This window comes from Myotis nattereri (genome assembly GCF_964212035.1).
Source record: "Myotis nattereri genome assembly, chromosome: 19".
NCBI lineage: Eukaryota > Metazoa > Chordata > Mammalia > Chiroptera > Vespertilionidae > Myotis > Myotis nattereri.
This window is the reverse complement of record NC_138095.1, coordinates 23,867,540-23,937,647: the sequence shown is the minus strand read 5'-3', so window position 1 is coordinate 23,937,647 and position 70,108 is coordinate 23,867,540. Positions and strand designations below refer to the sequence as shown.

Sequence of the window (70,108 nt, the reverse complement as noted above, 5' to 3'; positions counted from 1 at the left end):
GAGAGAGAAACATCAATGATGAAAGAGAATCATTGATTGGCTGCCTCCTGCACGCCCCTACCTACTGGGGAATTGAGCTTGCGACCCGGGCATGTGCCCTGACTGGGGATCAAACCATGACCTACTGGTTCCTAGGTTGATGCTCAACCACGGAGCTTCACTGACCGGATGCTGTTTCTCTATTTAAAAAAACAAAACAAGGCACCTAGCTACCTTCTGTATGTTCGCCCAGTTTTCGTCCAAGTCTTTGGTTGTAGGCTCTTGCTGTCTTCTTCCCCCTTCCGAGGGGTCCTGATCTCTCTGTAATCCTATGCTGTTCCTATAACTGTTGCATGAATACGCATCTCCCTCTGGTGCCCTGCAGGCTGGGACCACATCTGTTTTAATCCATCAAATGCCTCGTGCCCAGCACATAGTAAGTACTCAATTAAAGTCTGTTGAAGTCAACTGTCTTTTACAGAAGTCCTAACCCATCTCCTTCCTGCTCTCAGCCTCAGTTTCCCCAACGGCGTGGGCTCACTCGAACCCGGTTTGCATGGTGCCAGGGAAGTCACTGGATGTCTGGTTCGGCGGGGGGTGGGGGAGGGCGGTCTCGATGTGTCGTTAGGGCTGTGACTGGCCCTCTCACGGGGAGGAAGTCATGGGCATGGAAAGACGTTCTCTTTAGTTCAGACAGTGGGTCTCTTGAATGCTGATGCCGGGGTGTCTGGGACCGGGCGGGGCTTGCACCTTCCTGCCCCTCTTCCCCCAATACCCTCCCTCCTCTTCCTGCCTCCGTGCCAGCCAGTGCACCCGGGACACATACATGACCTTCCTTTATGCCAACGAGAGTGACAGCCAGCCTTCCCCTCCAAATAGGAAACCGGGGGTCCGTCTGGGGCCCCTGCCTACCTGGCGCCCACTCCTGGGCAAGGTGGGCAGAGATTCATGAAAGGATCCCACAAGATAATGCCCAGGCCTCAGGCCAGGAAGGCCTCCCAGGCGGTGGTGAGCCATTTCATCTTTATTCCAAACCATGAGCTCCACTGACCTCCTTTAAGGATGGGGGTGGGGTGGGTGGGCGGGAGGAGGGACACGTGCGACTTGATTTGATCAGATGTAGATCCTGGCAGCTGTCCAGGTGGGGAGGGTGGTGACCAGAAGCAGGGAAGGGATGGAGCTGGGAGAGGTTTCAACAGAACCTGGGGATGGACAGGATTAGCGTGTGCATGCGCGTGCATGTGAGCGAGTACACACGGGTGTGCGAGCGCATGCATGCACCCCGCCGAGTGTCCAAGCCGGACAGGCACCTCCATCTCTCTCTCCTCCGGCCTGAGGCTTTCCCCAAAGAAGGGAAGCCATGGCACGCATGGCAGGGGGAGGTCCTGTGCCCGGGGGTGGTCCCCCCCTTAGGGCCCTGCCTTTGAAGCGTCACCAGGCCCCTGCACCTCCTGCCCCGGCTCTCTCCCGGCTCCCCGTGATTTAAGAGGCATTTTCCTTTGGGGTGATATAGATTCCAAAACGCCACATCCATCTCCCAGGCCGGTGAAGCCAGCCTGTCTGAGTTATAGCAGATTGCTTTCTGCATGCGCGAGGGGGGCGCGGAGGGCACCCGCTTGCTCTCTCTGCTCCCTGCGCCTGGAACATTTGAGCAAACATTCCTGGCTGCTTTGGAAGTTACCAAACCCAGATGAGCTCATCCGAGCCAGAGGTGGGGGGCAGCTGGCGCCTGGAGCCGGCCCGGAGCTCACCAGGTGGCCCAGTGGCAAAAGTCAGAGGCGGCTGGGCCTCAGCTGGGGAGGGTGGGCCCTGCACAGCTGGCCCGGCCCAGAGAACCTGGGTGGGGCCCGTCTGCGCGCCTCAGACCTGGCAGCGTGTTGGTGTTGCAAGGTCTCTGGATGGAAGCTGGGAGCCCGGGACCGCACAGCCAGGGTCTGAGAGGGAGCAAACGTGTGATGCAGGCACCTCATCAATTCTCAGGGCTGCCCTGTGGGCGCCTGGCCCGCCCTGCAGGGGCCTCTCTCCATGTAGTAGCACTGCCATTTATTGAGTGTTAACTATGTGCTAAGTGCTCCGTGCCCGGCTCACCCGCCTGACAACCTTAGGCACTGTTATTCTCCCCATTCGGCAGATGGGGAAACTGAGGCTGGGAAAGATGGAGCGCCGACCCGGAGTGGCCGAGTTGAGGCCGACCCTCGTCGCCGCTCGTCGGTCCTCGTCTTCCTGTTACACGGAAGGCAGCGTTCGGAGGAAGAGCTGCCGGTACTTTTGTCTCGGGCCAAACGGCGATCGTTCGTGAGCTGTTCCCAGGAGCTGACTCCAGTGAGCACAGAGCTTCCTCCCTCCGGGCTCTGTGCCCTCCTCGGGGTGGGCAGGGCCCTCACAGCCCACCAGTCCCTTGTCCACTTCACAGCCTGAGTGGCAGGGAGTCGGGTGGGGATCCCACTGACTCTTCCCTGGGGAGTTCAGTGTATTTCCTGCCTTTGTCCTTTGGGTGACCAGGTGCAGGCTCTTATTTTGAAGGCGCTCTCCTCACGTTCCTTCCCAAAGCAGTGTTCCTGCCTCTGAGTTCCCTTCTGTGAAATGGGCGCATGCGGAACCCCGCAGTAGGGTTGGTGTGAGGATGACACACACTCCCTGGAGAGGACTCGGCATCGAGGGTGGCACATGGGGAGGCTCAACACTGGAGACCACTTCCCTCCTGTTGTGAGCTGCCAGAGCATCCCTCTCCCACCCCCATTGCCCACAGGGCCCCCACACCCAGGCAGCCTATAGAGGAAGCATAGCCCCTCCAATGGCCCTCCGAGGGAAGGTGCCAGACTGCGACATGGGATGAGCATTCCTTCCTCACAAATGCCCTTCTACAGACGGGGAAACTGAGGCACAGATAGGGGAATGGCCTGTTCAGGGAGCTTAGATCTGGGTGATGCTTCGAGCTACTTGAGCCTGAACCTCTGCGATGCACAGAGAAGGGGAACAGGAGAGTTCTGAGCAAACGGGGATGAACCCGGCAACCCCTGGCAACCAGGGCGTACCCGGCCACCCCTGTAGCTGCCGCTGCTTCTTAGACACAGAGCGTGGCTTCAGATTCCAGCCGCACTTGGGGTTCCTTTCCGGGAGACAGGTCCTCGGCTCTGGGCATTGAGGGGCCAAGTCTGGGTGACCTTCCCCTTGCTTTGGGGGGTGATTCTCCCAGTCCCTCCCACCCCCAACCTACCACAGCCTTTCCTAGCAGGGGATGGGTGGGGATGGGGGAACAACGGAGGATGGATTTGAAAGGCTTTGGCTAGGGACAGGCCGGGCCCGAGTTTTCCCATCATAGATGCTTGTTTAGTTCTGTTTACGAGGCTGGCTTTCCAGCCAGATTCTTGATGGTAATGAGCCCGCGTGGCTGGTTGCTGCAGGGAGAGAAAAGGAAGGGGTGGGGGTGGGATCGTGCTAAATAGGTTTGTTGAATAATTATGAACTTGCGCGTTTTCTGACTCATTGTGGGGCGCGGGGCGCCTTATGTGTGATGCCTGGTGTTTGTTGCCGATTGGGAACTTTTTCAAAGTGGAGGCTGGACGGGGCCGTGGAGTCGCAGAGGCCTCGGTTCCAGCCGTGGAGCTGGTTTGAGTTATTTTGGGACCGGGGCCTGGGTTCGGCGCACTCCACTTAGAAAATGGAAAATAGAAGCTCATAGCTGGATGCCGTCTGGGGAAGAGGAAGCCTGGTGGATGTGGGGGTTGGCTGAGCACCTTCAGGGTCCCACGGACCCCAGTTTGAGACGGGCCCTGCCAGGTATGCGCTGTGTGGATCGCCAGCAAGTTCCTAGGGAGAGAGGAGGCCGGCCTCCAGGGATGGCTTCCAAGATCAAACGAGGTGTAAGGGTGTTTCTGTGCTCAGCGAAGGGCCCGTTCACACCAGTGTTGCTATTCACACTCTCCAGCCATGGTCCAGTTTCTCGTCCCCCAGGTCACAGCAAAGCGTCTCGGTGCTGGCTCTGGGCTAGACTCTAGCCCAGGGGTGGGCAAACTTTTTGACTCGAGGGCCACAATGGGTTCTTAAACTGGACCGGAGGGCCGGAACAAAAGCATGGATGGAGTGTTTGTGTGAACTAATACATGTTAACACTGCTGCTGGTGAAGGAGCGGAGGGGAGAGCAAGAGAACCCTCCGCTCTTTCGACTCCGCGGGCCGGATAGAACAGCCGAACGGGCCGGATCCGGCCCGCGGGCCGTAGTTTGCCCACGGCTGCTCTAGCCCGAGAAAGGAGCATGCCCCAGGAGAGCTTGTTGCTGGAGGCAGGTTTTGGAGCCCTGGCCCCTGTGTGTCTGGGCCCCTGGGAAGCTGAAATGCCTTATGGTGGCCGTGCAGGCAGCCTGGCCTGGCCAGGTAAGCTGAGAAACAGCCACTTCCTGGTCCAGGTATCATTCAAGGGGCATTCAGGGGCTCCCTCATTTTGAAGCCCTGTGGTCAGGCCCCGGAGGCCTCTGGGAAGTGGGTAGGAAGGTGTGCAGAAAGGGGCAGAGAAAGAGAGGATCTCTCCCCAGAGTGGGAGTCTTCAGGGGCTGGAGGGAGGGGGTGCCCACGCCCCTCCCCCAAGCCCCAATCTGGGGCTCAGACCCAGGCAAAAGCTGCACAGATTGTGGGCTGGTCTGTGGGCAGATGGTGGGGCTAAGCCAGGCCTGATGTGAGTCCGGTCCTGCCTCTCACTTGCTGGGTGACCTGGGGCGAATCCCTCACCTCTCTGGGCTTAAGTTTTTCTCCTTTATAAAATGGGAGAAAAAAGCCCTAACCGGTTTGGCTCAGTGGATAGAGTGTCGGCCTGCAGACTGAAGGGTCCCAGGTTCGATTCCGGTCAAGGGCATGTACCCTGGTTGCGGGCACAACCCCAGTAGGGGGTGTGCAGGAGGCAGCTGATGGATGTCTCTCTCTCATCGATGTTTCTAACTCTCTATTCCTCTCACTTCCTCTCTGTAAAAAAATCAATAAAATATATTTAAAAAAAAATAAAATAAAATGGGAGAAAAAGAGAACAGCAGCTACCTCACAGGGCGGTAATGTAATGTAACATAATATATACGATATGTTACATCTATTAGGTGCTGTGGGCTGTATGCTTCCCCACACTTGCAGCCTCCCTGACACCATTGGAGACAGGTGTTCCTCTAGGGCAGTGGTTCTCAACCTCCCCAATGCCGCGACCCTTTCATACAGTTCCTCCTGTTGTGGTGACCCCCAACCATAACATTATTTTCTTTGCTACTTCATCACTGTCATGTTGCTACTGTGATGAACCGTCATGTACATATCTGATATGCAGGATGTATTTTCATTGTTACAAATTGAACATCATGAAAGCATAGTGATGAATCACAAAAACAATATGTAATTATCTGTGTGTTTCCCGATGGTCTTAGGCGACCCCTGTGAAAGGGTCGTCCGATCCCCAAAGGGGTCACGACCCACAGGTTGAGAACCGCTGCTGTAGATCCAGGGACTGAAGCTCTAGTCCAGGTCTTGCTCACGGTGTGTGGTCCGGGGAGGAAGGAACGGGCTCGGAACCGAAGACATCTAGCTCTCCCATCAATGCCCCTCGGCCTCCCTCACCCAGCTGAGGGACAGGGGAGAAGTCCTGCCCAAAGGGAGTAGCATCTGTGTTCACTGAGGCAGGAGGGGCCTTTTTGTGCTAACAGCCCTGAGTGGGAGAGCCAGTGCGTCCTGCCTTGCTCTGCGCTGGCTGCTTGGGGACAAACTCAGGACTCTGTTTCCAGGGAAAAAAACACAGTAAAGATGGCTTCTGGGGCCACCTTGGAAGACAAAGAAAAGGGGGACCCTCCGGTCTCCAAAGAACTCTTTAAACTCACCTCTGACTATGTTCCTTGGCTTTGCTTGAAACCCTTTCATGACCCCCCGGAAAAATGTCCAAGCGTTCCCACCTGCCCTTGTGGTCCTCTTGAGTTGGGTCCTGCTGACCTCTTGAGCTTCAGACCCTGCCCCTCCCGTGTCTTCCTCTAAAAAAAAAACCACAAACGGCTGCTAGAACCTTCCCATATCTCATTCAACCTGATTCCTCTGCCTGGAAGTCCTTTGACCCTGTTCTGGTTATTAAACTCCTATTCCACCTACAAAACCCACCTCTGAAAACCCCTATGATTCCCCCGTCTCAGCACAGTTATTTTATCCCTATAGTACATACTGTAGTCCTGTTAGAATCCAATACTAGGTTTTCCAGACTGAGGGCTGGGATCAATCTTCCACTTTTTTCCCCCTGACTTCCCAGCCTGAGCCCTGGCCCACAGTAGGCACTCAATGTGTATGTATTCAATGGACAGATGGAAAGAGACCCCAAAAGATAATCAGGCATCATACATAGAGGGAGGGGATGCTGTTGCTTAGCAACTGGCAGCTACGAGGGTCTCATCCTTTCCAACCCTCAAGGGGGTTACTATCCTTCATCCCAGCAGTAGCTGGGCCTTCCCCGGAGGCGTCAGCCCTGGGTGCCCCCTGGACAGATGCCAACTGCACTCCTTGACACCACCAGCACAGTGTGGGGTGGGAGAGGTGGAGGGGACCGCCTGAGAGAGCCATCCTTTCTCTCATAGGGCGGCTGGGGAGGCCAGGCTGATCTGCCACGTAAACCTGATTTCTCTGGGGTCATTCATTGTTCCTCTCTCCACGTTCCCTGAGTCCAAACACAGAAGAAATAATAATAATGATAATGATAATAAGAGAGGCTACCATTTAACGAATGCCTGCCATCTGCCACGCTCTGGGCCACCTTTACATGTCCAATCCTCATGGTCCGTAGGAACTGGCTGTGACGCTCCTTTCTAACAGGGGAAACTGGGGCTCAGAGGAAGAAAGGATTTCGTCCGAGGTCACGCCAGATCGAAAGTGGTGAAGACAAGATTTGCATCTGGGTGCGCGATGCAGGAGTTTATATCCTTCCCACCACTCGTTCGAGAGAGGGAGTCTTTCTGAGCCCCTCTACCCCAGGCCTCAGGGGAAGTAGGTTCCCCTCCAGGCCTCCTAGGGGACTCTGCCTGCTGCGATTCTTCACGTGTCCAGGCTCTACAGGGCATAGGTGTTAGCTGTGTGTGTGTGTGTGTGTGTGTGTGTGCGCGTGTATGCTGGTGTTGGGGGCCTGGTGGGCCAGCATGAAGGCTGTGCGTCTGGTGGGTAAACGATGTGAATGCCGGTTACTGTGTTTCTGTTGAGTGGGGGCTCAGTAGTGGGGGTCCCCTTTTGGACGGGAGCTCCTGGGCTGGTTCGGTGTGCAGGATCTCAGCCCCTGGGAGCATCCTTCTTCAGCTCTGGGTCCCCAGCCCAGCTGTGTCTCCTTCCCCCGCCGGCCAGGAGCGCCCCTGGGACTGGAGGGGAGGCTGAAGGAAGGGGAAGGGAGGGGAGAAAGGCCCCAGGCTCCTGCTGCTCTGGGCTCTGGGCCGGCAGCGGGAACGTGAATGCGTCTGAGCGCTAGGGGGCAATGTGTCTGTTCCAAAGAAACCGCAGGCCCTTGCAGGCGGCGCGCACACACAGGCACACGCAGGGGCGCCCACATCAAGGAGGCGCACACACCGGTGTGTCCATGGGCACAGATGGGCACAGGCAGTGGCACTGGCTCTCACCCTCGCGGAGAAAACAGACGCGTGAGCAGAGATGCAGGCACACGAGGAATGAGGCAGCGGCACACACAGGGACGAACACACAGGCACACACACACAGAAGCTCGGGATTGGGGACACTCACAGAGACCCAGGAATGCACGCGCACACAGGCACGCACACAAACACATGCAGAGGTCCTGCCTCCCTCCCCCCACACACAGACGAAGACACAAACGCGGGCACATGCTACACGCTCGCACGACGACGTTTGTAGCGTGGAGAGGTGACCCAGGCACAGGGCCTGCACCAAAACACAGCCGAGCCCAACCGCAGGCACGCACCCCACTTTCAGACATCCGCACGCCTTGCAGACTGAGCTCTTGGAAACAGCCCCAGAGAAAAACTCCCACACACCCCTCTCGGGAGCGCACGGAATTATTCCACAGGAAACCTGCGCAGGTGTTCGGGGGACCCCCACCCAGAGCCCTGTGAAGTCATGCCTCAGCCTAGAGCACATCCCAACAGGGGGTCTCCCCAGACTGCTGGTCTGTGGGCCATTCTTCCCGCCGCTGCCCGGGCCCACCCAGGACTCCAGACACCCCCACGTACCCTGTTCCTTCTGGACACATACAGCGACACACTCACAACCCAGAACCAATCACTCTGGACCAGGTGTGTGACCAGCTGTCATGGGGGCTTTGCCCACACAGGGGTCCTCCTCCTGGCAGCCAGTCCCCCTACTGGTCCCCCTTCCAGCCCAAGAGGCTTAGGGTCCCCCGAGGTTCTGGCCTGGGGGCCCTGTGGGTGGGGAGGTGCCACCAGAGGCCTACCCAGGCCCTTTAGTTCTTTGTGCCTAAACCAGCCAAGCCTCACTCTCTTCTCCGCCTCTCACTTCCCTGTCACTTTGCTAAGTAATAATTTCCATGTCCAATTCCATTTCTTTTCTAGTTCTGAAACCTCTAAGCTATCAGCAAGAGGATAGTTCACATGAAAACTAATTACACAAAATCAATATTTAATCACAGACCAACAACCTGATCCTGCAGAAAAATCCTTTTAAAACTCCACCGCCCTGTACAAATACTTCTTCTCCATGCTTATTTATGGACCGCGTGTTCGGTGGGGGTAATTTTCATTTTTAATTTCAAAAAGGAAAAAAAAAATATATATGTATATATATCTGTCGGACGTTCACAGCCGGGAGGTCCCACGAAGGACCTGGGATCCGAGCCGGCTTCAGCTCTCTGAGTTTTAAAGTTGCAGGTCTGTATTGTTTGTCTTTTATTTTTATTCTTCTTGGAGGGCGGCGGGGAGGTGTCATTTTCCTCCCGGAGTTCCTTGAGATTCCCGTCTCCTCTCACCCTAAGTTGAGCTCTTTCCCCAGCATTTCTGAAAACCCAGCATCTGTCTTCCCAGCAGCAACTCCGGGGAGCTATGAATTCGCTTGCGCGGAGTGGTAACTTTTTAACTCCCTCCCGCGTTGGTGGAGTGCTTAATCTGAGGTTTTTAAATAAAAAGGGCTCAGGGGTTGGTTTTATTATAACGTTTATTTCATTTCAGATTTCATGCGTAATTTAGCAAGCGCTAGACAGACTTAGGCGATAAACACTTTCCTTTGTGGGGGGAAAAGGCATTTTTATACACCATGCTTAATTTTATTTAGATTTAATAGCGATATCAGGGCACTTCAAAGAAAGTTCTTCCCCCCCCCCCCTTCCTCCCCTTCTCCTAAGAATGCTGGTCGTCTCACAAAATTGCCTCGTGCTATTTTATAGCCAGGAGCGTTCAAGGCCTTCTCCCCTTCCTTCCCGCACACACTTCAGGGAGGAAAATACTCACACAGGCAGGCACATAGAATAAACACCTTCTCTGCCCCCCATCACCTCTAACTTCCAACCTCCAACTGCAAGATAGATTTCAGCCTCAGTGGGGATCAGGAAGATCTAAACATTTTAACTAAGATTATTGGGATAAATATTTCATAAAGAGCAGGGCAGATATTAAATTACTCCTATTGATTTTAGTATCACAACCCAATTCCTTGGCCTCTAGAGTTTAATTGATCTCTTAAGGAGGCCAACCTCGCGCCCCCTGGGCCTCGGTCCGGGTGCCAGTAGCGGGGTCCTCCCGCCCGCCCGTGGGTCCTCGGCGCGCTGATCTTCCTCGCGGCTCTGCGCTGGACTTAGCCGAAGTGCCCCCCCCAATAAAGTGACCGAGTGGTCACGGCTCCTCCCGGTGGAAGCCAGCGACTGAGGACTGGGAACCTCAGGCAGTGGGGTTAAGGGAACAATTGTGCATGCCCTGGCGAGGGAGGGGCGAGCAGGAGCGCGGGTGTCTGGAGGAGAACCCTAACTTCAGGGGTTCCCGGTCTGCTTTCAGCTCCAGGAAAATCCGGGGACCGGTTAAGTTGGGCGCCACTGCTGAGCCGACTGCGGTGGAGAGCCGAGGGTTCGCCTCGGGTTGAAGCACAGGCGATACTTAGCGACTTTCCCGGCGAGTCCAGGCGCTGTGCCTGGAGACCCCATTGTCTGAGCGCCCCGCACCGCTTACCACCCACCTCCCCGCCCCCTGCCCACCCCGCAGGTCTCGCTTCAGTTGGGGGTGGGGAGTTGGTAACTGTGTGAGTAGGAAGGGGGTGAACAAAGCCAAGCTCCCGCCATTCTAAGCCTGGGCCCTCTCCACCCCGATGCGCTGGGAGGCCAGGGCGCGCGCCCCGAGCGCACTGGCGCCGGACCCCCGGGCGAGACCCGAGCGGGGGACCCGGGAGTTGGCGAAGTGCGGGTTCGTAGGGGGGCCTCGGCAGCCAGTACCCAGGACCACCTTAACAGCGAGCCCCGCCCCGGACCCAGCTCGGGCTGTGCTGATTGGTGCAGAGGTAATGGCTGAAATTGATTGCTGAAATGCAAAACTTGTTGCTGCTTCTCTCAGCGCTGGGCGAGAGGCAGACACAGAGAGGGGAGCTGAGACCCTCGGAACGCCCCACGCAGCCCCCCCCGCCCGCGTTAGCCAGGAGAGGGGTGCGCGGACCCCCCAGAGCTGCCCCCGCCCCCGCATTCTGGGCTCCGAGAGCTCCGCGGGAACGCCTGAGCCGGCTCGCCCAGTGTGGTCCTCCAACCCGCGCCCGCCCCCCTCCCCAGGTCCGAGGGGGGACTCGCGAAGCACCTCGGCGCGGAGGCAGGGAACCCGAGCCTTGGAGAGACCCAACCCCTCGTTTCGCTGCCTGTCCGCGCCTGGAACCGGGCGCGGGGACCCCGGCGAACTCAGAGACCGAACAGCGGGAGGACTCAAGCTGCAGTCGGCGGACCTGGCAGCGAAGCGGCGCGCGGGGGTGCGGCGCGCCGGGGTGCAGCGCACCGGCCGCGGAGCGGGGGAACCGTGTCTTCCCCGATCTCTCGGGGTCCAGCCCCGGGGGCCCGCTGCCTTCCTAGCCCCGCTGCGCCCTAGGCTCGGGGCCCGGCACGGGTGATGTCGAGCGGGGCCTCCAGCCCTCCGACCAGCTGAAGAAACAGTAGCCGCTTGCTCGGGGCCGACGGGGACTGTGCGAGTGGATCGTGCTTGGCGGAGGCTCGAGCTACCGCGCGCGGGGACTCCGGGGGAGGGGGGAGGGACCGCTCTGTCCGTGCCCGGGCGCCAGCCACGGCTTTAAAGGGTCTCCCTGCCCGGCCCCTGAGCAGCTCCGCTTCGGACTCACTCGGAGAGGCTTCGGGCAGCTTCCTGGGGCTCCCCACCCGACCCGTTCGGACTTAAGAAGGTGATCGCTCCGCTTTCCCTGCCTCCTTCCCGCCTCCTTCCCCCCACTTAACTTTTTGTCTCCACTCGCCCGCAGCTCTGTTCCCTCCCCGCAAACCCACCCGCGGCTGTGCCAACCGCCTGGGGCATGGGCCCTCCGACACGGCTCCTGGAGGCCCTGCGGCGCCGCAAGATGTGAGAGACCCGCGTGGGGCAGAGCCAGAGCTTCGGGAGAGGAGCGGAGAAGCCCCAGCCGCCACAGGCCAGGAGCGGTGGCGGTGCGCACTGCGTCCCCGCGGTGCCCGTGCCGAGCGAGCGTCCCAGCCCAGGGCCGGACCGAGTAGCTGGCCGGAGGCGCGCCGCGGCGGAGAGCAGGCTGTCATGCCCTATTGATTTCCCCCCCCCCCCCCCCCGCCAAGTATGTTTGGGCTGGACCAATTCGAGCCCCAGATCAACAGCAGGAACGCTGGCCAGGGCGAGAGGAACTTTAACGAGGCCGGACTGAGCATGAACACCCACTTTAAGGCTCCGGCTTTCCACGCGGGAGGACCTCCTGGCCCCGTGGACCCTGCCATGAGCGCGCTGGGCGAGCCCCCGATCCTGGGCATGAACATGGAGCCGTACGGCTACCACGCGCGCGGCCACTCGGAGTTGCACGCGGGGGGGCTGCAGGCGCAGCCGGTGCACGGATTCTTTGGAGGCCAGCAGCCGCACCACGGCCACCCGGGCGGCCACCACCCCCACCAACATCACCCTCACTTCGGGGGCAACTTTGGTGGCCCGGACCCAGGGGCCTCATGCCTGCACGGGGGTCGCCTGCTCGGCTACGGCGGCGCGGGCGCTGGCCTGGGCAGCCAGCCGCCCTTCGCCGAGGGTTATGATCATCTGGCGGAGAGCCAGGGGCCTGAGAGCTTCGGCCCCCAGCGACCCGGCAACCTCCCGGACTTTCACAGTTCGGGCGCCTCGGGCCACGCCGTGCCGGCCCCGTGCTTGCCGCTGGACCAGAGCCCTAACCGAGCCGCCTCCTTCCACGGCCTCCCCGCCTCCAGCGGCTCTGATTCCCACAGTCTGGAGAACCGGAGGGTGGCGAACCAAGGAGCCGTCGACTCGCTGGAATACAATTACCCGGGCGAGGCGCCCTCGGGACACTTCGACATGTTTTCGCCCTCCGATTCCGAGGGGCAGTTGCCTCATTACGCGGCGGGTCGCCAGGTTCCCGGGGGCTCTTTCCCGGGTGCCTCGGCTCTGCCCAGAGCTGCAGGCATGGTGGGCTTGTCCAAAATGCACGCCCAGCAGCAGCAGCAGCAGCAGCAGCACGGCGTGTTCTTCGAGAGGTTCGGCGGGGCCCGCAAGATGCCGGTGGGCTTGGAGCCGGGAGTAGGCTCCAGGCACCCCTTAATGCAGCCTCCCCAGCAGGCCCCGCCACCCCCGCAGCAGCAGCCCCCGCAGCCGACTCAGCAGCCGCCGCCGCCGCCGCCGCCGCAGCCACAGCAGCAGCCGCAGCAGCCTCCGCCGCCCGGGCTTCTGGTCCGACAAAATTCGTGCCCGCCCGCGCTCCCGCGGCCCCAGCAGGGCGAGGCGGGCACACCCAGCGGCAGCCTGCAGGACGGGGGCCCCATGCTGCCCAGCCAGCACGCGCAGTTCGAGTACCCCATCCACAGGCTGGAGAACCGGAGCATGCACCCTTATTCGGAGCCCGTGTTCAACATGCAGCATCCTCCCGCCCAGCAGGCGCCCAACCAGCGGCTGCAGCATTTCGACGCGCCCCCCTACATGAACGTGGCCAAGAGGCCGCGCTTTGACTTCCCGGGCGGCGCGGGAGTGGACCGCTGCGCTTCGTGGAACGGCAGCATGCACAACGGCGCGCTGGACAACCACCTCTCGCCCTCGGCCTATTCGGGCCTCCCCGGCGAGTTCACACCGCCGGCCCCTGACAGCTTCCCCTCGGGGCCGCCCCTGCAGCACCCGGCCCCGGAGCACCAGTCCTTGCAGCAGCAGCAGCAGCAGCAGCAGCGCCAAAACGCGGCTCTCATGATTAAGCAGATGGCGTCGCGCAATCAGCAGCAGCGGCTGCGCCAACCCAACCTGGCCCAGCTAGGCCACCCCGGGGACGTGGGCCAGGGTGGCCTGGTGCACGGCGGCCCGGTGGGCGGCTTGGCCCAGCCGAACTTTGAACGCGAAAGCGGCGGCGCGGGCGCGGGGCGCCTGGGCACCTTCGAGCCGCAGGCGCCCCACTTGGCGCAGGAGAGCGCGTGGTTCCCAGGTCCTCACCCGCCGCCCGGCGACCTGCTGCCCCGCAGGATGGGCGGCTCGGGCCTGCCCGCGGACTGCGGCCCGCACGACCCTGGGCTGGCGCCGCCCCCTCCGCCCGGCGGCTCGGGGGTGCTGTTCCGGGGCCCCCTTCAGGAGCCGCTGAGGATGCCCGGAGAGGGCCACGTGCCCGCGCTGCCCTCCCCTGGCCTGCAGTTTGGGGGCAGCCTGGCCGGCCTGGGCCCACTGCAGTCACCGGGGGCTGGAGTGGGGCTGCCTAGCGCTCCCTCTGAGCGCCGGCCCCCTCCGCCGGATTTCACCGCGTCTGCGCTCGGGGGCCAGCCTGGCTTCCCGTTCGGCGCCGCGAACCGGCAGGCCACCCCGCACAGCGGCCCAGGCGTGAACTCGCCCCCGAGTGCGGGCGGGGGCGGCGGCGGCCCCGGAGGCGGCGGCGGCGGCGGCGGCGGCGGAGGGGGCGCGTACCCGCCGCAGCCGGATTTCCAGTCCAGCCAGCGCCCCTCGGCCAGTAAGCTGGGCGCGCTCTCGCTGGGCTCCTTCAACAAGCCCAGCTCCAAGGACAACCTGTTCGGCCAGAGCTGCCTGGCTGCGCTCTCCACCGCCTGCCAGAACATGATCGCCAGCCTCGGGGCCCCCAACCTCAACGTGACCTTTAATAAGAAGAACCCGCCCGAGGGGAAGAGGAAATTGAGCCAGAACGAGACCGACAGCGGCGCGGCCGTGGCCGGCAACCCGGGCTCGGATTACTACCCCGGAGGGACTGCCCCGGGGGCCCCAGGGCCCGGAGGCCCCGCGGGGACCGGTAGCAGTGGCAACAAAACCTCGGGGCCGCCCAACCCTCCCTCCCAGGGGGACAGCACCAGCCTCTCCCCAAACTACAACCTGGAATCCACGTCGGGGAACGATGGCAAGCCGGTCCCCGGGGGCGGTGGCCGGGGCCGGGGCCGCAGAAAAAGGGACAGTGGTCACGTGAGCCCGGGGACCTTTTTCGACAAGTACTCCGCAGCCCCGGACAGCGGGGGCGCGCCCGGGGTCAGCCCAGGGCAGCCGCAGCCAGGCGCGGCCCTGGGGGGAAGCTCGACGGGCGAGGCACGCGGGGCGCCCACGCCCCATGAGAAAGCGCTCACCTCGCCCTCTTGGGGGAAAGGGGCCGAATTGCTCCTGGGGGACCAGCCGGACCTCATGGCGTCCCTGGATGGCGGAGCCAAGTCAGACGGGAGCTCCCCGCACGTGGGCGAGTTCGCCTCCGACGAGGTGAGCACCAGCTATGCCAACGAGGACGAAGTGTCATCCAGCTCTGACAACCCCCAGGCCCTGGCCAAAGCCAGTAGGAGCCCCCTGGTGACAGGTTCGCCCAAACTCCCTCACCGGGGGGTGGGCGCAGGGGAGCACGGACCCAAGGCGCCCCCGCCCCAGCTCGGCCTAGGCATCATGTCTACCTCTACCTCGACCCCTGACAGCTATGGCAGCGGTGGGGGCGCTGGCCACCCAGGCACGCCTGGCCTGGAGCAGGTCCGGACCCCAACGAGCAGCACCGGGGCACCGCCGCCAGACGAGATCCACCCCCTGGAGATCCTCCAGGCACAGATCCAGCTGCAGAGGCAGCAGTTCAGCATCTCCGAGGACCAGCCCCTGGGGCTCAAGGGGGGCAAGAAGGGCGAGTGTGCTGTGGGGGCGTCGGGCGCCCAGAACGGAGACAGCGAGCTGGGCAGCTGCTGCTCGGAGGCTGTCAAGAGCGCCATGAGCACCATCGACCTGGACTCCCTGATGGCAGAGCACAGCGCCACCTGGTACATGCCCGCAGACAAGACCCTGGTGGACGGTGCCGAGGACGACAAAACGCTGGCGCCCTGGGAGAAGGCCAAACCCCAGAACCCCAGCAGCAAAGAAGGTATATGCCCTACCCCCCACCTTTCTGGTCCCCTTCTTACCTCCCAGAGACCCGTCCCGCTCCCCTTGCAGGCCTTAGCCTCTGCAGCCTGGCAGGCCCCATGGAAGGAGGGAGTCCTTTGGAATTAGGAGACCACAGGGCCTTCTTGCAGTGCCCAGCTCAGAGCTGGATACCCTTCCTCTGACTCACACCAAGGGCTCTATGAGTCTGTCCCTCCCTCCCCAGCTCCCCTTAGGTGCTGCCAGGTAGATTCTGGTGCCACTGGGTGCGAGGAACTTAGGGGGCAGCGCTTTGAGGATTATGGCAGAGCCCCCACCCCCCTCCGGCTGGTTGCTCAGAGGTCTCAGCCTCAACCTCCAGGCCTGTTCCGGTTTTTAGGGGTTGCGTGCCTGGCTCCTGGTAGGCAGGACACGTGGGAAGTTATGTTTATGCCTCCCCACCTTTTCTAGGCAGCCAGCCTCTAGCTCCAGCTCCTCCCCTGTGTGCCAGCATCTTTAGAAAAAAAAAAAGTTCCCAGCTCTGGTGGTGGCAGCATCACTATCACTCAGAGGCAACGCCTAATTTGACATTTGTTCCTGATGAGTAGCTGTTTTGTCTCTTGTTAACTGTTGGAGTTTCATTGAAAAGCTGGGTACCTGTAGGGGTTGTGCGAGGCAGGCCGTCTTTCCCAGGGGCACAGCCCCTGGACCTTTGGTGGGGCTGGGGTGGGGGTCTGCTTGGCAGAGGCCAGGCCACTCCACCAGGGCATCGTTTGCGTACGGGGGGGGGGGGGTGGGGGGAGGATGTGGATATATATTCTTAAGACACAAAGGACCCGCATCTGTCAATATCTCCCTGGCTTTGGTGACAGATGTCCGGTCCCAGCTCTCCTTTGCATTCTAAGCACTCCCCTCCGTCCGTCCCCCCAATCAGGCCTGGGGGCTTTGAAGGTGGGTGGGGTGGGGGCTAGTCAATGAACCGCCATTGCACTTAAGTAATAACAGTTTTTTAACCTGACGAAGATGAGGCTGCTGTAGATATCCATTTCATTTTAATGGGGCCTTCCTCTCCTTCCTGATCCCCCTACTCACAAATAATGCCTTCTTAAAGTTAGGTAACATCATTTCTTTCTTTCTTCCCGTCCCCCCCCCCCATTTCTACCTTTTTTCCTTTTAAACCCTACTTGAATCCCCTTGGTGTCAACAGGCTGAATTGTATCATGAAACCAGTGGCTGGCGACGCGAACCCCGTCTTTAAAAACCACATCCCGTGATTTTTGCTCTCTTTTAGAGTTCTCTTCCTCTGCCTTCATTTCCCTAGTCCTCCCCGCAGCCTGCCATCTCTTGGCCCTGGGTTCAAGGGCTGGGTAGGTTTTGGGAGAGTGGCAGGGGCAGGAGGGGGAGGGGACGTACGGCAGGAGTTGGGTGGCTCAGACTCAGGGTTCCCAGGGCCGGCGCCTGTCCCGGGTGGGTAGCTTTCCCGCTTAGGGTTTCTAATTCATGAATGCGGCCGGCCTCGCTGCTTGCTGCTTTTCTCTTTGTTCGCCTACTGCCCAGCCCGGGACGCCGCTCTCTCATTTGAAGCCGGGTGTTTAGCATGCACAGCAGACGCTAGAGCCGGCATCAGCATTCTCCAGGCTTCTCCCAGGCGAGGCCATAAATTGGTTAGTTTGGGACCCTCCGCGTCTTCTCCCCTTTTCTCCCCCCCGCCGCCTCCTTTTAAAAATGGAGTTGGACACAGCATCCTGCTTGCTCGGGGCCCCCCCTTCTCTTTTATTTTCTTGTACACAACCTCTCGATCGATAGCTGGTTAGCACAAATCCCAGCCCCTGTCACTTCTACCTGGCTTGGCCTGGCTGTCCCTCCCCCCCCCCCACCCCAGTAATTAAGAACATATTGGCCCAAATGAGGTGAGAAAAGTTAAGAAAAGAAAAACCCGATTTAGTGAATTCATAAAGAAAAACCAGTAGCACTTTGCCTTTGAGTCTTTTGAAAGATCTTAGGTGGAGAAGGATTGAGTGGCTTTAATGAGTTGTTTCTTGTGTTTTTTAAAGGTGTCCCACCACTCCCTTCCCAGTCTACCCCAGGAATCTTCCTTGACAGGAAAAAAAAATAAATAAATAAAAATGAAAAGATGCAGGCTGTGAATGGAGAAATGTCATGAAAGAAATGTTCTATTTTGCTTGTTTCATGATCACAGACAGACGAGGGAAAATTTTTTTTTTTTGGAAACAGATGCTAGTCACTTTAGGGTTGATTTGCCCAAGATGCCCGCCCGACGCAGCCCTCCCCTGCACCCAGGAGGACAGGGAGTTCCATCCACCCACTTGACCGCCTTTGTTTCCCACTCGGTGATGTGGGAAGGACAGGTTCCTAGATAAAGCCCTAAATCGAGGTCCCTTGCAGCTTCTGCAGCCTTGGGGCTTCTGGTTACGGCTTTCTAAGGCATTTGCCTCCGATCGCTGCTCCCTTACTGGTAGTAAATAAGGATGATTAAACTTTTCATTATGATAACACCCCACAGTTCCATCTGCACATGTTGTATAAATAGGTACACAGAGCCTTCAACAGGCCCCCGAGTCCCCCGGCTGAAAATCACAGTGAAGTGTGCCACTTTGAAATAGAGTAAAAAAACCCCCAAAAAACCAGAAAACAAAAAAGAAACACAACACCATTAAAATGTAAAATGTCCCGCTTTTCCTTGAACACGTGCCTATGTGTTCCCATCAGCTGGGAAGCAGTGGTGTCCGGTGGCTTTGAATAATACCTTCCCTGGGGCCCAGCCCCAGCAAGCACTTTCGTCCACCCACCCCCACCACCCCCCTTTCAGGCAAAGCCCACTTTTGTAATGATATTTTATTTTGTCACGCCGTAAAACACGCCAGTACTAATGTGATTAAATATTAACACCGTTTCTGAAATTCTTCGCTCCGATGACAAAATACTAGTCGGTATTTAACAAAATGGCCCGTGCTCAGATCGGAGAGAAGGAATACGTCTTCAGAGCTGCACAAGCCGGACGTGCCCAGCTTGTCTTATGGGGTTCAGATGCCCTTCAGAGGGGAGGAAACTCCACTGGCAAGTTGCAGTTCTGGGAAAGTCTAGGCCAGCTTGACCTGTGATTACGATTTTTTTTTTTTTTTTTAACCAGGAAAGCGAGTCTCTCCAAATCACGCTTCCCCTGACTTCTTAATCAACCCACCGAACAACTTTTATATAATGAAACTCTACATCTCATCATGAGGCCCCGTTTGCACAAAGTTGGAGTTGGGGGAAACGGTGAGGTTGTGCAAAGGGGGAAACACACACACACACACACACACACACACACACACACACACACAAAACCCCCAGCCTGCATTTGGGCCTATTCAGGCATCCATGACATCAGTGAGGTTGCCATGCATTTGAAATGAGTTTGCAGAATTGTCCACCTAGCTCTGTAATAGATGTGTGGCCATGGAGGAATTTCAAAACTGATAAAGAACTCGAAATAATGCTAGATTGTCGATGAAGGAGAGATTGTAGGAAACGGTATGCTTCTCTCCCTCCTCCTGCCTCTTTCCCCAGAATTTTCAAAACTGGAATTCACCATATTCTGTCATAAGTCGATCCTGGCCAAACTTCCATTCCGTAGGATGCTCTCTCTCTCTCTCTCTCAAAATCGGGAGCAGTCTAGAAACGCTCTTTCCCATACATTGAAGGGGGAGAGGTCTCAGTCTTTGCCCTGCACACAATCCTGCCCCTTTGGGAAGGGGGACATGTCTACAGTGATGCGGGAGAAATTTTTGGAATTTCACGCTCCCCTCAGCGTTCCAGTCGGAACACAGTAGAACGGTGCTGAGAAATCCGAGGCGGGCGGGATTTGAACACCGAATTTCCTTTAGACATGGGACGGGCTGGGGGACGGAGGGGGGCTCTGAGTGCTGTTTTTCTGAACCCTTTCCCCCACTCCCCCACACCCCCACACCTTTGGAGAGCTTTTTCAGGCTCATGCCAACTTGTTTGGGGGCAAGGCAAAGGAGCCTTGCATTCCCGTCTCCCTGTGAAAGCATCCAGCCAGGGTCGCCTGCCTCCGTGTGACTTCTTGCAGCCTCCGGAAGATGTAACCCAAAACTTCGCAGGTGTTAATCGGGGGGGGGGGGGTAATGTAAACAGGAGCCCCCTTTGTGCAGCTGACGTGGGGGCCTGCCTGCTCCCTGGCTAGTCCGGGACATACTACTACTGTGCTTGGTGCTTGTTTAATATTTCATGGCTGTAATAAACCTGTCTTCTTTGCCCGCCTCCCGACATAAAACCCCAACCCCGCACACATCTGCAATTATACATTTCCACTAAATATTAATAAAGGACAAGGATGTTTTCAGGGGCTGAAAGCTTCTTAGTGTGGAACTTGCTATGGTTGCTGCCCTGGATTTTTTTTTTTTTCTGGCTGTTTTGCTTTTAAATAGCCACCGCCTTCTAATATGTAACATATACTTATGTATTCTCCTCTGTGTAAATAGATACGTTTTTTTTTTTTTGCAGATGGAAGGGTTTTCCTCAAGGATAGCTTTCTTTAATATAAATTCATTTAGATGTCTTGGGAGGCCCCCAAGACATCTTCAGTCCCGGAAGTAAGAGACTGTTGAAATGGACTTCTTATTTTATTGAGGTTTCTAGGAAAGGAGTGAGGCTTGGTTAATCTAATTTCTCTTTCTAGCAATGAAAGTCTATGGTTCCTGATACGATTTCATTTGCCTGACAGAGGTATTTAAATTTCCGCAAAGAATCTTAATGGGTCCCGAAAATCGGGCTGCCCTCGCCAAGAAGTTACTCGATACTCTGGGCTGATATGAAATCTACATCTTTCATAAATATTTGGGCGAGGACCCGGTGAAATTAGAGGGAGGAAAATTCCTCCCACCGTGGAAGTCTATATCCTTGGAACGTCACAGGGATCTCCTGAGCCCATCGCATGCTGGAAGGTTTAGCAGAATCACCGTTCTCTCCACTAGAGTGACAGTAACTTTGGGTCGTGTTCTGTGCTCTGCGAGTGATCTTTGCCCACAGCACTCAGCAGATAAATGCTCCTAGGAAGGAAGACATTAAGCTCTGTTGAGTTCATTGTAGAGATTAAAAGGCTATGGCATCATGTCATAGGATCAAATGTTTTGGGAGGTCGCCCAAGCCCACTTCGACATAAAAACACCGGAATCCTCTCATGCGGGGTGGGGGGGGGGGTGGGTTTATGGGTGGCCCCTGTAACCAGTGGGTGCACCTTCTAGCCTTTCCTCGCTGCTCCCCCACCTGCTCATCCCCCCTGGCTTCATCGCTCTGCCTCCAGTCGGGATTTTGACTCGCCCAGCGATGTGTTTGTTTTAGGACAGTGTCTATTTTTAGGCGTTTCTCAGGCGGACAGATTTGAGTGCGTGTTTTTGATCGCTGGCGGCGGAGATGTTGATACGTCCATGAATGCGTGATCGAGAAGAGAGACATTTGTGGGAGGGACATTGTCAAGTTTCCTTGTCTTCTCGCACACGCTGGAGCCAGACGAAGGGGTGTGGGGGCCCAGCGTGAAAGAGTCCGGCTGCGGCGGGTGTGGGCTCTGGGCCTGTCCGTCATCCGCAGAGCAAAGCAGGGCCCCGTGCAATTGCTTGTGGGAAGAGCACCCCTCGCCCCACCCCGGCGTACACACGTATGCATATGCACGGCCTCGCGTATTTCCATCACATCCCCCTGCGACTCCTGCACTTGCCCCCTTAATCTACTTTCTGAGGGCGAGTGGGGAAGAAAGCTGAACCTCCTCTCCATGGCCTTCCCTGGCAAGTTCTGACTCAGTGAAGGACTGAGTGAGTGCAAGGCCTGTGAATAGAGGGAGGCATTGGAAGGTCCTAATGATGAAACCTGGGCCTCCGGGCCCTCCTGGGCGACGGGTGACTGTTTCCTGGAGCATTTCGGTAGCAGACACACGTGTTTTGTGCGTGAGCGTGCAAGGAGGTCTCATGCGAGACTCTTAGTTAGGCCGGGAGAGGAATCTTTGAATCAGCACCCTCCCTCCCAATCTCCCCCCCACCCCACTCCGCTTCTCACTCGGGGAAATTCCCCTCCTTTATGGTCATCTTCTGGTACCAGCGACGGATGTGCCACCTTTTGCTCAGTGGGCCGCCCGGCGCAGAGGTGGGCCTGGGAGTTCACTGCTGTCGTCCCAGGATGGGACAGCAGGCATCCGGCACGCAGCCTTACCCCTGGCGACCGGTGGCCTTCGGGCGTGAGTGAGGGGACACCAGTGGGCGCGTGTGCACCGCAGGGGGCTCAGACAGGCACACGTATTTTGCGATCTTGAGCAAGGAGAGGGACGTCGGAGAGCCGTGGTTCTCACGGGGTGGAACCGGCACAGGCTCGCTTTGTTTGCTGGCCTGCATTTTAATCAGCCGCCTCTGAGGTTTGGGAAGCGAGTGGAGGGCCTGCTCCCCACACGGTGGGTGTTGGCCCAGAAAGAACACGAGGTGGGGGTGGGGGGTGGTGGGGGGGTGGGGGGTGGGGGGCGGTAGAGAAAGCGCCACAGGTTTCTTCACAGTTTGGAATCCCATGGGGCTGTCTCTAACCTGTGCCCGATCGCTGCAGGTGTTGGCCGTGCAAGTCCCCATGGAATTGGCTCCCCGGGAACCCACGGAGTCGGGGTCCCTCGCAGCCACGGTGCCCCAAGTCCTCGTTCTCCGTCTGGGCTGAGAGAGCCGGTCCGTTTTCGTAATGGCTGCTTCCTTGCGCAGCTGGCTCTGAGAGAGACGTTGATAGCGATCGTGTGCGTTTCCTTTCGTGATTTTATACATCAGCGTACGGACCCAAATGCCCTTTAAACGTAAAGGCAATTGGTTTGAACGGTTTGGAGGACTGGGTAGCATTCACAGTAACAAATTGGCTCTTTCTGAATGTCCCAGAAGGAACATCAGACATGGAATAGACTGGCCCGAAAGAGGGAGAAAAGTCCCAACGAACATCCCAGCGCAAACTCACCTTGTTGGGGGCCGGCCGGGGGGGTAGGGGGAAGAAGGTTTTTATGTTCTGATCTTTAAAGGAAAGCTGAGGGGGCCAGCGACATCAGCTTCCCCACACCCATGCGAGCTGGTGGGATCCCTCGTGCGACTCCCAGCCTTCGCCCTCTTTCCACCCATGTCTCCCAGGAAGGCCTCGAGCTCCCCATGAAAGGTTTGCCGCTGGGATCCCGACCCTTGGCGCCGTCTCAGGTTCTCTGGGTTGCAGGCTGACTTACTCGTACCCGGTGTTTGGTTTGGGCGAGATGAGTGAGGTGTGCTGGACAATGGTTTATGGAAGCAGGGAGACCCTGTGTCAAAGGCATATTTGGGGTTCATTGCAAAGTCTACTGCTTTGAAGACACTTGGGTGGGTGTGTGTGTGTGTGTGTGTGTGTGTGATCTTGCTTTCGTCCTTGCTTTTATCTCAAAAAAGTATCGCCGTGGTTGCTCAGAAATAGACAGCCCGTTCCCTGTTCCAACGGCCTGTCTTGGGAGAACTAAGTGGTCCGGAGATGCGTTTAATTCTGAGAGTTTAAAATTAGTTTGTCTTTCTCATTCCTGATTAAGAGTGTCGGGGTACAGAGATTTCATTTGACCTTAAAGCTCGGGTCAAAAATTCTGCTGGAGTGACAGGGTCTCAGGCCCTGCTGACGGGGCTGGCTTTGTGTGATGTTTCTTGGGAAGTCACTGCCCCAAGTTGAGGGCCCAGCGTGGTGTTCCTGGCCATATTTGGGAGCTCCTGGAATGTTAGTAAGTGAACAGTTAGTGAGTGAACCCCTGCACACACATACTTGCACACACACACTCTCTCTCTCTTTCTCTCTCCCTCTCTCTCTCTCTCTCTCTCTCTCTCTCATCCCTCCACACACAGGGCAGGGTGAGATGTCAGAAAGATAGCACCCTTTTCAGTCGCCGCCGTGAAGCAGTGTGCTCAGACGCCCTTGGATCCCGGGACACAAGCATTGTCGAGTGACTGGCAACGACCACCAGGAATCAACTACTTCTGAAGGACCATCTTATGATGGGAGAGGGGGTGGGGCAGTCTGCTGACAACATCACCGGCTTTGAATTCCCCCAGGCTCAGCCTTCCAGAGAAAGCCAGGGTCGGTTGAGAATTTGCTGAGAAAAGTGAGTGGGTTCTATACCCTGTTGTCCGAGGGGCTGTTTACAAAGTCCTTACACACGTGAGCCCGAGTCCTGGTGGGGACACTCTGGCCTCCTTTCCTGTGAGCCAGAAATGCCCCCCACCCCCCCACCCCCCGTTAGGAATTCTGGATGGAGTTGGGGGTGCATTTAATTTTTTTCTCGGGGGTGATCGTCAAGGGGGAGAGAAGTGCATCCATATGAGTCCGCTGCTGTTTACTGACACGCGGGGTTCAGGAGTGGAAAATCACTTGTCAATGTGGGGGTCATTTAGACAGCGCCTCCTGGGCGCGGCCAGGGGTGCGTGACTCGTGTACGGGCCCGTGTCGGCCACTGTCAAGGACAGAAAGTTCTTGGCCGAGCTCTCTCCGTGGGGCCCGGGGTTTCCACATGGCCGCAGATGTTTTGGGGGGAAATAGATGTGGAGGACCCAGTCCGAGACGGCTGACCGCATGGTGGGTCTGTGAGCAATCAGGGCCCGTGTCTGTTTAGTTAGTGGCCGAGGCGGACACACGCGGCCGGTGGGGGGGATGAAGACCCAGATGGGCTCTGGGTGGGTCGAGCCCTGGGTACGTGCCTGAGGCTAACGTCTCTGGCAGAAGAGCCGGGCCCACGAGGCGTGTTGCACACGCATCCAGCTTTGCAGATGCGCCCAGCGTGTTCCATAGAAGAGGGACGAAGGGGGTGAGAAAAAGGAGTGACCTTTCCCCCGGTGACCTCGTTAAATGACCACCAAGGTTTTCCTCCTAGACCTGAGCCTCTTCAGGGATAATCTTGCCTTTCACAGACCTTCCAGGAAGGTCCTGCTGCCTTGAAATGCAGGCAATGCCCTCCCACACAACATATATATATATATATATTTTTTTTTTCTTTCCCTCATTTTTCTGAATGGTAGGCTGAAAGAGAACGAAAGTAAGTGACGAATCCGGCAAGAGGAAGGTTTCCCTGACTTGAGATCCGCCAAGTATGGGAAGCAGCTGGAGAAATTAGAGTCCCCTCTCTCCTCCCCTTCAGGGGACCCATGGTCCAGCCATCGGAGGCCCTTCATGCTTTTGTAGCGAGGCTTAATTGGCTCAAAACAAATGGACCGTTTTCATCCCCTGCGATGTAACTTTTGGTGGTGGTTTAGGAGTTGAGGGGAGAGAGGCTGCGGCCCAGAATTTGGCTTTTTTTAAACAGGAGCAATTTCACGATCCTTATGCCGTGACTATTTCTAAATTGTCTGGGCATCACGCTCTGGATGCCTTGGGCTGGTTTCGGCTCGTAGGCAAGCACGCACGCATACACCCACCCACTCGCTTGTGTGCGCACACGCACACACACACAGACACACACAGGCCTTAGAAGTCTTAATAAGAGATGAAAAAAAAAAATGTGTGTGTGAGTGAGTGCATGTGTGTGTTTTCCCCTCTAAGAAGCAGCTCATACTAAGTTTTGGCCCCGTTCAGTTTTAAGTAGAAGCTTATTGATCTCATTGTGGTCAATTTTTGCCGAATTTGTAATCCTGTTAGGCCTCCAGGAGAGGCATGATTAATTTACTTGTACATTTCACTATTTTGGGTCAGTGTAGTTAATAAGCATTTATTTTGTGCTCAGTGTGTGTAAAGCATTTTGCTGGGATTGGAAGTGTACGTGTACGTGTGTGTGTGTGTGTGTGTGTGTGTGTGCAAGGGTGAGTGTGCACACTAATGGAGCCCCTCACCCATCAGGGGATAAAGGCCCCCAGTCTTGATTCCCACCACCTCCTCCCCAGGAAGCGAGGACGGGTGGCCCCTTCCCCCATCACTTGTCGGGGGAGGAGGGAGCACAAGCCTAGTGGTCCAGCCAGCCTGGCCTCTCAGAGACGTGGAAACAGCCCGCGAACACGGGCTTCCTTCTGGTGTCTCGGTTCCCGGGAAGTTTCTGAGCGTGAATTCTGAATAGACGGAGCTGAGCGCCGACACACGGAGAAGAGTTCGGAATCTTAAACCCCGTCGGGGCACCGTCCACGCTGCCGCTTGACAAATAGCGGTGCTGGGTGTGTGTGTAACTTTTAGGGAAACGCATGGTTTGACTTCCAAAGAAGGAAGAAAAAGTGTGCTTACGGCCCGAAAGCCGGGATAACAAAGCCAAACAGCCCGCAGCTTCGGCCTTCCCCAACACGCGGCCTCTGACGGGGGACGTGTGTCATGTTGATGGTGCGGGCGCTTCAGCCGGGGGTCTCTGGGTGCCCCCCCCCCCTGGGCTCCCCACAGCCTTCCCGTCTCTCCATTTCCAGATGATGGGCTAAAATCCCACTTTCACTATTTTATGATTTTTTAAACCCAGGTTTGGGCCATCAGAGTTTTAGAGCAAAGGGTTTCCTGAGCACCACTCCCCCTCCCCCTTTTTGCTGAATTATCCTCGCACACACGTCTGCTGCCGAGATCTTGCCTCTGCAGAGCGAGGGCCAGACAGGGTGTTTTCGGCGCCCCGCCAGCCAGCCATGAACTTGAGGCGCTGAGGTTACGGGCATTGGGAGAGATGGAGATACAGTTTCTTTTTTTTCTTTTTTTTTTTATGCGGGCTCATTAAAGGCTAATGCTCATCGGTGTCTGGTCTTACATTTGGAGAGGGTCTTCATTGAACCCTTCAAACCAGAGTCGTTTCCGGTAATTACGACACCCCAGGCTAGACCAGTAAATTTTCCAGAAGCCTGTCTGGAAGGCCGAGGCGGCGGGGCACACCTGTTACCTGTATCCGCTGCTATAATTATGACGTTTCGGGACTCCTGGTTTGAAAGGAAGAATTTAGGGACGGAGCAGCGCCCCAGGCGTTCTGGCTCAAGGCAGCGGAATCACAGCCCCCCCCCCCCCCCGACTCATCATAGACTCTGCATGTCCTAAATGAATTAATTTAGCTCCCCGACATTTGCTATTAAGTAGTTATTTTGGGAATCCAAGAGGGAAAGAGCTGGAAGACTTAAAAAAGAAAAAAACTTTTGGGAAAAATTATAAAGTGTTGCATTTGGAAGTTTGAGACGAACGGGCATCCAGGCGGGCGAGCGCGTTTGATGGGACGGGAGGTGGCCAAGCAGCCTGGGCCCCGTCCCTGCCTCCGCTTTCGCTTCTGGGAGGAGGGAATTTTTCCGTTGTTAGGGAAGGCGGAGGCCGCAACACCCCAACTTGCGGCTGTGTGTTGGGAGGGCTTGTTTAGGTGACTCTCGCTTTTCAAATGGAGAGAAACTTAGTTTAATGGGAAAATAACAGCATTACTATCTTGGTGTTGTTTGCTTTCGTGTTTAAAAATAGTTTGTTTTCGTATCCCGAATTTCATCCCTGCTTGTTTGCTTGTCTGATGGAAAGCAGTGAGTGTGTGTGTGTGTGTGTGAGCGAGTGTGTGAGTGTGTGTGTGTGGTACCAGCACACACCCCTATACACAAGCAGGCAGGCAAATGGTTGCCATCGTGCACCCCCAAATCGTCTGCAGTTTCACAGCTGGCTAAAGGGATCCAGAGCATTCGCTTTTAACTTAAACCGTCTTGTTCCTTCCTCTCCCATCGGCAAGACGGCTCCTCACCCCCCCACCCCTCACCCCCCACCTCCCTCAGCAATATTTATTTCTTCCTTAAAAAAAAAAAAAAGGCACACCGGGCCTGTTGCTGAGGTCCCGGTTGGAATAGATTTTTCGGGGTTATGTATTAAAGGTGTTGGAGGGCGATTTCAGCCCTCAGCCCAGCCGCCCCAGTCCTAACGGCAGAAGGGCCGGTTATAGAGAGGCAAAGACTATTGTAAATGGCTTATGCAGAAAAACCATTTAGATAAAAATGCAATTTTCTCTTCTGCATAGAGTGCTAAGAATTAATAGCACATTCTTTCTAAATGGGTATTTTTATATTATATTTTCCTCCTAATGAAATTTTTCCCCCAAACAGGAGCCTGTCTCATTTGAAACTTTAGAGGAAAATGCATCTGTTGTTTTCAACCTGCAAAAACCGGTGCCCCCCGCCCCCCCTCCCTCCGCCATACCCCCCATGGTGGAAGCGAGATGGCGCACAGGATGGGGATGGCAGGTCTGCAACTGCACGGTCCATGTTGAGGCGGAGGGCAGGGAGGGGGCCTGGGTTTGCCCACATTTTGTTTTTCCTCTCTTGCTTCCCGGGGGGTGGGTTTGGGGGGATTGGGTGGTTTCCACAACTAGAGAAGATGGTGTTGAAATTCCAGCTCTTTGTGTGCCTGGGGCCTCCCATCCCCTGCCCTGCCCTGAGCAGGAGGCTCACCTCCCTGGTCCCCGGGAATTTCCCATCATCCTGTAGGGGAGTCCCTCTCTCCCTGGCTTCTTCAGGGAAGACCCCCGGCCCATGCCTCTGCTTCCCGTTACAGGACAGTGGAAGAGGATGCTTTTAGCCCCCAGCACCCGTGGTGGTGGTGGTGGTGGGGTGCAGGGGGAGCAGCTCTCTGCCAGGGTGTATGTGGCCATTATGGGGGGGTGGGTGGGTGGAAACTCAGAACTTCCTAGAAGACCAGGCTGGCTTCATGCATTCCAGCAGAAGCTTGTGGCAGCCCCGAGTGCAAAGGCTTTGAGAGTTTATTGTGCTGGCTGCCATGGGCCGGCCTCTGCTGACCAGGTTTCCTGGTGTGTGTAACAGGGGAGATACTGGGTAGACCTGTGTTGGCAATTCAGATGTCCAGACGTGACCGCAGTCGCAGCTGCCCGTGTCGTGGGCGATGACCATCCCGGAAACACACGCTTATCGTTTCCGCGCCTGAAACGGCGCTCCGGGGAAAGTCTAGGTACCATTGCGGAACGGGAAGGAATGTCTCTCATTTTGGTGCCTCTCCTCCACCACATTTTCCAGCTGAGAGGACCCAAGGCCCAGAGAGGGTGAGCAACTGGGGCAAGGTCACACAGGACCGCTGCAGAATGAGGACTGAACCGTGGCTGACCCTCAGCCTTGGTCTTCGCTCACTGCGTCTTGACCCCCTTAACCTGGGAGGTAGGATCTGGTTTCGCTGGGCTAAGCCTTGTGCAGACCGGGGCCGGGGTCTTCTTATACCAGAAGTTTCCAAACCTTGTATAGAAAGCACCATAGCATACATTCCGGTGACGGCAGCACTGCCCCCCTTCCTCTGACGGAGGCGGGCATTGTAGAGCAGACAATTCTTGACCTTGAAGAAACCACCGTCATCCCGGGTCCCGCCAGACGAGGAGTCTAGGTTTCAGGCCTGGTCCTTTGACTGTTCTGAGCTGTGAGACCTTAGCTGCTTCTATGCTCCCAGCTTGGTTTCCTCTTCGATACAACTTAAAAAAAGGGGTGGAAAAAGTTCCTACCTCATAGAAGTCTTGTGAGGACTGATAGGATGATCATAATGTAGTTCATGGCCTAGGCTCTGGAGCCAGATTACCTGGGGTCACACCCCAGCAACTCCACTTCTTAGCTGTGTGACCTTGAGCAGGTTGCTTAACCTCTCTGTGCCTCCATTTCCTCGTTGGCGAAAGAGGACGATACTAGTTCCTACCTCAGTGGGCTCGGAGGATTCAGTGAGTTCATACGTACGTGAGTAGACACTCGGGAGGCGGCCTGACACAGGGAAAGCGCTCTGCCGGCACCAGCTTTAATTAAGCACCTACTGTATGCCAGCTGTTTCATAGGGAGCGTCAGGTGACTCTTCAAAGTCCATGGTACCATTGCGGCTATTGTTTGCCGCATCTTGGGGACGAGGAAACGAATCGCAGGGAGGCCAGGTGGCTTGTCCTTAGGCATCGAGTGGTTGAGGCTGGAGGGAACCATGCCAGGCTGCACATCAGGCAGCCAGCACAGGCCCTGGCACCGGGGACTTGCTCAGGAAATGTTATCCTGTCAGAGGGCAGGGCTGGGCTGGAACTGCTGCTTCTGCAGCCACAATCTCAGGCCTCCCTGTTGGGGCCCGTCCTTGTCTGGGGTCAGTCAGACCCTGTGCGGCCAGCCATGGTCAGGCACGGGTGGCTGGCGGCCGATGGCAGTGCCGCGGTATTTGAGTATTTATCTTCCCCTTGACGGCTCTCTCTGCACTGAAGGAACATTCCCTGATACACGTGAGTAATGGGCAGCCTTCTCGTTGAAGGAATTCACGAGAGGAGCTGGGCCCCGGCCTCTGAGCGTTCTGCCAGGAGCCCGCGCCAACGGCAGACCACCTGGGGGCTGGCAATGGAATATGAGACCCCTGTGTCTGGTGCCTCCGGTGGGGCCTTGGGGACCTGGCAGGCTTGGGCTGAACAGAGAGAGTGAGAGCAAGAGAGAGCGCGAACTGGAGAGCGAGTGGGCGTCCCTGCCCCGGGTGAGAGTGGGAGGGACGAGGAGGCAGGCAGGCCCGCGTGCGAATCCCAGCTCTGCTATTGTGTGCTGTGCGACCGTGGGCAGGTGGTTCACCTCTCTGAGCTTGGGTTTCCTCACCTGTAACACAGCACCTCTTCCAGCCTCAGCGTCCTTGCTGCAAACAGGGGGGAGTGACACCCCGTCCTGGGGGCCCTGCTGTGCTTCTTACTCTGGGGCCCTTGGCAGTGTCTGGAGATGTGTTTGGTTGTCACACCGGCAAAGGAGGGAGGACACTCCTGGCATCTAAACGGCAGAGGCCAGCCCTGGCTGGCGTGGCTCAGTGGATAGAGCGTCGTCCTGCGGACTGAAGGGTCCCGGGTTCGATTCTGATCAAGGGCACGCACCTCGGTCGCAGGCTCCCGGCCCTGGTCGGGGTGCACGCTGGAGGCAACCATTCGATGTGTCTCTCTCACATGGATGTGCGTCTCTCCCTCTTCCTTCCACTCTCTTTAAAAATCAATGGAAAAATATCCTCAGATGAGGATGAACAACAACAACGACAAAAGGTAGCGGCCAGGGATGCTGCTAAACATCCCCCCACGCACAGGATCACCCCCAGCCCCCCTCCTCCCCCACAGAGAATGATCCAGCCCCCAATGTCCAAAGTGCCGAGGTTGAGAAACCCTGAACTACCTACCACAAGGGATTGAAGTTCGTTTCAAAATAATACGCAAAACATGGCAGCAAAGTCTGCATTGAAAGCGCGGGGCATGTGTATTCGTTCAACGCACGCATACCAAGCGCTGACCACGTGGCAACACTGCTGTAGGTGCCGGATGCAGTGGGGAGGGAACCAGATGGGAAAAAGCCCCCTCCCCCTCCTGGAGTTTACATTCTAGGGGAGGGGCCCGCCGGCCAGACGAACAACCTACCAGACCAATGCCACAGAGCGAGCAGGGCTGGGGACAGGGGATCAGACGGGACGTGTGTGAGTTTCTGGGCTGGGCCCCCAGGAAGGTCCCCGTGAGGCGGTGACAGTAAGCTGAGGCTGGAAGGGTTTGCCGATTCCTCTGGTGTAAATACCCCCACCGCGGCCAATATCAAGCTGCCCGTGCAACCGTCAGCTGTCAACCTGCTTGCGGGATTGCTGGATCTTTAACAATAGGTTCCCACAGCCAGAGCCAGCCCTGTCAGCTTGCAGGAAGGGTGTTCCAGGCGAGGGGACGGTGAGTAGAGGAGCCCCGAGGCAGGACTGAGCTGGTGTTTGTTTTTTTCCAGAAACAGGGAGGGGCAGGTTTGGGGTTAGCGATGATCCAGGAGGAATGGGACTGATGGCACATAGTAGATGTGCAATTAATGCTGGTTGACTCTGAGCTCAAAGGATATGAGAAAACGTCTGCTTCCTTCTGTTTTCTTCATGCCTAGCCCCTGCTGAAGAGGCAGCAACTCTTCCAATAGTTTGGTGGCACCTGGGCCACAGGTTAGGACAGTGGTGACCTCTCCCTCCCAGGACAGGGTGCTCAGGCCCCAGGGCGGGGCTCAGCCTGCCACAGGTAGAGGGCTTGGGGGATGTCCGTCCTCTCCCTAATCTGGACATGGCCATGATTTATGTCCCGGCCCAGGGAGACTCTGCTTCCTTCTTTTCCCAGGCATTGTTCTCTGGGCCGGACAGAGGTCACCAGACAGGAAGGTGCAGGCCCTGCTGGGCCGGCCTGAGGAGGAGCAGGGGCCGATCTCTGGGGGACCCAGGCTGGCATCCACCTTCTAGAACAGTGATTCTCAACCTTGGCTGCACATTAGAATCGCCTGGGAATCTTTTCAAAAATCCTGATTTCTGGGCCTCATCCTCCGGAAATTCTGTTTCTTTGTTATGGGGTGAGGCCACAACATTAGTAACAAAGAAACAGAATTTCCCGAGGAGGAGGCCCAGAAATCATGATTTTAAAAAAAGATCCCCAGGTGATTCTAATGTGCAGCCAAGGTTGAGAACCGCTCGTTGAAAGCCCCCCAGTCAGGAGGCAGAGTGTAGATTCACACCTGGGCCTGTCCGACTTGGGAGCCTGTGCTCAGAACCCACGAAGGACCAGAAGGGAAGCTGATTTCCTACCAACAGATGCTCGGAGGAATAAAAACCCGCGTGCAGTCTCGCCCCCTCCCGGCAATTGCCAGCCATGCCTTTGATTATTCAGATCTTTACCATCTGTTCCCCGCGGGCGAAGGGCCAGAGCCTTGGGCCTCCGGGCCTGGGAGGTGGCTTGGTGTGACGGAGCCTCGGTCTGCTTGTCTGTCAAATGGGTCCATTCGGGCCTCTTATAGGATCCCTGTCAACAGGGAGTATCGTGCCAGAACCATATCTGTGAGCAAAACAGACATCATGTCTGTCGGGGGAGGGCATCACCCTGAAAACATGTAGGTACAAAGGACAACTGCGTTCATGTTCCACAGGAAGTTGGCCGGTGCGAGGAGAGAGGGCCTGGGGTGGGCCCTGGGCCAGGTGGCTCTGACGTATGAGCGGAGACCAAAGGGAAGACAGTGGCAGCTCTCCCCAGCACCTGGCACTGGCTCAGCCCCAGTAGGTGCCCGATGATTGAATGAACGAAGAAAGGGGCTTTGTCAGCTGCAGGGGTGCACACCTGCCTGGCCGCAGGGCTGGGGGGGGGGCGTGCGAGTGCCCCGTCCAGAGACGTCAGGCAGCACGGCCACCCCGAAACCACCGAGACCCAGCAGGGGTGATGGGTGTTTCTTCCGGAGGGGCAGGTGTGAGTCCAGGGTCCAGGGTCCCAGCTCCCATTTCTGCAGGGGTGAGTAGGGAAGGGAGGGGCAGCCTGGGCATTGGATCTTCCTCATTCCCGGCCTGCTTTTCCCGTTTCTCCATTGCCAACACGGGTCCCTGCCAGCCCCTCCCTTTCCATGGGTTGTGCTTGCCCGAGACCTGGTGACCCTGGACAAGGCCCTGTCCCACCCAAAGCATGCTAAGACGTCAGGGTGGGCTGTGAGAGGATGCCCGTTTCCTTATTAGTCACCCAGCGCTGGCCAGGGGAGCTGGCCGCTACCTTCCGACCTCAGGGAGGAAGAGAGGGCAGGAAGCCGGGGCCTCTGCTGTAACAGTCCTCTGGCCTGATCCCCCACCGCCCTGGGCCTCAGCTTCCTTATCTGTGTTTTGGGTTGAACGGGGTCCTGGTGAGGATCGTGGGAGAAAATGAGAAGCACTCAGCCCCGTGGCTGGCACGTCCGAGATGTCGCTGACCTTAACCTGATACAGATGCCTCCTGTCTCCTGGGCGGGAGGCCTGGGGCACCTCTGAGGGGAAGGGATGGTGTGCTGCAGAGATTGGGGGAGCGGGCGCCCCTCTACAGGACCCCTCATCCCCCCCCGTGGGCGGTGAGAAGTTTGCCCGTAGGGTTTTTGGCGGCTGAGCTTGGGTGCGGTGGAGGGTGGAGATGGTGGCCCTTGCGGCTGGCAGAAATCCCCCAGGTGGCTGGATGTTTTAGCATGTAAATCAGTGAGACGATGCATTTGAGATTTTAAAAAACTGAGCATTTTCTGGACGCCCCTTAGAGTTTCCAACCCCCTGGCCCCATATGCCCGCTTCTTAGAGTCTCTGTTCGTATAGGGTTTGGAAAATCAGCCGCTTGCTGGTGTTGGGAAACTTTTCTAAAAAGCACCCAACAATGCTGATGGCATGTAGCAGAACATGGGTCACGCCTACTCTGAGTATAGCCGGTGCCGTGTGCTCCCTGGGTCCTTGGGCAGTCATGAGACAGACCAGGTGCGGCCCTGACCCACCCTGCCCTGCCCGGCTGGCGGGAGCCCCGATAACTGTTACCTGCTCCTTTGTCACGGGCCCGGGTCACCCTCTTGGGACAGAAAAGACAGACCTCGAAGGGCTTTTCTTCTGGCTTCTGTGTCTCCCCAAATCCACGTGCCGCTGCCCAAGCCTGCTTGCTGGGCACGTCTCGGTTTTGCTTCTGGAAAGAAAGCTCTTCCGATTCTCCACCTCCAGCATTCATTTACAGTTTAATCTAACAGAACCCTCCTTCTGCCCAGGCTGGGGTTTATCCTCAACCCGCTTGAGTTTTAAGGACCCGGTGCATCCACTCTTTGCCTGCCGGCCCCTGGGGGACAGAAAAACATCTCCGGCTGTGGTTCCCAGGTGTTCTCTCTCTCTCTCTCTCTCTCTCTCTCTCTCTCTCTCTCTCTCTCTTCCCCCAACTACTTCCTCCTCCTCTCTTCCCTTCTCTCCCTTTCATTCCTGGAACAATTGTCCGGGCCAGTTCCTTTGGGCCCCTCCACATTCCTGGCCAAAACCAAAAACCATTCTTAACCCCCATGACCAGGCCTGCAGTCGTTTTGTCTGGTATGTGGCGTCCGCCCGGGGTGGGGTGGGGGGCATGCATGCTTCCAATTTATATTCCGGCATGCCAGCTTCAAGGGAGCAGGGGCTGGGGGTGAGGGAGCGGGGAGCGGAGGGTGGGGGGCTGGGGAGGGGGGTGGAGGCTGATGGAGCAGGGAGTCGGAACCGCCAGATTTCAATAGAGGAGAGAGAGGGCGAGGGAAGGGCCACAGGCTCCGGGGCCTCAGGCCAGGGGCACGAGGGGATCCTCCGTGAGGCCAGGCCCTGGCCCTTCGCCCTCCCCCGCCCCGCCCCACCCCGCCCCCCAACTTGTTAGGCACAGCGTGCGGATTGGGGGACTTTGCTCTGTATTCTATTGGGTTATTATTATTTTTTAATGAGGTCAGACTGGAAACCCATCTGCCTGGGCTGGCCTGCCTGGGTTTGAAGGCAATTAAACCGGAGACTAACCTCTTAATTAGGGTTTCCCTGTGTAAATCTCATTTGATAAATTCCTTATCATCCTTGGCTTTAACTACAGCGAGGCTTCGAGAGAGGGGATTGGGCTCCCCCCTGGGACCTCTAAATGAATCCTCCCAGAGAGGCCGCCCCTCTCTGCAAACGGGGCGCCCGCCCGCCCGCCAGAACCTCCCCCAGGAAGGCCTGGGAGAGAGGCCCCTTTCAGAGTTAATTAATCAGAAATTACAGTGGTGCCTGGTGGCTCTGGAGAACTTGTCTGCCACCTTCTCAGTCCCCGGGTCCCCCTCCAGCGCCCTTCTAGGTCTTTCTTTAAAAAAATTTTCTCGGGGCGTGAACTGAACTCGGAGAAAGGGAATCTGCATCCCCCCTCCTCTTTGCCACTCCCCACTTTTCCCTGGAACCTGTTGGTCCGTGTGGATGGTGAATTTTTTTTTTTGCCTTCCCTTTTTTAAATGCAAGTGCGGCTGGGAGTGAAAATGTCAGGGGTCAGGCTTCAGGCGCAGGGAGCAGGGGGGGCTGTCTTTGCCTTCCCGGAGAAATCGGAGCTGAGCTTAACCCCTTGGCGCCCAGCCCCGGCTCTGAGTTCTGGGCACGGCCTACTGTCTGCACTGGGGTCCGGGGATTTTGTCCCCGGGACTCCTCTTTTAGGGATGGGGTGGGGCAGTCACAGAGGCTTCCCTTAGGACAGTGATGGCGAACCTTTTGAGCTCGGCGTGTCAGCATGTTGAAAAACCCTAACTTAACTCTGGTGCCGTGTCACATATAGAAATTTTTTGATCTTTGCAACCATAGTAAAACAAAGATTTGTATTTTTGATATTTACTTTATATATTTAAATGCCATTTAACAAAGAAAAATCAAACAAAGAAATGAGTTCGCATGTCACCTCTGACACGCGTGTCACAGGTTTGCCATCACTGCCTTAGAAGAATGTCCCCTCGGACTGTGGTCCCAGCAGCATGTGCTGAGCACTTAAGGTGGGCTGGGGACCGAGCTCAGGTGCCCGCATCCCAGGTGACCTGTAAGTCCCAGCTGATAACAGGTAGGGGTGGGATTAGGGCCCAGCCCTTCCTGTTCTGAACCCCTGATTCCCGAGTACCAGAGGTTCCCCCCAATTCCTGCTCCACCCCAGAAGCAAGAGGAGAGGCCTGATTAAGGATGGTGTTTGGACTCCTTAGCACCACTCCACAGCCATTGAGGGGCCAGGGGGCCAGTTTGAGAGCTGAGCGTGACTCAGCCGTGGCATCCGCATGCCCCTGGGAAGCAGCTGCTTCTGTGGACCCATTTTACAGATGAGGAGGGTGAGGTGCAGAGAGGGAAAGGACCTGACTGGGGGTGTGGTTGGGTGGCAGGCAGGAACCAGGCTGCTGCTCCACCTGGAGACGCTTCCAGCCCATGGAGACAGGAGAAGCAGTACAGAGCTGTGTCCACCCGGCCTCCTTCACCTGGGGAGTCACCCAGGGGCATTGTGGGAGGGAGGGTCTGTGAAATGGGGCTCGGGAGGATGTAGAGGGGGCCGGGTTTGCCAGGCTGGCATGGGGCCTGGCCCACCAGTGGCTTAGGCCAGCCCCTGGCTGAGCTGCCCCAGGACACAGGGCTGCATGGTGGTGATCACACCTGTTAGCTCTGAGCCTCAGTTTCTGCATCTGTGAAGGGGGGTGATGGCAGTGTCATCCTGTGGGTTCTGTGGGGAGGGGCTGCACGGCTCACACACATGCAGCCTGATGGTCAACGACTCACACCTGCTAAGTGTCAATACACATTAACTGTTATTATTATTATTATTAATTATTAATTCCTAATTATGGAAAAAAAAATACAGGCCCCAGTGAAGTCCCAAAGGGTACAAGTCCCAGGGGATGATTGGTGCCTCCCCGGAGAGCCAGGAGTATGAGGGCTCTCAGGGGGAATCAGGGAGGGCTGGGAGGGGTTGACCTCGGAACCAGGGCTGTGTGACTCTGGGCAGGTCACCTCACCTCTCTGTGCTCCCAGGAAATCCAGGACAGGCCAGCTCCCTCAGTTGGAAGTGGGGTGAGTCTGGACCTGGGGTCTACAGGGGGAGCAGAGGAGGGGTTGCTCCCTGGCCTTGTCCTTCAGGGGGCAGTGGCTTCGGGACCCACCCTACTGGCTTGTGGTCTGTTTCCCCGTCCGGAATGGGGAAGCTCGGAGGAAGTCATATACCCAGACGTGTTTTAGGGATGGGGTGGGGTGAAGAAAGCTGCTCGGATGTCAGGGATTACTATTAGAATAACAGAATGTGGGCCGTTGCTCTGCAGCTTGGAGGGAAGTCTGAGCACCCGGCAGCTGCAGGTCTGCCCAGGGCTCCAGTGCTCGGTGTCTGCCCGGGAGAGGGCACCGCGGGGTGGTGAGAGATAGTCATGCAGATAAAAGGACCGAGGTGATGTGTTGGGTTCTGGCTTTTAATCGTGGCGCCCTCTTTTGTCTTGTGGTTTTGAGAAAGTCATGTTGTTCCTTTGCACCTCAGTTTCCTCGTCTCTAAAATGGGTATAGGAGGCGTCCTACCTGGTAGGGAGGCTGTTTGGATGAAGTGAAGTGAGGCATTCAAGGTGCCAGCCTGGGCTCCCACGGGATGATGCCATGGGTCACCTGTCACCGTGACAACGACTCAGGCCCAGCTGAGCCTGGGGAGGTCTTTGGAGCGGAACTTGAATTCTCCCCTTGCTGGCCTGCGGCCTCCCTCCTCCCTCCCGCCCTCTGAAACCAAAGCCCAGCATCTGTTTCCCCGGGAGCTGTTTAATATTCCGCCGCAGTAAGATGAACTCACTGGAGCCACCCGAAAACAGCTGAATGAACCGGGCGCCCACGGCCTTTCAGAGCAGCTCCAGACCCCCCTCGGGCCGCGGGAGGCTGGCAACAACAGCAGCTGGGGCAGACGGGCCCCTTTCCTTCTTGGTGCCCCCGGGGGAGCCTGTGCCCCCAAATGGGGCTCCAGGAGGGCCGGGTGGGGGAGCTGGAGGCCGGGGAGGGGCGGCCTGGGTTTTCCTGGCCTGTTCAGGGCCTCATTTGTACTTCTTGGCTCAGAGGTTCTGTGTGTGAGGCCTCCTGAGGGAGGCAGAGAAAGCTCGGCCTTCCCCTGATTCTTTTCCGGATCCTCCCCCGCCCCCGCCTCAAACCCGGCCCAGTGGAGGCTGGAGGCCCCAGCCTCAAGCAGCACGGTTTGACGATGATGATGATGAGATAGTGATAGCAGCCGCCAGTGAGCGCTTGCTGAGTTCCAAACACTGTGCAAAGCGTGCTATCTATCGACTCCTCAAAGCCACTGGGGCAGTTGACTGTTCTTATTCCCATTTGACAGATGAAGAAGTTGAGGCCTAAGAAGGGAACTGGCTTGTCTAAGATCACGCCGCTAGGACGTGGCCAAGCAGGGCTGCATCCAGAGCCCCGTTCTTTCCTGGATGGCACACAGATGTCTGCCCTCCGCCCTTTGGGACCCAGTGGCCTCGTCTATAAATGGGGGTGGGACCCCCCTGCAGGGCGGTCTGCGGTTAAGTGATGTCACGCCGCGGAGCATTTTAAACAGGCATACAGTCGGCGCTCACTGAAGTGCTTGTCGTTAGCATTGCTGTATCACTGTGGCCTCAGCGCGCTCTCCCGGTCCCCATCCCCAGTTGTTCCTGCGTGCCTCGATTTGCACCCCAGCTCCTCAGAAAGCCAACGGTAATAAAGTGCTTCCAGGGAGAAGCTGAATTAATTCCATGTAATTATCCCTGATAAAATGAAACATTACTTGCAATTAGTCTTGGGCAATTTCTCTATCGAGAGGCAGCAAGGCAGTAGGGTGAGAACGGGCTGACTTGGTGCTCACTGAGCCTGGGCCTGGGCCTGCGGGCAGCGGGGGACGAGCTGCCCCATGAATGTCGCCATCACCAGCACTTAAACCTACAGCAGTGATTTCTCCCCAAGGCGGAGAGCGCTGGGGAGGGCCAGGCGAGAGCTCCCACACAGCCCCTCTCCCCCGTCCTTATTCTATCAGAGATCCCTCAGCTACGGTACTGGGCTTGGTTTTTCTAGCAGGTAGCTGGGCACTGTTTTGTCCCACAGCCTTTCTGGAATATTCCAACAGTGGACCTCCAGAAATGATATCCTGGGTGTCTTATTTTCTCCCCATTGTTCAAACCCCAACAACACCATTTCCCAGCCGTGAGATTTTTTTGGTCAAATCACTTCCTTTCTCTGAGCCTCGGTTTTTCTCATCTGTAAAATGGGGATAACGTTGGCCATGCAATGAGTTAATGCTGGGTCGGCGAACTTTCTCTTTAAAGGCTCAGATGAGAACTATTTTGGGTTTTTCAGGCCATCAGATCTCTGTCGCATTTCCTTACCTGCCCTTGTCATGGGAAAGTTTCTGCGATGTACAGAGGAGTGGGTGTGGCTGCGTACTGTGAGCCGTTATGGAGCCTGGCATTGGGATTTCATGTTTTCACTAGTCATGAAATACCCTTTTTATTTTTTTCAATCGTTCAAAATCTAAAAACGAAATTCTTAGTTCACAGGCTGCAAAAACAACACACCCCAAAACCAAAGCTCCGGGGGCCGGGCTGTATGTCATTGGCCGACCCTCGAGTTCATACGTGGAAAGTGCTTAGCACCGGGCTTGGCACAGAGAAACTGGTCAATAAATGGAACGGACGATGATTATGTTCTGGACTTGGCACTCCTGTTATTGGTATATTTAAGAGCAGGTTAAAACCGGTGTGCACCGTGGGGTTTGGGTGGTGATGATAATCACCCCTTTTGACTGTTGATTCCGCAGCATCGGTCCATGTTTTAGGTATGTGTTCTTTGTCCAAGGCAGGACCCACTGCCCGCATGGCAGGGACACCGAGGCCCAGAGAGGGAAAGTGCCTTGTCCAAGGTCACACAGCTGGGAAAAGGCAAAGGTGGGAGCAGAACCCACGTGGTTCTCTGCCTGTCTGAGAGGGCCTCAGGGTCTCTTCCGGCCATTGATGTGTGGGAAAGCTTGCTGTCTCGGACCCTGAGACTCTCTCCCCGTCCTCCGTTCAGTGGTTCTGCAATCCAGGTTACACCCAGCCAACATTTTCACCACCTTGTGGCAAAGGGTGGTGGGATCTGCCCACTGTGCTGGCCAGAGCGGCGTGGGGGGGGGAGTCTTGTAGGCTGAGGCGAGGGGTAGGGTTGGGGTGAGGACTGCGAGATCCTGTGTGATGGGTGCTGAGTGCTCTGGACGCCAGTTATCACAGAGTATGATGGTGCTTAGCGATTGTATGACCTTGGGGGGGGGGTCCCCTCGGGTCTTCGAATTTCCCTTTACTGATCGGGACAAGGGGGATCGGAACGCGTACAGTGTAGGTTGTCGTGAGAATCAAGGAAGACGCTGGTGAAAGCTGAGGCTTGGGCTGGCCAAGTAGCAGGTGATCATTACTTAGGTCTGGTTGTTGTTATTATTATTATTATTATTATTATTCTCATTGTTCTTCTTAGCCACTGATGTCCAGGCCTCCTTTTTGAAGATTGGGAACTTTGATTATCCAGAGCTTGAATCGGGGGATGCGATGGGAGAGTAGGAGGCCGGAGGCAGGAGTCTCTTGATCCTGGCCTGGCCTGGCCTGGCCTCATCGTCTGACCTCAACACGTTGAACAGAGCCTGCTGGTTGAGTTGGGGGTTTAGAGAATCAGGGGATGTGATTCCTCTATTTCTGGATGGTCTGTGAGGGGGTGTGGCCTCTCTCAGTACATTTCGAGAAGGGCCGGGGAGCAAACCTCCCAAAGGGGTCTTATTTCCTTGCTGCCTTTGAAGCCTTGAAAAGCCCCTATTCGGGTTGGTCTGGAGGCCCAGGTGATGTGGTTTGAATCTCCCTTATTCTAGTGATTTTTTTTGGGTGGGGGGGGGGGGTACGGTTAGTTCCTGCTCCCAGGAATTGATGCAGTCAGCATATTGGTTGCGGACCTACTATGTGCCAGTGGTGAATAGGGGAGACAAGGCCCCTGATTTCATGGAACTGACATTCTAGAGGCTGTGGCAGAGAGCAGGGCCGTTATGAGACGTTGCGGGTAGCACCAGGCGTGACAGTATTGAGGGGTTTGGAGAGACCTACTATGGAAGAATCCGTGAGGTGAAGGGAGACGTGACAGTCCTGGTCCAGCAAGAGGGGAGAGCCGGCAGGAGCAATGGTGACGTATGCTTCGTTGTCACACCTTCTGCAGGTGGAGAGGACTGGGTGCTGGCGTGGGCAGCCAGGCCGGAATCCTCTGATCTGCTCAGACTTCTGCCCCTGACTGAGCCTTCTCTGGCCTCAGTTTCCCCAATGTGCAGCACCAGCCAGCCCCCGGTCTTTCTAGGGTTCAGTTCTGCCTTCCTCAGAGGCCCCCAGGGACAAGGGGCTGTGATCTCTGCCACAGGAGGGCCGGCACCGGGTCTTCAGCTGCTTCTCCATACCCGAGACCCAGGCAAACCCGGAAAATCCTCCGAGAGGTGGGGTGTGGGTGTTGGAGGGTGTGTCGTGTCCTGGGTCTCGGGGAAAACTTGACAGGAGGTGAGGCTGGGTGGATTTAGACATGTGCCCCCACCCCTGTGCCCACCTCTTCCTACCCCCCTGCCTGTGAACTGGGGCTAAGAGATTAGAAGCTTTCCGCCAAGGTGACTGTGAGGCCTTAGTGAGTTTAAAAGGATGAACGCGTGATAGGCGTTCGCCCTGACTGCTGTCTGTGGCTGCTAATACGATCACATGTCTTTCTCCCAGCAGCCCTTCCCAGCAGGTGTCTGGTCTCCTCTCACAGATGGGGAAACCGAGATGCGTAGATCAAATGACTGGCCCTCAGCCCTCCCGCTCACTGTGGGATGACCTGGGACGCGTCTCGGTTCCCCTTTGTGCCTCGGTTTCCCCACCTGTAACTTCAGAGAGGAGCTCGTTGATGTTAACGCCCAGGGCCCGATGGTGACGTCCATTGTGCAGGAGTTGGGGCCAAGTTTTCTTGGGGGCCAAGTTCCAGGCATCTGACTTGAAAGCTGCCAGGGAGGAAGGGCTGGCCCAGTTTGAACAGAGCTCAGAGCACCGTTCCTGTGGGGGTGGGACTGCGATCCCATCACCGGCTTCAATTGCAGAGCACGGGGCGCCTGTGTCCACAGAGGGGGTGTGTTTCTCAGCCAGGTGTCCTGCACCAAAGCCCGAATGGATCAGGTGCAAACCTCCTGTCAATTTTGACAGACTCTCGAGGTAGCTCCTCTGCTCAAAAGCCTTCATTGCCCCCCTCCCCTTTGCTCAGAGGAACAAAGCTCACCTCCTCCCTGGGCCCTCAGTCCCTCATGGCTGATTCCGTTTGAGCTGTGCAGCCTCCTCCTCCTCCGTGTCCGCGCAGGCCCCAAGTCAGGATCCCTGGGCTGGCCCCCTGGTCACACGGGCGCTTGGAGCAACCGTCTGCTTCTCCCCTTGTAAAGCGCTGGACTCATCTTTCTGCACCCCCTCCCCTAGCATGTCCTCTACTCTGCAAAGTCTTCCTGGACCCGCCTGTCCCCTGGGTCCCACCCCATAACAAAGAAACAGAATTTCCGGAGGATGAGGCCCAGAAATCAGGATTTTAAAAGGATTCCCAGGTGATTCTAACGTGCAGCCAAGGTTGAGAACCGCTGGTGTTAAAGGGTCACGGCATTAGGAAGGTTGAGAACCACTGCCCTAGAGGCTGCCCCCCGCCCAGGTGTGAGGAATGATGGTCACTGGCGACTGAGCCTCACCTGGGTACCAGGCATGGCATCCCCTCCCTGCAAGGCGGGAGTAACAGTCCCCACCTCCATAGAGCACGCCTGGCCCCCGCAAAGCCCTTTCTGACCGATGTGGCGAGATCTGGGAAACTGCCTGGGCACGCAGGCCACTCAGCCCCCTGATCCCCGCAGGAGAAGGTCACAAAGGTCGCGCAGAACCGCGGGTGGGTGGGCAGGGCAGGTGTGCCCAAGAGCCTCCACCCAAAGCGTCGGCACTTCCAAAACTTATTTTTTAAAAGTCCGACTTGGCACTGAGTCTGGTCTGTCCCCCAATGGGCTGGAAGCAATGAGGTTCTAATTCTGCAGAAATGCGTCTGTATATTTGTCTGATTTTATAAAAGTGATTGTTGAGTGGCTCAGCGCGTGACAGGCAGAGTGAGTGCCGGGAGCTCAGGGAGGTGCAGGCCCTGGTGTTAGGTTGTTAGGGGCTCAGAGAGGGACAGTGCTCTTCCCAGGGTTACCCAGCGGTGGGTCCAATGCCGTGGGGTGAATTGTGGGTAAGAAGGTGAGAAGACACAGAGTGGGAGGGGCTATGCTAGAGACAGGGATGGAGAGAACCACAAACATAAGAATCATGCGAGTATTATACTATATCTTGGGGCGTCCTTGGTGCCTGAAAGAGTGCTAAGAGCTTTGCTTACATTATCACCGGACCTTTCCGGTGGCCTGTGAGAAACAGACTTCTTCACACCCATTGCATGGATGAGAAGACTGAGGTTGGGGAAGTTAATGTCCCCAGAGCTGGGGCTGAATCCCGGTGCTCGGGACTCGCCGTGCAATGCTCTCTCTGCACAAGCACCACTGTGGGCACAGTCAGGAGGAAGGGGCTGGCTGAGGGGTCTGTCCCCAGCCCCCCAGTCTGTCACATCTCAGCAGCAGGCAGGCCGGGAGTGGCCCGGGGGGTGCGCAGGGCTGCATCTGTCACAGGTCACTGGCCACGTGGCTGGAGGCAGCAGGAGAAGGAGTCCAGTCACGCTCAGGCCGGGGAGAGGGGCCTGCCCCGTCCCTCCCGTGGACTCTGGTCCTCGTACGCTGCCCCGCGTGTCTCCTCCTTCAGGGCTGGGGGAGGCTCGGCATCCGGCCCCGCTCCGCACCCCCGTCCACTCCCGCTCTCGGCAGCCCGGCTCCAGGACGCCCTTGCTGCTTCGCCTCAGTGGAGCCCTCAGCCAGCTCTCCATCTAAGTGACAGCTGCCCTCAGCCAAGTCAACTCCAATTAATTCCCGAAGCTTCCGGGAGCCTGGCTGAGCCTCGCACAGACGGAGCTGCCCTAGTGCTGGCTGGCGGGAGGCGCCTCCTTCAAACCCCGGTGCAGCCCAGGAACGCGGGGTCTCATGGGCCCCTTCCGATCATTGATGGGGCCTCAGTTTACCGTCCTGTAAAATGAGTTGGAGTGTGGGGCCCTCTCTCCCTGGGTGTTGGGGGCATCTGATGAGATGGAGCGAAGCTTGACCTGTACGGAGCCCAAGGTCGGTGTTCGCGGTGACATCCCTGGAGCTGGCCGGTGGACATGTGGTCAGTTTCCTTGTTCCGTTTCTCGGTTGTCATGGCGACACCATTGCTTGGCGTTGATGGGTGGGCACAGAAGGGGCGGGGGATGCGGATGGAAAGCTGGGCTTGAGGAGTGGCCAGTCCCCAGGCCCCTATGAGGTGGCCAGGTGGAGTGTCACTCAGGCTGCTGGCCCTTGGTCCCTGATCCTTGGAATTCGGGTGCTGGTTCCTGGGGCTCAGGTGAAGGCATCTTAGTGTCCCTGGTTTTGGAAGGTCCTCCCCCCGCCCCCATCTCCTCTCTACATCAAATGTAAAATCTCATCACCCCCATGGATAGAAAGCTTCAGGGGGGGTCGTACATCCATCCACCCCCAGTCACTTGGGAGAGGACCAAATAGGCCCAGAGAGGGGGAGTGACTTGCTCAAGGTCACACAGCTGCCAGGAGGGAGTGTCATCCACTTCTACAGGCGGGGACATCGAGGCTCAGCAGCTTGCATTTGCCCAAGGTCACGGAGCTGGTGACGGGTAGGGTTGAGATTCAGACGGAGGCGGGATTTGAATCAAGACTTCCGAGTGCAGAGCAGGGCCCCCCAAAAGCTGCCGAGTGTGGGGGAGGAGTGGAGCGGGGGTTTGGGTTTGCTGCTCCTCTGGGTGGTTGGTGGCTGTGTAGACCCTCTCGATGCCGCCTGATGTGTAGCTTAGCTTTTCGTTCCTGCCCCTGAGCCTGGAGGGAACGGGTCCCCATCCCCCACGTGGCCCAGGGAGGGTCCTCCCGGGGGTCGTGCATTCTGGGTGCCACGCCCAGCCCTTTCTTGGAGACGGGGAATAGGAACCATGAGAGTCTGGCGACAGGGATGTGTCTGAGGGACCTGAGGGGCTCCCGGGCTGCGGGACAAAGGTGCCGAGAGGACGTGGCTCAGCCTTGCGGCTCCCAGGCCCGCCTCTGCTTCTAGGCCCAGGGGCCCAGCCCCCCAGCTGAGTGGCAGCTGTCACAGATACCAGCGTCTCCCCCGGTCAGGTCCAAATAAAGGAAAAACCAAAATACATTTGCCTTTGTCGGAATCCTGCGAGGGTGAGTGGGGCGAGAGTCATTCGCTATTGTGCTCTGGGGCCCACACGGCTCCTTACATAAGCTTGGAGTTAAAAATACCCCTGGAATTCTAATTCTCCTGCTCTGCCTGGGGTTGCACCCTGGCCCCCCACCCGCCCAGGCTCCGAGGGCAGGGGGTGGGGCGGGCCTCTGGGACCCGTGGTGGAGGCGCAGAAACTCCCAGTAGCTCAGGCTGCCTTCAAAGCCCCAGGCTGTTCGACAACAGTGAGTGTAATAATCCCGAAAGCAGCAAAGCTTTTCTGGGGCTCATTGCAGGCTAAGTCTTCACCCACATTATCTCATTTAATCCTTCAACAGCCCAGGAAGTAGGTTCCCATTGAAAGCCTGAGTCAACACCTTGCCCAGCGCCCCCCCCCGCCCCCCCCCCGGGATTAGCACCCAGGGAATCGTTGGCCCGGTGCTCGCTGGAGCCCACTTTTGACTTCCACCGCCTCCACTCTTCCCTCTGGTGAGTTGGGGACAGGAGGAAGCCGGGCAGAAGTCCCCTTTCTGAGGGTTTGAGGATGAAGCAATGGCTGCAAATCCCAGAGGCACTATTGTCAGCCAGGGGGGCGAGCAGCTGCCCCCCACGGGTTCACCACGCCTGAGCACGCGGCTCACCCACATGGGAACTCGGTCCCAGGAATATTGAATACAGAGCCAGGTGGTGACGGGCCTGTTTTGCGGACTCGAAAAAAGAGCCCTAGCCGGTTTGGCTCAGTGGGTAGAGCGTCGGCCTGCAGACCGGGTTCGATTCCGGTCCAGGGCATGCACCTCGGTTGCAGGCTCCTCCCTGGCCCGGGCCCTATCGGATGTGTTTCTCTCACTTGATATTTCTTTCTGTCTTTCCCGCTCTCTTCCACTCTCTGTAAAAAAAATCAACAGAACAATATCTTTGGGTGAGGGTTAAAAAATATATAAAAGAGAGGAAACTTGGCCTCCTCGGTGGGCGGCATCTCCAGATGGAAATGAACGAGGAGGTGTTCCCAGGTAAACACATACAGTCTGTCCCTTCTGCCTTGACCCCGGCATGGCCAGCAGAAGGTCACGGAGCCGGCCCTGTGGGTCCCCACTCTGGGCTTCCAGCGCCGGCAGGAGCGCGCTCTGTGCTGGGCGTCGCTCAGAGCCCTGTCCTGGGATCGTTTCACCTGATCCTCCTACCTGCCTCCAGGACCGCCCGTCCTGTTACGTCCCCCGTTTTCTCGGACGGAGACCCCGAGAGCCCGGATGATGTGAGCCGAGTCCTGGGCCCCGCAGACGGCCGGCGCCCTCCCTCCGTGGTGAGGCCTGAGAGAGGACCGGGACCGCATTCCTTATTCATGCGCTCGCCTTTTTGGCACGGGCTGACCTCCCTTTCCTGGAAGCCACTGTCCCCCGCTGTGGATGGAGAGCGCGGGAGACAAGATCCGAAGCAGGTCTCATGATGGGAGCGGAACAGGGGGAGCAGGAGGCGGCCGGTACCTCCATCGTGTGACATCAAGTCGGTGGCAGAAATGACAGAAAGGAATTGTGTTGTTCGGCGAGGGGGTGGGTGCTGGGCAGGGGCTGGATGGATCAGCGAGGACTTGTGCACGTGAAGAAAGTATAGGAAGGGCCTTGGAGGGGAGGGAGAGCAGGGCATCCCGGCTCCAGGCCCTGCCCCTGTGTGGTGACTGATGGGGCCCCTTCTGGCCAATGGGAAGGTGTCCTTAAAACTGTCCCAGAGTCCTTCCTTGCTGGGCAGGCACTCCATCCTGTGAATCGGAAGCCCCTCGCCTCGCCCTGTGCTGCTGCATGGGTGAGGCACAGTCTGAGTTGATGACAGCCCTGCTTCCCTCTGGGACTGCCCCCTGCTCCCTGCCCCCCACCCCCCACATGCACAGCATCACCGGCTTTTTGATGGTCTCCCCCAGCTGCTCCACACAGGGCCGGCCAGGAATCACCACCCTAAGTCACAGAGGCGGAAAATGAGGCCCTGCAGCTAGGGACCAGCTGCCCAGGTCTGGGGGGATCCAGGAGTCCACCTTGGCCCCACCGCTAGGAGTCCTGGGCCAAAAAGGAGAGGGCAGGTCTCCTAGGGGGTAACCTGGCCCTGGATGAGCCCTGGACACTCCCTGCCCCATGGAGCCTCAGTCTTTCCACCTGTCAAGTGGGGATGAAGGTTCTTCAGAGTCAGCGCACAGGCCCCCGCTGAGTGCCGGCGGTGCCTGGGCTGCTGTGCTGCTGTGCGGAACATACCAAGGCCGCCCCTCCCCCAGGCAGCCAGTCTGATGGGGGAGGCTGACAGCTAACACGTGGGAAACACGACAACACCCTTCAGGTTCCACGGTGTCTGCCTGTGCCAGCGCCGAGCAATCCTGGGGGCGGTTTATCTCTGGGTCCTGGCGTGGGGGCCGGCGTGCCTGCCGCCCCAGGAGCAGGGATGAGGGCCTCTCGGAGCCGGGGCAGGCCCCGACTTGAGGCGGCTTCTGCAGGACTTGATTTATCGGCAGCCACTCGGCAGCCCGGGGGAGCCGCGGGCCCAGGGCGTGTTGGGTCCCCCCAGCTGGAATGAATCCGGCGGGAGGATGCGTTGGGTCATGCTTGGGTTGTCAAGAACCGAAGAATAATATTCCCTCTTCAAAATATTCCCCGTGGATACCACACTCCCTCGTCCATCCCAGGCAGAAGCTAGGGAATCCTACGCCAGTGCTCTGTAACATCAGGCAAGCCCCTCACCCTCTCTGAGCCCCAGGGACCCTCCTCTGAAGTGGGGAACAGGGTCACCCAGCTGCTGGGCTTGCTCGGGGATGGGATTGGATAGTCCATGAAAGGGCTCCGCGGTGCACTGATAACCTCCACCCTGTGTGAGAAGAGCAACCGTCTCGGGTGTTGGCGTCTGGCTGCCTCTGTAAGTTGGGAACAGAGCATCTTGAGAAAGTTTGGCCATTCCGGTCCATCTGGAACCGTCACTCAGCAAACCCTGGTGGCAGAGGCGTCACCTTGTAGCTCAGGAAATGCCGATGCTGCAGCCACTGAGCCAGGGAACCAGGTGACAGGAGCTTGGGTGTGTGGGTCTTGTCTTTCTTGGGCGGTGCCAACATTGGCAAGAGGCCTTGGTTTCCTGCCTAGGAAATGGGCACACGCTTTGCTGTGTCGGCTCCTGGAGATGATGTGTGTAAAGAGAAGTGAGGAGCCCCTCTTGGAATCGCTCTCTTTGGCAGATGCCAGCCCTCTTGCCAATCCAGATCTTGCAGTGCTGGGAACAGAACTCCTCTTGGGGGTGCTGAGCAGTGGAGTCACTGGGTGTATAGACAGCGTGGGCCCCAGGGCAGAAGTGTGAAGGCTGTACGCACCCATCGCTAGAACCCAGGGCTCGCTCACTGTGTGCAGGGGAGCCTGAATCGGAGGCCACTCGCTTCCGGCTCACCTTCTCCCCAGGAAGCCTGGCTCTGGCGTTCGCGGCCTCCAGCCTCACCGCCACTAACCAGGCTCACAACCTGAGCGTCTCCTTCCGGGAAAGGGGGCGAAGACTCCAATTTCATGGACAGGAGCGTGTCCATCTGGCCATTGCCAAGGAGGGGAACGAGGCTTGGGGGCTTCTAGATGGGTGCAAGGACCCCTGGCCTTCTGACCTTCCCCAGAGACGAATGACAGTCCCAGGAGCCCTGTGTGGGGATCTCTCTGCATACCAGGCGATGACAAGGCCCCAAGGGCGATGATGTCACCCCCCCATTCAGCAACCAGGAACTGAGGCTGGGACAGGGAAAGTGGCAGATGCCTCCGCACGGCACGCGGCGGTGGGACTGGGACTCTAGCCCCCAGCCTGTGACTCCACAGTGACTGTGCTATGACGCCGGCTCCTCAGGGGGAGGCTGACAACAGCGTCTGCCCCATTTCCTGCTGGACCCGCAGGGCTAGCGCACACCTGGCCCCTGGTCGGAACTCCACAAAGGCCCGTGAATGGAATGAATGAGGGAAGCAGCCAAGGAGAGTACTTCCTCTCCAGCCCCAGCTCCTCCCAAAGCTGGGTGTCTCTAGGGCTCTAGGGTGGGGGCCCAGACCCAGTTAGTCACAGCCTGGCCCTGGCTGCCTGGGCCCGTCCCTCTGGGAGGATTTTCTCAGCTCCCGAGGGAGGCCTCACTCTTAATCCCAGAAGGCGAGATGGGCGAGGTGACTCCGGCCTGGCGGGGCCTGCACAGTGTGCCGAGGAGGGCGGGTAGGTTACGGAGTTCAGTATCTGGGTGTGCTCTCTCGGCCCATCGTGGGCCCCCAATCCCAGCTTTTCTCATGTCTGCTGAATCAGAAATTCACCTTCGGGGCTGTGTGACCTTGGGAAGGTCACCTCTCCTCTGAGATTCAGGCTGTCTAAAAGGGGAATAATGAGAATAGTCATCCATGTACAGTATGTCTCAGGATAGAACCATTGGTCACCGGGGGGCAGTAAGTTAGCAGTCCTCCATAAGGACTGCTCTATTCCTTCCCTGCCTCAGAACTCTGAGTTCTTGTGCTCTTTGAGTCTAATTCAGACTAAGGTGTGAATGGTTGTCAAACAACCTTTCCCTCCAGTGTGTCTAATCCAGACATCACTAGGACCTGTGATGTTTCTGGTGCTGTGTGACCGAGTGAGAAGGAAATGGAAGGGATTTTTTTTTGCTAAGCATGTAGGGAGGAATAGACTCCCTCACCCTTATCACCCAAAGTCCCTTTATACGGCAGTTGAAGATGGGCAAAGGGCATTGGTCTGGTTGGGGGAATCCAGACTTTCAGTCTTCACTGCACTGAGCAGTTTGGCACCTTGTCAAGGAAGTTCCAGCACATAGTAGACCCTTAGCAAATGTCTTTCTGGAAGATGACGAGAGAATGGGCTGTGGTCTGGACCTGGACAGTCTTCCCTAGCACCCTTTCACTGCATCTGACGAACTCCTACACATCCTCCAATGCCCAGCTTAGATGCCCCTCCTCTAGGAAACCTTCCCAACTTGGTTCCGGTCCAGCTAATCTTTTGGGAACTCTAGTTCAACAGAGATGAGCAAACCCCCAGTCTATCCTTTCCAACCATCCTATTTCCCAAGGGTGTACAATGGCGATCCAACAGGAGGACTTTGCTGGCTGAGGCCTCACAGCCAAATCCGAGGCAAGAGCAGGGGCATTTTAACCAGACGTCGTCTTCAGATCTCTGCAGAATGCCTTCAGGCACGACAGGAGGGCATGCATGCTGCCTCTCTCCTCATGCCTCTCCCACGCTGCCCGCCCGCCCCCCTCCCCCAGGGCCTCCTACGGAGCTGAGCGTGCTGCTAACCTCTCTCTTCCTTCTTTCTCCACAGCCCACGACCTCCCTGCGAACAAGGCCTCCGCAGCCCAGCCCGGCAGCCATTTGCAGTGCCTGTCTGTCCACTGCACAGACGACGTGGGCGATGCCAAGGCCCGAGCCTCCGTGCCCACCTGGCGGTCCCTGCACTCTGATATTTCCAACAGATTCGGGACATTCGTGGCCGCCCTAACTTGAATCGACAAGGATGCCCCCTCCCCCCGCCAGGCCCTGCCCTGCCCTCTCCCCCCTCTCCTCCCCCTGAACCCCACCCCCACCCCTCCCCTCCCCTCTAAGAATTGGAGAGGGCCACTATTGCCGAGTGAACGAATTATTTTCTAGATTGGTACCTGCGTAGTGGCGTATGGACCGGAAAGGGTTAATTTAAAGGGAAAAAAAGAACCACCTCACACATTTTTTTTTTTTAAAAAAGAGAAACTGTCTGCCACAGTATGTTACCAGTGTTAAATTAACCCTTCTGCAGTTAGCAAACTTTTGCTTAAGCCTTTTCCTTGCTTAGATAATTCCCGTTTTCCTGTCATCTTGGCGTACGGTTTTTAGATGACCCCTCCCTTTGTTTTATTTCCACGCTGCTGTATGTCCAAGTATTGTTATTTCATAATAAGACAAGAGTCGCTTTCCTTTTTAATTCTCTTTTATTCTCGTTCTTCCCCCCGCACCTCCGCCTCCCCCCCCCCCTTTATTTTTTTTTCCATTTTTTTTTTTTTTTTTTGCTTTGTTCACTGCTTATTAAAATGGAAATCCTGGAGAAGAGTAGTCCTGGAATATTGCCGGGTGAAAGTCAAATTGTCATCACAATATTATATATTGACATCCAACTGTCATCAGTCAGGCAGGAGCCAAACAATGAATGTGCCCCCCTTAGGTATTCCACCGGGGATTTTGTTTTGTCTGTTCCCTAAGAAGAGAGAGAGAGAGAGAGAGAGAGAGAGAGAGAGAGAGAGAGAGAGAGAGAGAGAGAGGTTTTCTTCCCTGCAAACACACGCCCAGCTTTCTGCTGGAGGCCGCCCCTCTCTGCACCGAGGCGATGACGTGGCCAGCCCGCTCTGCTCTGCGGGAAGGACTCAGAATGCTTGACAGCGGCGTTTTTTTCTCCTTTTCTGGGCCTCTCCACAAATGCCCGGGCTCCGAATTTTCACGCTATGCTGAGCAGCCATGGGGGGTGGGGGCCTTCGAGCCTGCAGAGTCTCTGGGGTGGGGGGCTCCGGCCTCCAGCTCTGCTGCAGCCAGGCCGCTGGGGCTTGGGCGCTGGAGTTGGGGGCGAATCAATGCTGAGCCTTTGACCTTTGGTGACAGCTGTTCCCAGCCAGGCAGCCCTAGGGAAAGAGGGGGGGGGCCTGGGTGTACCTCTCCCCCCACCTGTTCTCATGGGTCCCCACTCTGATCTGTTTTACCACCTCCAACCTGGGCAACCCCCCATCTATGGAAAGGAGGAGGGAGCCCCAGGCTCAGCTTGCTGAGCCCCCCTCTCCAAGCCTGGGAATTTTTTTGTTGGTTTTTTTTTGTTTGCTGGGTTTTGCAGGCTGCTGGGGGTCAGAGGGAGGACAAAGGGAATATAACTCATGATGTGGATACCTGGGTCTTGTTTTTTGAACCCTGGAATTCCACGCCCCCCCCCCTTTGACTTAATCTCACTCTATTGCAAAATCAGAGCCACATCCCATGTGTCTCATGGAGAATTAACTTTCTGAGAAGTGATGAGGGGGGCTGGGCGAGTGGGGCTCCTGGACCCCGCAAGGCATGCTCCCTGGTCCTCCCTGAGTGTGGTCACAGAGGCTCAGGGTGACAGGAGCAGGCACCTTGGGGTGCTGTTGATGCTTCTGAGGGTCTTGAATGACCTGGGGGGATGGGGTGTCACTGAGATTCCAAGGTGGGTCAGATAGGAAGTGACCAATAGGAATGGTATCATTCCACCCAAATCGGCGGCCCATATTTTACTGGTTTTTGTTAACGACCATTCCCCATTTTGAGCCTCATCTCATCTCCCCTTTTGCCCTCCCCCTCCCCCCAGGTCCCCAGAGTTTGCAGACCTGGCTATTTTTTAGCAAGTGACCTGAAGGCTTTGGGCTCACCATACAACACCCACATTGTTTATTTCAAAAAACTTTTCAGCCAAGGGAGGGGAGAAGAGCCTCCAGAAAAATCTTGCTCTTTCCATAACACCCCCCTTCCCCCGCCCCCGCTCCTCTCCTTCTGCTGGCCTTTTGGCTCGGGTCGGAGTCTGGACAGTGCAAGGTCCTGGCCTGGCCTGGACAGTGTGACCAGGGGCCGACCCCCCGCCCACAGAGGGCAGGCCGAAGCAGGCGGAGTGAAGTTATCAGAAGAAGGTGTGTGACTTGATTCAGGTCAAAAGGAGAGAGAAGGGGGGAGACGTCCACCCCCTCCCCCCGCCCCCCGCCCCGCTGCCGCTGGCTGCAGGGGAATCAGAGCAAAACCCCACGCCCCCTCCCATCCCGCCGTGTACAGCTGTTTGAGCGCTTCATCATTTTATTTTTTTTAAAAAAACAGGAATGATTTCTCCTCCATTGCTTAAGGCCGGGGAGCCAAGCGTCTTGACTTCTGTCTTTTTGACTTTCCCAGCGTCGAGTCCATCGGCACTTGGCCATGAGCTCGCGGTCTTCGCAACCTCAGAAACCCCTGAAGTTTAAAACTTTCTCGCTCCCCCCGCCCCGGACCCCAGAATGGAACAGCTTTAAAAATAGCCTTAAGCAAAAGGATGTTATTTCATTAAATTTGGTTAAATGGAAAAGAATAAAAGCAAATTAAAAACACACCCAGCCCAGGAGATTCCAAACACTGGTAATTGGTACTGCATAGCAAAACTCTTCGGGAAAAGAAAATGAAAACGTTATTGCACATGTAAAATATGAAAACTTAACTCTGCTGTGTGTTAGGCAATCCTGTAATCTTTTTTGACTCTTAAGAAGAAATTCATTTCTGAAATGCTTGGTTGGAAGACTGTGACAATAGCTCATGAAATTGAGTGTTATTTTTTTCTTTCTTTTTTTAAAAAAAAATATGTAAAGTGCAGTCTTCTGTATTCATGCATATTGTATATACCTGTATATGTTTTCCTGAGCAGCTAAATAACAATAAATATGACGTTAATGGTGACTGTGGTACGTTTGTGGGTGGGGCTTGCCTTATTTGCTCCCCCCCCACACACACACCTCCCCTTTGCCTGTAGGTCTCTTCAAATTACCTGGGGGATGAGAGCGTAGGTCTGGATGCCATCCTGTGTGTGTGCACACATGTGTGTGAGTGGACATGTGTGTGGTGATGCGAGGCTAAGGTGGGTCATCTCAGAATGTCTCCGCTCAGCGCTATTGACATTTGGTTGGGGGACCCTTTGTGGTGGGGGCTGCGCTGTAGGGTGTTGATCAGCATCCTTGGCCTGGCGATGCCAGTAGCACCTCTTCCCGTCACCCCCCGACCCCCTTGTGACACCCAAAACATTGCCCGGTGTCCCTGGGAGGACAATCTGATAGAATAGTATCTGATTAATATCGGGGGGAAGGAGAATGGGGAGACCCAGGTGGCTACGCTGTGTGGTGGCTATTTTTGGAGTCTCCGAGTCCAGTTTCAGAAATCAGAAAGCTTTGTCTCTTCCTGCGAGTTACGCGGCTGCTCCGTTCCTCCGTGTGCTCATCTGTGAAATGGGTCTAGCTGGTGGAGTTGTCCTAGAAGACAGTGCAGCATGTGTGGACGCAGCAGCGTAGGAGGGCTCCGAGAGCACACGTGGTTAGCGTCGGGCATACACGGTCAGAGCCTGGCGCAGCTGACAGCGTTTGGGAGTCTGTTTCTCCTGGGTGGGTTGATGGTGCCTCTGCGTCTGGCCATGGGCCGTGGTGGACAAGTGGTTCAACCCAGGGTCCGTTTTCTTGTCTCTAAAATGGAGCAGATAACGTCTGGCTTGAAGGTCACTGTGGGCACCAGGCCTGCTTCAGCTCTTATACCTGGAAAAGCCCTGGCTGTCCCAGGGCTGGCCTTCGGGCAGTAGCTTCACTCTGACACCTGCAGCCTTAGGCTTGGGGGCATTGCAGAACCTTCGTCTACAAAGGGGAGAATGGAGGGAAAAGGAAGACACGTTAAAAGTGAGGGGAATGTGTCCCATAACGAATGGTACAAAGGATGGGAAATACGCTGAGAGATTCATGAACCCTGTGTAGGCGGCTTAGGGAAGGCTTCCTCCAGCAGGTCATGTTCGGGTGGGGTTTTGTCGGAGGAATAGGAGTTCATCCTATTCATCCCAGCATATAAATTGACTCCAATTTGGCAGCCATTGTGTTGCATTCCTTCCCTTCGGCTTTTAAAGTTCTCTTTACATGTGCCACGACGTATTCGTCAGCATAGAAAGTTTTAAGGACAACGCCTCTATATTCACTTTAATTTGGAAGAGCTTAAGAGTCTCTTTAACCTTTAAAGGTCTCCTGCTCAGAGGGACAGTGGTATATGATCATGTTCTGTACCCAAGGAAGGGAAGGAAAGTGAGAGAGTGATGAGCAGCGGGGATGGGCATTGGGGAGACTTGAGGTTGGTGTGAAATGAATGGATGAGTGAGTGAGTGAATTCATGTCTCAGAGGATCAAGAACCGAAAGGCCCACATGACATGGGCCCATAACATCGGGATGGATATTGGTACTGGGGGCGGGGGGGGAGGGCGGGGAAGGAGGGAGGGCCGGGGCAGGGGCTCCCGCAGCAGGCTGGTACATCTTTCTAGGCTGGCCTTCCCATGTTGGCAGAGAAACCCCATCTTTGCCAGATGTCCGCCCTCAGCATGGCTGCCTCCTTCTCGGGCACCAACAACGCTGGAGGCCTGAGAGGCTGCCTCCTGGGAGGGGATGGAGGCGGAGTTAGAGCAGCGGTTCTCAACCTGTGGGTCGCGACCCCTTTGGCGGTCGAACGACCCTTTCACAGGGGTCGCCTAAGACCATCCTGCATATCAGATATTGACATGACGAGTCATCACAGTAGCAACATGACAGTTATGAAGTAGCAACGAAAATAATTTCATGGTTGGGTCACAACATGGGGAACTGTATTTAAAGGGCCCGGAGGTTGAGAGCCACTGAGTTAGAGGGACCCTCAGCCTTCAAGAGCGAGGGGCAGGTGCAAGAAGGACACCCTATCCCACCTGCTTTGAACAAAGATTAGAAATATTCACAAGACTGGAGTAAAACATGGATTTCCCTCACTGACAAGGGGATCAGCGGGAAGGACCCCACCTGGGGCACCCCAGCTGAGTGTAGCGGAGGTAGGGCGTGTGAGAGGGATCAAACCTTTGCCCTCCAGACCAGGCTGACCTGAGCTGGCAGTGATAGGGGTGAGTGCCAAATTCTGCAATGGTAACCCAGTGTGAGAGGATGGGTTTAAGACCCTAATTCTGCAATTACAATCCTGTGGAGCTGGCCCAGGAACCTGGGGAAAAATTTTAAATTGATACAAAAATGTACATCACACCAAATTCTCCATTTTAATGACTTTAGCGTGCATACTTCGGTGGCTTTTTAGTGTATCCACAGTGTTGTGCAAACATGGATTCCTATCCAATTCCAGAACATTCTTATCACCCAAAAAAGGAACCTCGTACTGATTTTCAGTTAATCCCAGTCATCCCCCTTTTTCTGGCCCCTAACTGACTTGCCGTGGCTTTGGCCAGTCTGGACATTCCATATAAGTGGAATCATATTTATGTGGCCTTTCGTCAGACCGCTTCTACTCAGCATAATGCTTTCAGGGTTCATTCCTTTTTATGGCCGAGTGCAGTTCCATTGTTTGGATCTACCACGCTTTGTGTAGCCATTTCCCAGTGGGTGGAATTAGAGCTGTTCTCCCCTCTTGACTATCACACATAATGCTGCTTCGGAGCAGCCGTGTACGGGTTTTGGTGGGAACACGTGTTTCCAATTCTCCGGGGCGTACACACCCGGGAGTGGGATCACCTGGCCGCCCCCCGTGGCGGAACCTTTTGAGAAACCGCCATGCTCTTTTCACAGCAGCGGCCCCATTTTACATCTTGGGAGGAGTTGTTCGTTTATTTAGCCCAGTGTTCCCCACCCCCCCTTTTTTGCATGTTAAAAATGGAGGTATAATTGCTGTGACATTGAGGTGAACTGGAGTGGAGTTTGGGGGACACCCTTGCCTGTTATCAGAACCTGTGCAGCCAAGAGTTAGGATCCCTTAGTGCACACCAAGTGCTGGCCGGATACTTACCCTGCACGTTCAAGGCTCAGGAAGCTGGGGGCCAGGGTCACCCAGGAGGTGAGTGGCTGGCCGCATGCACATTTGGGGAGCTCAGAGTTTGTGGGCTGGCAGGGGGGCCACCTCCTTTTATTTTTACCTATGGTAGGGATTTGAGCAAACAGGAATAACCTCCCAGCTCCCAGCAAGGCCTGTGGCCATCTTGTTTTGTCAGGGAGAGCAGGGACCTGGGAACCTGGATCCGGCAGCCTCCCTTGATCGGCCAGGTAGGATGCCAGCCTCACTCTATGACGTGGGAGGTGCCAGGGGGAAGATAGGGGCTGGGCGGCAGATGGTCCATCAGCTTGCTGGCTGGGCGGCTGCTCTCTGAGCCTCAGTTTCCTCATCTGCAAAATGGGGCCAATTCTAGCACCCACCACACAGAGATGTAAGGCCTCAGGGAGGTAAGCGGGCTTCGCCCAGGGGCTGCTCTGAGCAAACGTTCGGCACCGGTCAGCTGCTGTGGTGGCAGAGTGAACCGTGATGTGCCTCAGTTTCTCCCGGTGCAGATGGAGGTACAGTGATAACAGGAAACACCCGTGCGATGCTCGCTCCAAGGGGCCTCAGGCGGGCGAATTATATCAACAGCTGATGAATTGTATTAATAGCTCATCATTACATTAGGAGCCTCATCGTCCAGAGAAGGAAGCTGAGATGCAGAGAGGAAAAGCCGCTTGGCCAAGGTCACCTGGGCACTTGCTGGAAGCTTCGATCGTGACAAGCACAGGGCAAGCTGGGCCTTTCGATTTGAGGGGCTGGGTCTTTCTACTCTCCCTGCTCCGTTCTGGGCCCTGTCCACAGTCCCCACCCTGTTCCCTGCCCTGGGCAGAGCCCAGCCAAACCTCCCCCATCCCTTTGGCTGGTGTTGGCTACGGAGGCAGGGAGGAGAGGCTGGGGAGGGGAGGCTTCTGATATTCCTCCTCCCTTCGCTGCCTGCACAGGTGGCTCCTGGCAGCCTCCCCTCCAGCCCTCAGGCAGGACCGGAGGGGAGATGATGGAGGCGGAACTCTTGTCCTCCAGCCCCTCCTCTTGGGGCTCCGTCCTGCATGTCTGGCCGGTGGTATGAGAGCTGGGGGCCCCACAGGGACCGCTGGGATCAATGCCACTGGGAGCTGTGGCTGCTGCTGCCTTTGTCCTCTCCATTACAGCCCCTCCCCATGCGGTGGGGGAGCCTGACCCCACCGGACTCTCAACCGCAAAAGCGCATTCTTCCCGGTGCCACCGGAGCCCCCTCCAGCTGCCCCAAGCAGCCCCCTCTCCTCCAGCTTTTGTCCCAGAGAGGACCCCTCAGGAGCTCAGAGCCCCTCAGAGGACAAAGGGCTCATTGAGGCGCCAAGGCAGGGCAGCGGGGGAGGAGAAGGGTGTAGGGCAGAGTGACTGACGATTGTGGACAAGGCTGGAGGGCCCAGGGACCAGGTTCGAATCTTGCCCTCACCACACAAACTCCGCGTGGTCCTGAGGACCCTGCCTCTGAGAGCCTCGATTTACCCATCTGTGAAATAGGGTGAGTAAGGGATGGTGAGCGCCCACAGTGGCTGGCAATTGCCTGTAACGTACATTCATAATATATAGTGTTGAATATTGTTCACATAGATCCCAAGACCACCGATGTGCATGGAAACCCCCGGGACCGGCTGTGTTTCCAAATCTGGAATTCGGGAGAATGAGAAAGGTGGGCTTATGCCGTGTGCTCAGGGGTACCCTCCAGGGGGGCTGTAATCATATATTGGAAACCATCGGCGTACTCTTGTTAGGTGGGATAAATAAAAACCTCGAGGCACACACATTTGGGAAAACACTTTCCGATGTGGGAGCCTTTTTGAATTTCAGAATTGCATGTCACAGAATGTTACCCTTCATGGATGGGATTCATTCATTCACTCAGCAAGTGTTCACTGAGCATCGACTATGTGCCAGACATGGCTTCAGGCCTGGGAGGCCCAGGGGGCTCGCACTGAGGTGTGTGGGGTGCTGTCAGTACCTGCACCCAGTCTTTGAGGAAGTTCCAGTCGAGTGCACAGGCCCTGCTTCTCCAAGCCCAGATACACTGTCTAGAACAGGGGTGGGCAAACTTTTTGACTCGAGGGCCACAATGGGTTCTTAAACTGGACCGGAGGGCCGGAACAAAAGCATGGATGGAGTGTTTGTGTGAACTAATATAAATTCAAAATAAACATCATTACATAAAAGGGTACGGTCTTTTTTTTTTTAAGTTTTATTCATTTCAAACGGGCCGGATCCGGCCCGCGGGCCGTAGTTTGCCCACGGCTGGTCTAGAAAGTTCCAGACACTGAGCCCAGAGGCCGTGACTCTGATCGCCCCCCCTGAAAAGTGGCCAGAGGGTGGGATATCTGTGACAGCATCGGGCCCAGGTGTTGCCGGAGAGAGGCTGAGAATTCGCTGAGCATTTCAGCAGCCGGAGAAAGGGCATCCCAGGAAGAGGGCACAGCCTGGGCAAAGGCCGAGTGCTCAGAGGGCTTCACGGGAAAGCCGCCAAAGCCGAGAGCCTCGGGGATGAGAGGTCGAGGCAAAGAGGGAGGTTTGAGCCAGAGGCCTGACAGGAGACACTCGAGGGTCATGTGACTCCGAGTCCCATCCTCCATCTCGTCAAACCCGGGCCCAGGACCCCAGCCAAGATTTCTCCTGGAACTTGGCTTTTGGCACGAAGCTGAAGGAGTCCTTGACGGCCCTGCCTCGTGGCCTAGATACGTCAGGTTCTCTCTCTCTTCACCTCTTTTCTTTTTTTCCTCTTCTGTTCTCTTCCCTTCCTCCCTCCCTCCTTCCCTCATCTTCTTTCTTTCCTCCCCTCTCTCCCTCCCTCCCTCCCTCCCTCCCTCCTTTCTTTCCTTCTTCCCCAGGCCTGTGGTCTAGAATAGCGTTCGCCAACCTTTGGCACCTCACGGACCATCAGTGATCTGTGGACCACGGGTTGGCGACTGCTGGCCTAGAAGACCCTCAGCGGAGCTTCTCATGGGCACACCAGCTGAGGCTGTGTTCTGCTGAGCCTGTGCATCTTCTCATCAAATTCTCCCCTGAGCCCTATCCTCTTAGAGATGAGGAAACCGTGCTCAGAGAGCTGAAGGAACTCCCACAAAGCCATTTCGAATGCGGGGACTGGATGGACTTAAGCCCAGGCCCTTGGAAGCTCACCCGTGGGCCCTGAACTACCAGGCCGTATTGCCACAGGCCTACATGCTCACCTCTCCCTGCTTTTTCTGCCTCCATTACCTCTTGGAAACTCCTCTTCATCCTTCAGAACCCCGATGAAATGGCCTTTTCTTTGTTTCTTCAAACCTCCAAGCAAACAGCGTTCTCGTTCTCCATCCCACAACTATTTGAGAGCCTCTATGTTCCAGGCACGGTGCTAGGTCCTGGAGAAACGCCGACGGATCAACTACACTGGCCCTGCCAATTAACAAGCCAACACATTGTCACGAGTTGTGAGACGTTACCAAGGACACGAATCGAGTATTCCAATGAAGAACAGTGAGTTGGACCCGGCCGGCAAGGCTCAGTGGTTGAGCGTCGCCCTATGAGCCAGGAGGTCACAGTTCAATCCCCAGCCAGGGCACATGCCCGGGGTTTGCGGGCTCCATCCTCAGCGTGGGTCGTGCAGGAGGCAGCTGATCCATGATCCTCTCTCCTCATTGATGTTTCTATCTCTCTCTCCCTCTCCCTTCCTCTCTGAAACACATAAAAATGTGTTGAAAAGAAAAGAAAAGAAAAGGAAAGAAAAGAAGAGAAAAAGAACAGTGGGGTGGGATTCCTCTGTCAGGTAATCAGAGAAGTCCTTTTGAAGAGGAGAGATTGGAAAGTGCCTTCCAAGGCGGGGGACTGGCAAGTGCAAAGGCCCGGAGGCAGGAATCGCTTGACGTGTTCGAGGAACAGCAAGGAAGCCAGCGCGCCTCGAGCGGGAGGAGAAAGGAAAGGGTGGAGAGTTGTCTCCCGCCGCCTCCCTCCTGGGGCAGAGGGATCAGACACAGGCCTCCTGGCATTCTCCGGGCAGGCCTGGCACCCGGGAGGTGAGCAGCTGCGGTGGCTTGAGGCAGTGGTGAGTCAGCAGGCAGCTCTGCCCCTTCCTCCCTTCCCCCCTTCCCTCTGCGCAGGGCGGTGGCCGGGCCCTCCCGGCTTGGCTGGCTGGTCTGGGACACCCTCCTGAGGGTCCCCTGGGTGGAGGTGGGGGGGGGCGGCGGGACATGAGAGGTGCTGAGGTGGGACCCAGGACGGGGGCCAAGGACAGCACTCGCTGGGAGTCAGGCACCATCTGCAGCTCATTTTCTCGTGTCATTTGCATTTTCTCTGAAAGCATTTTTTCGAAGGTTCCGGCCAAGTGCCTGTCACGGAGCCGAGCCGGCAGCGTTAGAGGAGCATCCGAGGAGCTGGTGGGCATCAGGTGTGGCCCCTGCAGGCCTCCGGCCTCCCTGCCACCCCTTTCCACCCCCCTCTCCTGCCCGAGGCAGCTGGCCTCTTGGAGCAGAATGGACAAGAGCCACAAACCGGCCCTAGCCGGTTTGGCTCAGTGGATAGAGCGTCGGCCTGAGGATTGAAAGGTCCCGGGTTAGATTCTGGTCAAGGGCACACATGCCCGGGTTGCGGCGAACTTGATCCCAAGTGGGGAGCATGCAGGAGGCAGCTGATGGGTGATTCTCTCTCATCATGGATGCTTCTATCTCTCCCTTCCTCTCTGAAATCAATAAAAAATATTTTAAAAAAAGAATCTCCTTTAAAAAGAAAAAAGAGCCACAAACCATGCATAGCCAGTGTTTCAGAGGCTTCCCTTGTGCCAGACGCCATGTTCAGAAAGCACTGAACAGTCCCCCCGAGAGCCCTTTGCCAGGGGGAGGCCACGATCCCCACTGAGGCGCACAGCACGCTCACAGCGAGCGGAGTCCAAGCGTCCAGCAAAGCTGCCCGGCAGCTCCTCCTCCTCTCAAGTTCCGGGAGCACCGGTCTGCCAGGTCCGCAGGCTGCTGTCTCCCGGCTGCGGACAGGAAGGGTTCTCTGAGGTCCTTGAGCACAACCAGCCATTGTATCGTGGAGGAAAGGAAGTCCTTCAAATAGACGGGAAAGGGTGGGGCTGGGACCCGAACTAGGAATGCTGGCTTCGGAAAAGGATGAATGATGTCACTTCGGGCATAAGAAAGGCGCACCCCCTCAAAGTGCACGGCTGGCTCCGCATGTCTTCAAGGCGGGGGGTGGTTTTGAATTCCCTGGTGAGACAGCCATTTCCTTTCGATTCCTCCCATGACATCAGAGAGAGAGAGAGAGAGTCCTGTGTGTGCTAAGGTGTCGTTAACACCCTTCTCCAGCTCTCGCTCATCTTCCTTTGAAACTAAGAAGCCCAGAGCCGTCTGCAGGCAATGCAGGCCGAGCCCAGGAGGGGCACTGGGGGTTTGACAAGGAACAGAGAGGGGCATTGTGGGTGGAGAGAACAGCAGGCACCTAATCCTGGAGGCACGGGGGGGGGGGGAGGTGTGGCCTATTTGGGAGAGTGGGGGACCATTTGATGTGACAGAGACTGTGAGGTGTGGGTGACACATTAAGAAGGGGCCAGAGGGTGCAGGGCCCCGATGCCGTCTGAGAGAGCTTGGGATTTGTTCTATGGGTGATGGCGTCATGAAAGGGCTCTGAACGAGGAGCTGGGGTTTGGAGGGAGCGAGACTAGAGACAGGTAGGTAGTTAAGAGATTCTACCAAGGCTCTGGGTTCAAGATGAGGGGGACCTGGAGGAGGACAGGGGCTGTGGGGATGAAGACATCAGTGTTGGCCTGACAACTAGGCTTTGCTCAGTAGGTGGTGGTGGTGATGATGGTGATGAGGATGGGGTGGTGGTGATGGCGGTGATGGTGCTGGAGGCGGTGATGGTGATGATGATGGTGATGATGGGAGTAACGATATGGTGATATAATGATGCTGCTGCTGATGGGGATGATCATAATGATGTCAGTCATAGTGGTACTGGTGGTGCTGATGGTGGTGATGGTGCTGGAGGTGGTGATTTTGATGATGATGGTGATGATGGGAGTAACGATATGGTGATATAATGATGCTGCTGCTGATGGGGATGATCATAATGATGTCAGTCATAGTGGTACTGGTGGTGCTGATGGTGGTGATGGTGATGATGATGGTGATGATGGGAGTAATGATATGGTGATATAATGATGATGATGATGATGGTGATGATTGTAATGATGTCGGTCATAGTGGTACTGGTGGTGCTGATGGTGGTGATGGTGCTGGAGGTGGTGATGGTGATGATGATGGTGATGATGGGAGTAATGATATGGTGATATAATGATGATGATGATGGTGGTGATGATCGTAATGATTAGGTGATGATGGTAATAATGGTGGTGATGGTGGTGTCGTTGATGAAGATGTAATAACTGCAATGATGTTGATAATGGTGGTCATGAGCATGGTGGTGATAATGGGAAAACACCACAAGTTGTACTATCAACTAACATTTAGTTTTATATCCCTCATCTCATCATTATTATGAAAACACGATTCCAGAGGATCAGCACCGTTTTTATCCCTTATTTTCCGATGAGGAAACCGAGGCCTGCTCATGGCCCCCCAGCTAAAGAACAGCAGAGGAGGGATGGGGGCCAGGCTGGCCTGTTTCCCGAGCCCTGTGCTCTGGACTCCAGGCCTCCTGCTTCTAGGCAGCAGTTGGGAGAGGCTGGGCCCCAGCCTCCTCCCAGGCCCAGGACACCGAGGTAGCAGGCTTCTCTCGTCCCTGGCCTTTGTCCTGCGCTGACCCTATGGGGTAGACTTTGAAGGCACTGGCTGCGTCTTTGGCCAGGGAGCTGTCATCCCCTGGGACTTGGTGGCTGCACTCTGGTCCCCGGGGGAAGGGGTATCGTTTCCACAGCCCTCAGCCGTTTTGTGCCAAACCCGGACCCATGTGAGATGAGCGCTGGAGGAATTCGGCCCATATGGATCCAATTTCTTGTGGAATACCCAGCAAATGATGCTGGACGAAGGCAGGCTGCCTCGGCCAGACCTAAAAGCTGTGGGCGATTGCTTCTGAGACATTTGACAACTCCAAGATTTAGCAGAAGGGGCCGGAGGCACTGGGCTGTGGCAACGGGTTCAGAGGTGAGGGACCGAAGGCCACAGCTCATCTTGTGAGGGTGGCGGGGACACCTGGACAGGGTCTGAGATGCAAGAGAATTCAGCCAGGCTGGGCGAAGCGCTGAGCAGGGCTGCCTGGGGCACGAAAAACTCTTCCTTCTGGAGACACAGGATCACATGGTGTTGGGCGTGACGCATTTGTTTTCCTGCCGTGTGACCTGAGTGAGTCTCCTGACATTGTCTAGACCTAAGGGCCGCTATCTGTCAAATGGGGCGAGCAGACCTAGAGAGTACTGAGCAGAGCCAAAGCAGGCCTTTTGGTTTTATCTAACTTCCCTTTCCTTCCAGGAATTGGTCCTTCCTGTTCTCTACACATGCTTCTGATGGGGGCTGCCAATCATACTATCCCACCCTCCAACTGCAGTGATTGGTCTAAAGAAGGGCATGTGAGCCAATCAGAACCCTTCCCTGGGATTTTTGCTCTTGGACTGGAATATGAAGGTAGCTCTGTTTCCATAGGGGTGAGCCCTCAACTGCCTGTGCCTGTGACTGTGCCCCCTGCTCTGTGGAGAGGCTGGTCTGAGAGAAAGGAAGTGACCACTAAAGAGAGAAGCAGATGAAAAAAAAAGGAGCTATCCAGGGGAGGTTGGCATCTCGCAGAATTTTTGGTGACAAGAGCTGAGAACATCTCCTGTTTTGCTTAAGCTAATTGGACTTGTGTTTCCGTCTCCTGCGACTAAAGCGGTGTTGATAAATGCCGGCCTTTTCTGGCTTTCGAGGCGCCTCCACGGTTCATTACCCTCATTGTTCCTCAGAGCTGCTCTAGGACATGGGTATTAATATTCCTATTTATAGGTATTAGTGATCATAATCCACCCCATTTCCTGAGAACTCAGTGCTGGGCCGGCCACTGAGCGAAGTCAGCCTCTTGTAGGAAATACCTGCTTGCCTCCTACAGGGCCCTTGGAGGCAGCGTTTATTCATATTCATTCCCGACGGATAAGGAAATGGAGGCCCAGAGGGGTCAAGGCACTCCCTGCACGTCACACAGCTGGCAAACGGCAGAGCCAGAATTCAAATTCGGGTCAAGTTTTCAACCCCCTTGTTACTGATCCGTGAGGGTGGTGTTGACGCTCACGAACAAAGATTTATGAAGCACCTACTGTGTGACAGCCACTTCCAATGCATTACGGCTTTTAGTTCTCACCATGGTTCCGTGATATAGATGCCATTTTTATCCCCATTTTGCAGATGAGGAAAGAGAGGCTTAGAGAGGTCGACAGCTTACCCATTGCTACCCAGCTAGAAAAGGCAGTGCTATTCTAACACCGATACACACACACATTCTATATTGTACAGTTGGTGGTGTTGGACTGACTGAGAAAGACCTCAATTCGCTCTCCCCGCCTCTCCCCTATCTCTGCCTCTTTACCAGTCTCTTTCCCATCCCTCGAAGCCGGGCTTGGCCATGGGACTTGCGTGAGCCAATAGAATGTGGTAGAAATTGGCACTGCGTCCGTTCCCAGCTGGGCTTTCAGGAGGGTTTGCGGGTTCTACTCCTTCTCGGACTCCTGCCCAGCGGCTATGAGAGGGAGCTTGGCCGGCCTGCTGGAGGACAAGAGGCACGTAGGACAGAACCACGTGGACGTGGCCCATCTGAAGATCTGCCAACAGCCAGCTGAGCCCTGGACATGACGGAGAACCCAGCCAAGGTGAGCAGAGCCACCCAACCAACCACCCACGCTAGACGTGGGAGCCATAACGCTTGGCATTGGATGCCCCGGAGGTTATGTCATTATTTGGTCACACAGATTTATTGTGACAAAGAGAACAGGCCGTGACAGTGGGGGAGGAAGGGAGAGTGTTTGTCTTGAGCCATCGCTGGCTGTGCCCACTCTGCTAGATGCCACAACGAAGGACGGAGGGACACCACCTTTGTCCATCCCCCCCCTCTCCCCCCACCTTTCAGCAGCTGAGAAGGTGTGACATAGGTTTCCAGAGCGGCGCTTAAGTGCCTGTAATTAATAGCAGGGCTGACTCAGAAGGGCCGTCCTGCCTCCTACCCCGCCTGCCCACCCCGCTCCGAGTGGAGTTTGCAGGAGTTGAGTAATTGTATTGTTTATTGCACTAAATGGAACATTAATCAGGCAGCTTGAAGGCTCTCGGGCTGTTTCCATGGGCTGTGCTCTCTGCTGAGCATCTTGATGGGAAGCAGGCACTCGCTGGCCCTGCAGGGTGGACACGGGATTCCTGCTCTCCAGCCTGCCAGGCGCCCCCTTCCCCTCTAATGCCTCTCAGGTCTTTCTGTGTATGGGCCCATTTTACAGATGTGGAAACTGAGTCCCAGAGATGGCAAATCACTTGCTTAAGATCCCTCGCTTAGCAAGGAAGGGGGAGGGAGAGGATTTGAAGCCAGGTGCACCCTGTCCAGAGCCAGGCTGTGAGCAAGGCCCTGCAGGCTTCCCTGGTCACCAGCGGACCCCCCGATGTTGCAGGTGTTTTTTTCCTCAGCACCTCGAGGCCCGGAGGAGAGAGAACAAATCTGGTAGATGGCACTGATCCCAGAGATGATTTGCCTGAAGCCTCACAAAGCCTCCCCAGCACAGGGCACTGGTCAATCTCAAAGAGTTTTCCCCAACTGGGCTCAGGGTGGCGAGGAGGGGGCATCGCTGATGGGCACAGCCCTGGGAAGTGCTGTGACTTTCCCCCTCACTCCTGTGGGAGGGGAGGGGGCATCTCTCTTCCCCACCCCCCCTACAACGAGGCTATTTTTAAGCTCCTCTTTTCATCATCAAACGTGGTCATGTCACAGCCACCACGTCAGGGACATCTTGGCATCCCGGGAAGTGACGTTCAGGAAGGCAGGGCCCGGAGATGCCTCGGCTGATGGCTGACGTTGGAGCAGCTGAGCTGGCACCGGCGTGGGGCCCTGATGAGTCACCCACTCTTCCTCGGGTCTCACGCTCCTCTGCCCCTGGGAGCTGCCTAATTGGGAGTTCCCTAGTGACAGGGACAGTGGCCCAGCCATTCCATCTCCTCACTGGAGTCCTAGGTGCTCTTCTCTCACCTCCCCTGATCGCCAAGGGCTGAGGGCGCTGCCCTCCTCTGCAGCCCCAGGACGACGGAGCCCCCTCCAGCCCAGTCCCCTCCCCCAACCCCTTGTCCACACCACGGCCATGGGGCTCCTTCCACAAACCAAGTGTGATCACAGCTCTCCCCTTCCTCAGCGTGCCCCCCTCTCTTTCACCGTCTTCCCCAGATTATTTTATTAGAAAGGGATGTTTGGCAGCTAAAAGAAAATAGGTTTGACAATCCCAGGTTTCGGAGTTAGACGGCAAGTGTTCCAAGCTGAGCCACTTAGCTGGGCGACGTTGGGCAAATGACTTAACTTCCCTGACCCTCATTTTCCTTATCTGTGAAATGGGAATCATCATCATCATTCCGATCTTGTTCCGAAGAGCGTGACAACTTGTATTTTCCAAAGACGGTCACACTATTTCCCATCCCTCACTCCCTTGTAGAAACTCGCCTCTCCTAGGTCGAGAGGCGGGGTCTCACCACCCACCCCTTGAAACTCGGGGTGGGGGGGGGGCATCTGTGATTGCCTCCACCAGTAGGATACAGTGGAGGTGCTGCTGGGACTTCCCAGGTCAGCTCATAAGAAATGGCACGCACGCACACATGCCTGGCTCCTTTGGGATGCTCCCTCTGGAAACTGGCCGCCATGCGGTGAGGAAGCTGAAGCAGCCTGTGGGGCAGAATGAGACCCCCCAGTTAACAGCCCCAGCCGGCTCCCCACCCACTGCCAGGGCCAACCTTCCTGCTCTGTGAGTGAACCGTGTTGGGAGTTGACCCTTCACTTCCCATGGTTGATTTGCCTCCACGGACGTCATAGGGAACACAGGTCAGCTGTGCCTGCTAAGCACCCCCCCCCCCCAGAATGACAGGTTCATAAGCACACTAAACGATTGTTGTTGCTTTGAGGCACTCAGTGTGGGGGTGATCTGTTAAGGAGCAGTAGAGTACTGGTGAGTAGAGTTTTAGGTACGACAGTGCAGGTCGGGGGCTCAGCCCAGGACCATATGCATTGCAAACACTTTATATATATATTATTGATTTCAGAGAGGAAGGGAGAGGGAGAGGGAGATAGAAACATCAATGACGAGAGAGAATCATTGATCGGCTGCCTCCTACATGCCCCTGCCGCCCCCCCTCCTCCCATTGGGGATTGAGCCTGCAACCCAGACATGTGCCCTGACTGGGAATCGAACCTTGACCTCCGGGTTCATAGGTTTGTGCTCAACTGCTGGCTGTAAACACTTCTGACACAGAAGAAACTGGGCATCGAGACAGTGGTGGGCTGGCCAAGGTCACGCAGCTCTGGGCCACGCTGTCCATCGACTTCTTCTGCCCTTTCTCCGCGTGGAGGCGGGGAGGACAGGACTGTTGGGTTCTGAGCCCATCCTACGTCTGGGGCTCTAATGTCTCCCGCCACAGGACTTAACTTGCACCCATTGCTCAGAGCAGGGTGTACCGATGGGGCCGTGGGCACCTCCCTCCAGGTTTTCTGCCAGCCCTCTCCTCTCCGACTCTCCCCTCGCAGGCCCTCCACGGCTGCCCAGGAAGATGGGGCCAAGTGGTCCAGCCGGGCCCTGGCAAGCGAAGGGCCCCGGAGGCGGGGCGGGGGCATCTCCTGGCACCAGCCCCTGCTTCCTGTCTGCCGGCCGCTTGCACTGCGGAGCGTGAGTTGCTATGAGAAAGGATCTGGGTGACTCTCTCCTCTGGGCATTCATAATACTGTTAATTAAGCGGCCAAGGGAAGAACATGGCTGGCGCCAAGGAGAGGACAATGGTCTGAAAAGGGAACAGAGAGACGCATCAACGGCTTCCCATGCAGGGCTTTCAAAAGAGCAGCTGCAGGGAGCAGGCGGGCGCGAACAGAAGGGACGTCGCCAGTGTGGCGGTCACAATGTGGACGGGCAGGGAAGGGCTGCGCGGAGCCCCTGCCAGCCTCCCAGCTGTGCTCCTCCCTGGCACCCCCTGCCTGCCTGGCTGGACGAGGGCTTCTCTGGAGAGGCTGGGAGAAGCAGGCACCAGCTGGTCTGCATAGACTCCTCATGAGACCTTCCTTTGCGTCCTCATGTACAAAATAGGTAGGCCGAACTAAACCCCACACCTTCTTCTGAGCTGACATCGATTGGAGGAGGTTGCCTCCATGGAGGATAGAGAAGCAGGATCAGTGCTCCATTGGAAAGCATGCCGGAATCGATTAGTGATGTCTGCTGTGGGCATGGGATCGGCAACTTATGGCACGAGTGCTATCCATGGATTGGATCTCCAAGGCCCATTTATTTACCGGGTAAGTAGCTAAAACACACACCCAAAGCGCATGTCTTCTTCCTTTTCAGCTTCCTGGAACTCCCCCGAGTATACATTAGGGGGTGCGCACAGGTTGTATATGAGTGTGTGCTGTGTGTGGGCATCTGGGATGTGTGTTTCCACACCAGTGTGAAAGGGGACAAGTGTGCACCCAGGTGGGGAGCGGAGTGTGACTGTTTCTGTGGGGGTGAGCGGGTACACGCGTGTGGGCGAGAGTGTGCAGGGGCTGTGGACATCTGTGTAGGCCGGGTGGGGGGTGTGGGGAGGTCTGGATTCACGGGTGTGACGGGTTTGCGTGGGTTCCACTCTGATCTGTGTTTTCTGCCGGCGCTTCTCAAACATGACTGTGTCCGCACATCCCGGGCCAGGGGGCTGCTAGCCTGCAGGCCTGATGTTAGTGTGGGCTCTGAGTTTCTGCATTTCTAGCCATCAATCAGATGCTGCTGCTCCACCTACCACACTCAGGGTCACCGGACTGCTGGCACCCAGGGTGGGCAGCTCGCCCAGCCAGCCAGCCCTGGGGTGGGAACCCAGGCCCCTGCCCCCAGCTCCGGAGGCTATGGCAGTCCTGGGCCTCCCACGGGGGCCCCTATGCTGTGCCACCTCCATCTTACAGGCTCCGTGAGGGTGGCTCTGGCATCGAGGGGCGTCAGCGGGTGGGTTTAATGTGCCTGGACAATTCTCACAGCAAGGTGCTGGCAGCCATAACTCACCTGCTAAATTATGGCCGTAAATTTCCTCCAAGAGATGGGTCCCCAGGCAGGTGGGTGGGCTGATGCTGGTATCATGGAGCAGAGTTCAGTCTTTCATTTTAATTAAACAGGAGCGTGGGCCTGTGCACGACCAGGGTAGCCCCGAGGGCCAAGGCCCACTGTCCCTGTGCCCGCTGTGCCTGGGCACGAAGGTGGTGGGCCAGGCAGCATGGGTGGGGGCGGTGAGCTCTGGTGTGTGTGTGTGTGTGTGTGTGTGGCACAGAGAACCAGGAGGCTGTATTCTCAAGCAACAAGCCTGGTCCTGCTTGTGGGGGTCAAATGGTGGTCCCCCTGAAAGATGTCCCGGAACCGGTGAAAAGCCTTTGCAGGTGAAATTAAGTGAAGAATCTCCAGATGAGATCAACTTGGAGGAGGGTGGGCCCTCAATC

The 70,108-nt window shown here is 56.5% G+C and overlaps 1 protein-coding gene across 1 annotated transcript; it reads left to right on the top strand.

The window, feature by feature from the left end:
• Positions 1–11,716: 11,716 nt before the first annotated feature.
• On the top strand, positions 11,717–51,012 carry MN1 (MN1 proto-oncogene, transcriptional regulator; the record flags this gene model as incomplete). The annotated part of the gene is made up of 2 exons (XM_081113956.1): positions 11,717–15,455; positions 50,261–51,012. 2 exons carry the CDS (start codon positions 11,717–11,719, stop codon positions 50,440–50,442), a joined length of 3,921 nt encoding a protein of 1,306 aa, XP_080970082.1. The 3' UTR covers positions 50,443–51,012.
• Between the last annotated feature and the right edge of the window lie 19,096 nt (positions 51,013–70,108).